The sequence below is a fragment of the Phocoena sinus genome, chromosome 1 (assembly GCF_008692025.1).
Source record: "Phocoena sinus isolate mPhoSin1 chromosome 1, mPhoSin1.pri, whole genome shotgun sequence".
Lineage (NCBI taxonomy): Eukaryota > Metazoa > Chordata > Mammalia > Artiodactyla > Phocoenidae > Phocoena > Phocoena sinus.
This window is the reverse complement of record NC_045763.1, coordinates 184,050,287-184,121,907: the sequence shown is the minus strand read 5'-3', so window position 1 is coordinate 184,121,907 and position 71,621 is coordinate 184,050,287. Positions and strand designations below refer to the sequence as shown.

General features: G+C 45.4%; 1 protein-coding gene across 1 annotated transcript; it reads left to right on the top strand.

Moving 5' to 3' along the window:
* Positions 1–11,299: 11,299 nt before the first annotated feature.
* Positions 11,300–63,548, top strand: KIF14 (kinesin family member 14). Its single transcript, XM_032603598.1, is given in 31 exon segments — positions 11,300–11,359; positions 14,515–15,709; positions 17,580–17,834; positions 18,342–18,396; positions 18,398–18,430; positions 22,056–22,154; positions 23,150–23,202; positions 24,482–24,512; positions 24,943–25,050; positions 26,417–26,533; positions 27,258–27,373; positions 28,601–28,773; positions 29,739–29,886; positions 30,181–30,244; positions 30,840–31,024; positions 34,059–34,161; positions 34,985–35,145; positions 37,830–37,977; positions 38,347–38,499; positions 39,974–40,100; positions 42,170–42,263; positions 42,785–42,917; positions 45,861–45,961; positions 49,718–49,812; positions 52,620–52,844; positions 53,017–53,198; positions 55,729–55,887; positions 56,494–56,616; positions 60,232–60,306; positions 61,117–61,255; positions 61,618–63,548. Coding segments are annotated over 30 exon segments (4,920 nt in total). The 5' UTR covers positions 11,300–11,359; positions 14,515–14,627; the 3' UTR covers positions 62,001–63,548.
* The last annotated feature ends 8,073 nt before the right edge of the window (positions 63,549–71,621 follow it).

Genomic DNA, 71,621 nt, shown 5'->3' with positions numbered 1-71,621 from the left:
TTTGTAAAATGTTTACAAACAGTGATTTAAATTTTTGAATTTTAGCTTTCCAAAAAGTTTGCATATCCTTCTTTTTCTCACTTCATCTCAGAAAGATGAAAACTTCGCAAAGCCTTTTGCAAATTTTTTCATTAGAGGAAATTAATTCTATCTCTAATCTTTAGCTTTTCTCATCTGTAAGATGAGAAAAGGATTGCTTTAAACTTCTCTGAGGTCTTCCCAAACCTACATGTTCTGTGCTTCCTGCTTTTAAATCTCTCCCTGTCTGGAATATGCTTCAGAATCACACAGGGTGGAGGAGTCTGGAGGAAACTCGTTTGGCCAGGAATTGATCATTATTGAAGCCAGTGCTGGGGGCGTGGAAATTCATTATTATTTGGTCTACATCTGATGTGTCTGAAACACTATATTCCATAAAAAAAGCATACAGGGCTTCCCTGGTGGCGCAGTGGTTGGGAGTCCGCCTGCCGATGCAGGGGACACGGGTTCGTGCCCCGGTCCGGGAAGATCCCACATGCCGCGGAGCGTCTGGGCCCGTGAGCCATGGCCGCTGAGCCTGCGCGTCCGGAGCCTGTGCTCCGCAACGGGAGAGGCCACAACGGTGAGAGGCCCGCGTACCGCCAAAAAAAAAAAAAAAAAAAAAAAAAAAATAGCATACATTTATGTATATATATAATCTGCAATCCTATCCTTTTATTTGCGCCCTAGTTACAGATCTTCAATTCTCCACTGAGCCTTTGGCTCAAATTGGACCCGTCTAGAGCCAAACTGACCAGCTTCCTTGCAAAAAGCCAGTTTCTCTCTTTCCAATTTCCCCGTTGCCTGTGGTGCAGCTGCTTCCTATGCTCAAGATCAGGGAACCATCCATAGAGAACAGACTTGTGGTTGCCAAGGGGGCAGGGGTGGGGGAGGGACGGACCGGGAGTTTGGGGTTAGCAGATGCAAACTATTACGTATAGAATGGATGGACAACAGGTCCTACTGTATAGCATATGGAACTATATTCAATATCCTGGAATAAACCATATTGGAAAAGAATATAAAAAAGAATGTATATATGTAACTGAGTCACTTTACTGTACAACAGAAACTAACACAACATTGCAAATCAACTCTACTCCAATAAAAATTTTTTAAAAAAGAATACAAACTACTAGATATAAAATAAGTTACAAGGAAGTAATGTACAGCAAATGGAATATAGCCAATATTTTATAGTAACTTTTTAAAAAAATTTTATTTATTTATTTAATTTATTTATTTATTTTTGGCCGTGTTGGGTCTTCGTTTCTGTGCGAGGGCTTTCTCTAGTTGCGGCGAGCGGGGGCCACTCTTCATCGCGGTGCGCGGGCCTCTCACTATCGCGGCCTCTCTTGTTGCGGAGCACAGGCTCCAGACGCGCAGGCTCAGTAGTGGTGGCTCACGGGCCCAGTTGCTCCGCGGCATGTGGGGTCTTCCCAGACCAGGGCTCGAACCCGCGTCCCCTGCATTGGCAGGCGGATTCTCAATGACTGCGCCACCAGGGAAGCCCTATAGTAACTTTATATGGAGTATAAGCTATAAAATATCGAATCACTATGTTGTACACCTGAAACTATTGATAATATGATGTTGTAAGTTAACTATACTTGAATTTAAAAAATTAGTGTTCAAAAACATAAAATCATGCCCAGATTTCATATTTATTTATGGGTAAATGGTTACTAGATGTCCTTTTAATTCTTTCAGATTTGGAGGTGGAGGGGAATTGTGGAGTTTGTGTGTTTGTAAGTAGCAGACCTGGCTGCTGTGGTTAAACACGGAACAGGTTTGGGCGGGACGGGAGGTGGTTAAAGCTGAGTGCAGGGCACGGAGTGGGGCAGAGCATCAGCCCAGGGCCCCCAGACCGGAAGGCAGCCCCACTGGGTCAAAATCTGCGCTGATGGATCATTAAAGCCGGGGTGGGGTAGAGGGAGGCACCTGCAGGGAGTTGCGGGGGACAGTGCAGAGAAAGGGAACCCCCCTCCACTGCCTAGTTTATTTCTCAAGGAAAAACCTCTCCCCTCCTAGAAATGGAAGCAGAAATGAAATGTTAGCTGGAGCCGAGGGTGGCAGCAGGGCAGGGAGCCTGGCACTGAGAGAAAACTCCGTGTATGAATGTGGTATCCATCTCCCCTCCTTCCACCTCAAAGTTGCAGGACGGGGAGAGAGAGAAGCACAGCCCGGAGGGTCCAGGCCAGGCACCCACACTCAGACTGGCGCCCACCACCCTGGCAAGGCAGGGCCCTGTGCCATCCTGATGACCCCGTGCTGGGTACCTGTCCCACAAAGGGAGAATTGAGTTCATGGTGTCCTCAGGTAAGAAGGTGAGTTTACAGCTGAGCCAGCGAGGAAGGAGTATCAGTTGCCACATTCCAGGAATGGGCCAGATTACTAAAGATTCAAACAGTTTAGGGAAACGGGCAGAAACGAGGCTAATGAAATTCAGTCTCACAAAGCTGGAAGGTCAGCCATTCAAGCAGAATCCATAATACATTTAAATGGAGCCTTAACGGGGAGCACTGCTGAAAATAATGAGGAAAGAGCCCGAGGGCAAGATATATCATCCACAGTCTAGTTGCCAATGGGATTTCCTTCCAGAGCAGCCCAGGCACTGGGGGCTCTCCATAAAGGCACCTCTCACACCTCATTTAGAATCTGGGGGGCAACCCTGGGCTTGCAGCTACTCAGAAAAGGGCTTAACACAAGGCGGAGTCTTGTGTTAAAAGGGGAACGGGAGAAACGAGAGGGAAGGCTGGCCTACAGCTCAGGAACCTGCATTTTCACCCTCTTCCCGAGCTGAGCACAGAACCTTTACCCTTTAGCTCAGGTGTCGCGAGTTTCTGAGAGGGGTTCCCCCAATTCTTTTGATGATTTTGTCCTCACTCTTTTGCTGACTTGGTTCTTCTCTCTGTTGTGCGTTTTTGCAGCAGAGCTTCTAAATCAATTGCAGGGAGAGAGCTGGGGATTTGAACCAAGAAAAAGGAAATGGAATGATTTTGAAATTAGCATTAATTGAACAGAGTCAGGTACCTAAGAGCTGTGAACAAGCTATGGATACAAATTCATGAAATCTGAAACAGCCTCAGACTACAGACCTGCCGGCAGCAGGCCCAACAAAAGCCCCGACAGATGAGGTGAGAGACCTCATGGAGTGTGCAGCCCGAGATCGGAGCTGTGGAACTCTGTTCCCTTTGCCCAGCTAGAATGCCATTACCCTGTGATTGATGAAATACATTTTGAACCTAAGACCTTGCTCTGTTATTCCTATATGCAATGAGAAAGAGAGAGAGAGAGAGAGAGAGAGAGAGAGAGAGAGGGAGGGAGGGAGATCCCCTACACCTGCACTGTCCAATATTATGGCTCTTAGGCACTTAAAATGCAGTTGGTCCTGGAAGTGTAAGGTACACACTTGGGTTCTGAATAAAAAACATAAAATCTCTTATTAATCATTTTTATGTTGTCCATCGACAGATGAATGGATAAGGAAGACGTGGTACATATACGTATATACACACAATGGAATATTACTCAACCATGAAAAAGAATGAAATTTTGCCATTTGCAGCAACATGAATGGACTTGGAGGGCATTATGCTAAGTGAGACAGAGAAAGACAAATAGTGTATGATACCACTTATATGTGGAATCTAAAAAATACAACGAACTAGCGAATATAACAAAAAAGAAACAGACCCCACAGATATAGAGAACAAACGAGTGATTACCAGTGGAGAGAGGGAAGGGGCAGGGGCAAGATGGAGGTAGGGGATTAAGAGGTCAAACTACTATGTATAAAATAAATAATCTACAAGGATGTATTGGACAGCACAGGGGGTGTAGCCAATATTTTATAGCAACAATAAATGGAGAGTGATCCTTAAAAACTGTGAATCACTACGTTGTACACCTGAAATGTATATAATATTGTGAACCAACTCTACCTCAGTTTCATAAATTTATGTTGATTATGTATTGAAATGATATTTCTGATATGTTGGGTTACATAAAATATATTCTTAAAATGAATGTGGCTGACATATTGGACAGCCCTCCTTTAGACCTTCAAATAGTGGAACAGATTCCTAGGGCTGCAGTTTGCACTCCCCCTTGTTAAATTCAGGAGACTGGGCGCAAACCGATCAGCCAGAAGTTTGTTTTCACTTTCTTTTCTCAGGAAAATGATCTCAAACTGCTCAGGCCTGATTGTTGTCAATTGGAGTGGACGTTTGGGGCCAATGAACAGTTGCGGTACAGAAATTTAATTAATAATATTGAAGACATGCAGCTGGGAGAAATAAAGGACACAGTGGAGAAGACTAATTCTGTGAGTATTATTTCATATCATTTCATATGAATTAAACCCATAAAGTGCACACAAACCTTCACCATGGCTTGGGGGAAACACTGTTATCACAGAGGACAGAAAATCCCATCATTATTCATCTCTGTGCTGCAGGAAACTGAGAAACATTAATCCAAACAGAACACTACACTCTCTGTTGAGCCCCAGACCATTAGATCCGAAAAAAAAAAAAAATGCAGAACTCTTTCTGATGGCGGATTTCTTTTTTTCCTGAGTGAGTCAGAGAACAGACTGTGGTTTAAACCAAAGAAAAAAAAATGAAGCCTTCTGTAAACGGGTAAAGGCATGTGGACGGGTATGGAATGATTCATGAAGCTGTGAGACTGACAAGCCCGCCTTTTCTCCCGCTGAAAAGCCTGGCATGATGTATAATTCTTGCCATCCAGGTGGCCTCTTATTTGACAGCTGCCCTTTGAAAACCACAGATAAGAGAAGCAGTCACTCGACACAACCTTTTTTATGCTGTTTTTTAAATGAGAAAACCCATTTATATGAACACACACTGAAAAGGAGTTATAAAAACAGCTAAATTTGTATCAGTTTAGATAATTGTAGATACTCCTAGTGTTACAATTTAACAATAAAAGCTATGTGATTCTAAACTATTTTGGGCTTAAGATGGACCACTGAGTGATTTATACACATTCAACATCCTTCCTGAGGTCATCTTTTTAAACTTGTTGAAAGTTAAGTGACACAAAATCTTTCATTCTCCACTTTGGAAAAATAGCTCCAATTCTACTTAGAAGAGTCAGCGCCATTTTTAACAGGATGTCAAAAGTGACCTTGGGTCATGTTGGCAAAGCACAGAGGGGAGAAGACACTTGATCGAAGGTCAAACTTGGCCTGTTTTAAAAAAAAAAATGTTCTTCCTAAGTGAGCCCCAGAGCTCCCTTTATGTAGAAATAGGTTACCCGGTAGACTTTGGGGTTGACAACTGTTCTAAATTTTACTAATCTTCTCTGGAATGAAACCAGCAGGATTCAAAGAGAAAAGAGTGGTTGGACTAATCCCTGAGTTCTTTTCGTATTAAAAAAAAAAAGGATTACTCACTTAATGTCATTGTTTCTTTTAAAATTCCTGGCAGTGTTGCTAAATGTATTTAGCTTATGAAACTGATCATAAAGGTTTTCATCAGCTTCATCAAAACATACAAGCCTGCTATATGCCTGCTTCCAAGACTGTTGCTCTAACATGCACTAGAATTTAGAGAGAAAATAGAAAATATGACAGATTTAAAACTACCCTTACGTTTGTTTAACTCTTGTGCTTATCACAGTGCCACAGAAATGTGAGAATTGGGAACAATCTTAGCAAAAACAACAGGTCAGGGTAGTGATGCGGGACACCAGCAACGGCGCCCCATTTCCTGAGTTCTGAACTTGGCTCTGTGACTTAATAGGCTAATAAGATCAGGCAAGTTATTTAACAACTTGGAAACTCAGTTTACCTCATCTGTAAAACAGCAATAATCACAATAATAGTACCTGCCTTACAGGGTTATGGAAATTAAATGAGATAATGTACGCATCTTACATAAAGAAGAGACTCGGGAATTGCTGGTTTACTGGATAATTTAATCCAGTCATTGAGCTTCACAGGTGAGGAAACTACACACGGAGACCCCGCCTCAGTTCCCTCCACTGAGCCTCGACGGAGCTCAGCATTGATCATTTCTCCTCCACTTCCCATCTGGGCTTTAAAATTAATCCCCATAGTCCTGTTTGGTTATGGACCCCAAAATGCAGCCAGTTACAAACACCTACACACCCAGAAAATAATCCTCAGTTTAATAATTTAAAAATTATGAAATTGGGTAAATTGTAATAGATCTGTATCCTAAGAGACCATTAATTAGCATGAGTTAATCATTTTTCTTTAAATCTTAACATAATAGAAGGCTTCAGATGTGCTTGCTTTACTTCTGAACACTTTCTACATGTTTTCTTTTGGTTTGTCTCCCTCTGGTGGATTAAAAAAATACTTCCTTTCATTTTCAGAATAACCATGGATTTTTTGGAACAGGTTTTGCTCAAGTTAAGAGTTTGTCTGAAAAAAAAAAAAAAAAAGAGTTTGTCTGTTGTCAGCCTGGTTCACGTTGTGGAACTTCTAGAAAACTATCTTTCCTGGATGGGAATCTCTGCAGAGGCTCAGATTCAGGGAGGGCATCTGCTCCCTGACACTAAGAAGCTCGTGCAAAGACACAGAGGAGTAGTCAGAGAATGATGTGTGGTTTGAATGGCTGAGAATAAAGTACCAGAGATTAGGGGTGAAGGACGATGGTAAGAGATGAAGTAGAAGGCCTTTGTCCTCATGGCTCAAAATAGCTGTCGGAGCTCCAGCCGTCACTTGCATTTATCCAATTGGACATCTACATTGGCATTTCAATCTCAACTTTCCCAGAAAATACGCTGATTCCTACCCTCAAACCAGTTCTTCTGTTTTGTTCTTTAGCTTCCCATTTCACTAGAGGAAAGAGCAGTGAAATGAGGCTGAGAGGGAGGTGCAGAGACTCTGAAGCTAAGGAGAGAGAGTTCAGAAAACAGCAGAAGAGTGATTTAAAGGGGAGCAGTGACCAGTCATCTAAATGCTGCACAGAGCTCAAGTTGCACGTGCTCTGCAGGTTGACTTTTATTAGAGGTGCCAGTGAGGCTGGTGACCTTGGTGATGATGTGTCTGCACTTGTTTTGCAGAGCAGAGCCCTGTTCAGTGTTGAAGCTTGTGGCAGCCCTGACCAATGCGGCCTCCATCACATGAACCCAATGTGCGGATCCCCCCTGCCCAACACCTACTCACCGCCCCCGTAAGGTAACCTAGACATGAAGAGGTAGAACAGCAGCCAGAGGCCTCCAAGAGGAGGGCTGGGGGTATCTTCAAAAAATTTCTTTTTCTTATGAGAGAGATGCTGAAGGTAGAGGGAAGTCGGGGATGTGCTGCAGGGAGGTCCCTGGGGAGATGTGGAAGCTGCGTCCAGGATACAGGTGTGGCACTGGCCCTAAGCAGCAGGAAGGACACCTGTTTCTCTGAGGCCAAGACCTAAACAAGGGCTGAAATGAAGAAATGTTTGCAGCTGGTGGCATATGAGGTCACAAACTAAGACAAAAATATTACCAGTAGAGCTACCTTAGATGACAAAAGCCACAGCTGCTTCTTAGTTCCCGTTTATGGAGGCCTTTTGTTCCATGCAATGTGTGTGCAATTTTCATACACATTATCTTTTTTTTTCTTTTTGGCCTCGTGGCTTGTGGGATCTTAGTTCTCTGACCAGGGATCGAACCTGGGCCCACGGCAGTGAAAGCGCCGGGTCCTAACCACTGGACCGCCAGGGAATTCCCCGCATTATCTATTTTAATTCTCACAAATATCTCAGTTAACTATATACAGTCAAAACACGTATCAGGGGGCTTCCCTAGTGGTGCAGTGGTTGAGAGTCCGCCTGCCGATGCAGTGGACGCGGGTTCGTGCCCCGGTCCGGGAAGATCCCACATGCCGCGGAGCGGCTGGGCCCGTGAGCCATGGCCGCTGAGCCTGCGCGTCCGGAGCCTGTGCTCCGCAACGGGAGAGGCCACAACAGTGAGAGGCCCGTGTACCGCAAAAACAAAAACAAAAATCATATACCAATTAAAATTTACATGCAGTAATGTGTCTCATGTTTCAGATGGTTTCGCGTGCATTATCTAGTTTGATTTTTCTAGCTATTGTTGACGATATCCCCTCATTTTACAGGTCAAGAAGCCAAGGGTCAGAGAGGTAAAGTAATCTGGCAAGCAGATTGTATAACTTTAGATTCCCAAAGGAGGCGTTATTTTAATGAGTCAAATCTGAAAACAGGTTTGAACTATAGGGCATTTTTTTTTTTTTTTTTTTTTTTTTTTTTATTCGGTACGCGGGCCTCTCACTGTTGTGGCCTCTCCCATTGCGGCGCACAGGCTCCGGACGCGCAGGCTCAGCGGCCATGACTCACGGGCCCAGCCGCTCCGTGTCATGTGGGATCTTCCCGGACCGGGGCACGAACCTGTGTCCCCTGCATTGGCAGGCGGACTCTCAACCACTGCGCCACCAGGGAAGCCCTATAGGGCATTTTTAACAGCTGCTGTGTCACCAGTGAGGAAGCATTCCCTCTGCCTGAACTGGAGGGCAGAGCTCTGACACCACCAGTGTCGTGTGGCTGTAGGAAGGGCTGCACGTCCTCAAAGTCAGGCAGCAGGCCAGGACTAGAGGCCCCGAGATTTCATTTCACTTCATTGCATTTGCGGAGAAATGAGATTCCTTCAGGGTGCTCGCCCTGGAATCTTGTGTGACTGAATCTGAACTTTCTACATTCCTTTTTTTTTTTTTTTTTTTAGTTCAATAGTATTTTATTTTTATTTTTTTAAGTTGAAGTTTAGTGGATTTGCAATATCATGTTAGTTTCAGGTGTACAGATTCCTTTTTCTTGTCTTCCATCAAAAAGCATAGACGATCTGAAGTTCTAAAAAATTTTCATCATATTAAAGCAAAATGGAGATTAGTTCTGCTTCCCCTTGGAGACCATTTTCACTGCTTTCTCCTGATTTTTCATAGACTCCAGTGAGTCCAGTACAAAAGGACTCGCTGTTTCATCTTGTGGTTATTTCTAGGGATTAAATCATAATCCTCAGCCTTCATAAAGTAAGATGTGTCATTACAGAGAGCCTGTAAATGTACGATCGCGGTTTGTCAACACTGGCCAGGGCCCTGCAGCGTTTTGGAGAGTGGTTTTAGGCGATTCAATTTAGTAGCTTACATTTATGGAACGTAATCCTGTACCCGGCTCGATGCTAAGCGCTTCGCATGCACTATCTAATTTAATCCTCATGACAACTCTTTAGGGTAGGTGGCATTAATATCTGCAATTCCCAGATGAGGAAGCTGAGGGCCCCAGAAGTGACTTTGCCTGCTGGTCAGCTGTGGGCAGGATCTGAAGAGGGAAGCACCGTGTCAGTGTAATATATAAAAGACCCCAATCCCTCTTGTGTAACCCGGAGGTGGCTCACAGGTGGCCCTTGATTCTGTGGAGTATTATCCCTGTGGCTGGAACTGAATCGGGAGCTTCGTACAGAGCAAGAAGAAAAGGGAAGTGTGGCTAGCGACCTGTGAAGGTTCTCTGTGCCAGGCACTGGGGAGACAGGGTGACATAGACGAGGCCCCTCTCCATCTTGGACTCACAGTCTGGGGTGATGTCTGGTCTTTAGGCCACACACTGTCTGCTTCTAGTTAATTCGTAATTGTAACTCTAATGACACTTAATTGTTGTAATAGAATTTATTATTTTTTTCTTCATTTTTAACCATTTAAAGCATTCTCTCATGGTTGGCCATTGAGAGCTTTTCCAGGTTGGGGCCTACAAACTTTTAGGATGCCACTGAGATATTTTCTAAGAATAAAGTTTTGTAGTGCAGTAACTAGGTCTAAGAATATGAATCTCTTTACGGTTCTTTCAATACATTATCATATCGCTTTCTTTGATATTCACTCGACAAATATTTATTAAGCGTCTTTTATATATTAGGCCTTACACTGAGCAGTAGGGATACACTGTGAATGGGTGTGGTCCTTGCCCTCAAGAAGCTTACCAGTTGCTGTCACTAGAAATGTGTACTTTTAATTCTGATGCAAAATCACTAGCACCAAAATTAAAAAAACATTTTTTTCGCTTGTACCTCTTTTTTTTTTACACTTGCATTTAATGGCTGGGTTTTACATTCTATTTTTATCTGAATTATTTTTGTGTGTATATGAATTCTTTATTGCGTGAAGTCCCTTTGCCCATTTTTACATTTTATTTATTTTCTTATTCCATTTATAAACTTATTTGCCTTGTAACATTGAAAGAGATCTTTACATCTTGTCACACTTAATGTATTTTTCTAGTTAGTTTACTACATTTTATTTTTGTTATTTCGAACGATACTTAAGCTTAAATTTTTTATGTATTTGTCAGTCTTCCTTTGCCATATCTTCTTTTGCTTCTAGACTTGATCATTTCCCATATATCTGATAAATAAAATATTCTTTTTTTCTGATAGTTGCTCTATAACTTAATTTTAATAAACTGTAGCATGTTTTTTTTAGCATGATTTTTAAAGTGAGCTTTAGAATGAGTACTTTATCATCCACTCAATTTTTCTTTATAGTTGGAATCCATTTCTGTTTCTCTAGCCTACTGAATACATTTCCATTATCTGCGTTTTTTGCTGTTTAAAAAATAGAGTTGCTTTATAATATTTGCTGGACTAGAGTCCCTCTCACAGATCTGGTTACTTTTCAGCATGTATTTTTATTGTTTTTTCATGCTTCAAAATCTTATTGTAATATTTATAGAAAGTAAGTTATATCTCACGACGTGGGCTTCGGAATTCTAGTTACACCGCCTGCTACTTGTCCGATTTTTCACAAGTTTAACTCTAAACCTCAGTCCCTCATCTGTAAACTGGGGAATCATATTAATATTTACCTCGTAAGATATACAGGATTAACCGAAAAAATTCCATGTGAGACATTTAGCGCACTTCCCATCACCAGTCTTTGCACAGGAAATCCTAGAAAACTATGAATGATTCTGGTTCACTTGGGGGCAAACAGCCATTTCTGCACCGAGAAGTCCTGCTGTGAGGCGGACGGACCGTACTCACTGTGCACCGAGGCTGTACAAGCGCGCTGCTGTCCGCTTCCTAGTCCAAGCCCACCCGAGGGCGGGCGCCCCGGCCGCCCAGAGCCCGCGCCCCTGCGCGGTTATGGCCGCGCCCAGCTCAGTGCGCGCAGCCCGGAGGGCGGGCCCGTTGCCTAGGAGATGCGAGCTCGGATCCGCGCTACGGGAGCGCGCTTCCGGGAGGACGTGCTTGCGCGGCGCCCGGCAGCCAATCAGAGGGCGGGGCGCGCGTTCAAACCGCTGGCCGGCGGCGGAGGCGTGAGCGGCGCGGGAAGGCCTGGGGCCTGCTAGGTGGGGTACGCGAGGTAGGTGTTGCGGCCTGGGGGCGGCGCGTCGGTGCGGGCGGCGGCGGGGGGCGGCCGACCGGCTCGGGAGTCCGGGCGGGGCGGGGCAGGGGTCCTCCAGGGGGACGGGGCGGGGGGTCCCCAGGAGGGACAGGGGCGGGACCGGGCCTCGCCCTTCGCGCCGCTGCCCCCGCCGGGGCCGCCTTCGGGGCGCGTCGCTGTCTCGGTCCCGGCGTGACCGCTGAGAACCGGTCCCGGGGTCTGGGCCCCTCTTCCCTCCGGTCTCACAGCGACCCCCCCCTCCCCCCCAAAAAAACCCCAAAGAGCCATCTCGTTCCGTGTAAGTAACACCGGGTTTTCAGCTGCGGTTGAAGGTCCGCAATCTCTTCTTGCCTTTGTATTTGCTTCCGTAACACGAAGATTCCCTGCTTTTAGTTAAAAGGTGACGGGAGATGCTTAGGTCCTGCTGAAGTTTCCGGTAATGATTGTTAGTGATTTAGAACTTTCAAAAGCTTGCTTGAAAGTGAACCTCTGTTATTTTGTTCCTCCAGAGCTGTAATCTCTGGGGTCGACTTTAAAAATACAACAGCCAGTTGCTGGATTAGCAGGAAGAGTCCGTGTGGGAGCAGCAGAGAACTGCAGCTCAGGGCGAGCTCGCTGGAGCAGAAAGGGTGGACCAGTCCAGAGCAGAGGAGAGGGGCTTGTCTGTCCCGGCACCTCCCAGGTAGTGTGGGCTCCGTGAGACCACCCATGGAGTCACAGGAATGTTTTGTTTCATATAAAAGTTATATTTGTGCTATACTGCAGCCTATGAAGTGTGCAATAGTATTGTGTCTAAAAAAACAATGTATATACCTCCATTTAAAACACTTTAATGGTAAAAATGCTAACCATCATCAGAGCCTTCAGTGCGTCCTAGTAGTAACATCAAAGACCGCTGATCACACATCACCATAACAAGTAGGGGGCTAATGAAAAAGTTTGAAATATTGTGAGAATTACCAAAACGTGACGCAGACATGAGGTGAGCCGATGCAGCTGGGAAAATGGCTCTGACTTGCTGACGCAGGGTTGCCACAAACCTTTAGTTTGTAAAAAGCGCAGTGTCTGTATGGGGCAGCAAAGCGCCTAAGACAGGTCTGCCTGTGTGAAGAAAAGGAGGGAATTGAACGACAGTCGGGGTGGTGATCACCTCCTAGTGGCTGAGCTGAGCATCTTCTCCTTGGCTGGGCGGTTGCTATAGGCGACGAGGAAACCTTTCTTCCTCTTTGCTCTGGGATGTGAAGTAGCTTCTTCCTGTAGAGTCTGTAAAACATGGCAAGGGATAAAGCGTGAGAGCTGCTCTTTAGATCCCCCAGTTCTATTTTAAATGAGGTTTCCTTTATTTACTTTCACAATGAAATATGTGTCAATGATCAGGTGTCATTTTACAAGTTCGAATCAGGCATGCAAATGTAAAGACTTGTTTACGTCAATATAACCAGTTTGATTCAGCGTTGACTAGAACCCAGACCTCTTAGCTGTTACTGCAGTTCTCTTTTCTCTTGAACGTGAATGCTGGATCGCTACTGTTGACACATAGTTAAATACATTCCTGTCTACTTTGTTGTCTAACTGCTAGAGGGCAGGCTGTCTACTTAACTAATCTTGCATAATTTTTCTCAGCACAAGCAATTAATTTACAGCACTTATATTTATTGTCTCTGCTACTTATTTGGGAATAATCTGTCTGTGACACCTCTCAAACTCATCTCTCTGAGGCATTCTTGCATGTAACGTGCATTCAGCTGATGTAGAAGTGCTTCACTCCGGTCTTTAACTTTGGTGCTGGAGTGTCCCCGTTAGTCCCCCTCCCTGCTCCCCAAGCTGGGGGTACTTAAAAAAAAAAACCTTTGCTGACATGTTCTCTTTTCTAACATGTACCATCTTAACCGTTTTTAAGTGTACATCCTTAAATATATTCATATTGTTGTGCGGTCGTCACTACCGTCCATACCCATAACTCTGGTCATCTCGTAAATCTGAAGCTCTATACCTGTTAAACACTAACTCTCTGTTCTCCCCTCCCGCAGATCCCCCAGGCAGCTTTCTGTCTATGGTTTTAACTACTGTATGTACTTGATACAAGTGACGTCATGTGTTCTTTGTCTTTTTGTGACTGGCTTATTTCACTTAGCATAACGTCCTCGAGGTTCATCCATATTGTAGCATATTGCAGAATGTCCTTACTTTTAAAAGATGAATAATATTTCATCGTATGAATATACCACGTTTTGGTAAGCCATTCATTGGTCAGTGGACACTTGGGTTGCTTCCCCATTTTAGCTGTTGTGGATAATGCTGCTGTGGACATGAGCATAAGGACATCTCTTCGAGACCCTGCTTTCATTTCTTTTGGGTCTATACCCAGAAGTGGAATTGCTAGGTCACGTGGTAATTTCAATTTTTTGAGGACTGTCCATACTGTTTTCCATAGTGGCTGTACCATTTTGCATCAGCAGTACACAAGGGTACCAGTTTCTTCACATCCTTGTCAACACTTGTTTTTTTTGATAGTAGCCATTCTAATGAGCTGGGGATGTGGCATCTCATTATGGTTTTGATTTGCTTTTCCCTAACCATTAGTGATGTTGAGCATCTTTTTATGTGCTTGTTGGCCATTCTTATGTCTTTGACATGTGCTTTTTTTTCTTTTTTCTTTTTTTGGCTGTGCCACACAGCATGCGGGATCTTCGTTCCCTGACCAGGGATCGAACCCGTGCCCCCTGCAGTGGAAGTGCGAAGTCTTAACCACTGGACCACCAGGGAAGCCCCCGACATGTGCTTTTTACATCTTTAAAGTCCCCTGGTACATTTGGCCTGATAGAAGTGTTATCTGTGCATTCCTTCTAGACTAAGGAAATGAAAACAGGGGTCTTGCCTTTGAAAATCCATAGTATCCATCAGAGGGCCTGGTACCTCATGGGAGCTCAGCTGAGTAATGATTGTAAGTAATGACTGTAAGCTCTTTGAGGTCAGAGGTTTGTCTGAAGCTGCATGGGAACAATATCTGAGCTGGAGATCATGACCTACTCTGATGTATTGCTCTGCGCAGTTACTTTCACCATGGAAGGTTCTCATGTTTTTACGGCCTATTCGTAGTCTGTGCCATCTAAATTTTATTTATTTAATTTTAGCAGATAGTTTTGGAAACTGATGCAGAAGGAATGGCCAGAAGTTAAATGAACGTCCGAAGAAGAGCTTAAAGTTTCTTCAGCAACATCCTTTCTAAAAATAACTTGTTGCCACAATGTCAGTTTACACTGTACAGAGTAGAAATGACAGCAATATCCTTGGTATCCCTTCTTCCCCAAAGAGTTCATCGCTGCCTCTTCTCCCCCACGGTAGCAGGCTGAAGCAGCATTCAAAGTCGGATATGTCGGAATGTGAAAATGATGATCCGTTATTGCTATCCGCAAGTAAAACCAGAGACATAAATAGCACTTATGTTATCTCTGCCTGTAAAAAAACGGAAGATACACCCCTTCCCCCTAACCCTGTGGGTAGGTTAACACTTCAGAGGAGAGTGACAAGGAGCAAAGAATCCTCTCTGCTTGGTGAGTTGGGAGACACAACTGCGAAAACAGCAGAAACATGTCTTGCGTTACAACGTCGGGCTAAGACAGATTCTGTGGAAAAGTGGAAAGCAGCGCAGAATGTGGGAGGTAAAGGAGAAAACAATTGTGCTTCACCAGAAACTAGTATAAATGTAAAGACTGTGAATAATGATAGAAACTTTCTTGTCATACCTTCTGTACCTTTTGCTGCAGAGCCAAAAGACCCTGAGGTGAAGGCTGGTGGAAAATACAAAGAAACGCTTTCCGCTGTCGGTGGGGCAGACGAAAATGTTGCCCTTAAGTCCCTAAGTGATAGACCACCCGCTGGTTCCCAGAGTCAGACTGAAGCTGTTAGATCAGGACGCTTGGCAACAAAACCTATTCAGAGCAAGTTGGATATCAGAGTGTCAGGAACAGGAAGTTTACATCACAGAAGTGCTGGGAAGGATGGTGCGAAACTTGCACCTAAATTTGAAAGCTTAGAGAAAAGAACACCTTCGAAGTGTGTTACAGAGCACAGATCGACACCAAAGCATGGCACTCCTCAGTTTAAGAGTCCAGCTGCGTCAGTTCTGAAAAGCAGGATGCCTACCCTTCAAGTTAAACAAAGGCCGAAAAGTTCTCTTCTCGCAAACAAAAGGGAACGGTCACGAGAAAACATATTCCTTCTTGAAGAAGAAACTGCACTTCGGAGAACCTCTACAGAAACAGACCCCCTAAAAGTGGAAAACAGTCAAGTGACGGTGGCAGTCAGAGTCAGGCCTTTCAGCACGCGGTACGTTCCCCTTTCGGTCTAAGGCCAGGCTGGTGGCGTGGGGCGCGTCCAGTTCCTCTCTGCCTTTGGGAAGTCATTGTGTTCATGCATTTTCAAACTGGCTGGTGATTCTTTTATATAGATAGAACTTCTCGGTTCAGTGGTAGTATGTGGATTATTTTTGATGATTGGCTGTAAAATTAAAGAATCGAAATCACCGTATTTTGCAGACGTGAGTTTCCCTGGCTATACTGCTTTTTAAAAGTCTGAATGACTTCAGTCTAACTCGGTCTGCTCTCAGATCTGTAATGTACGGTGGGATCTCTACCTTTCCCTTGAAAAGAGCCACAGCAGGTCACTCGTTCCCCAAAGAGGTCCTTCCAAAACCCTTTCCAGAGTGGTGGTCACCCCCTCATCATCTCTGCTATGTGGTGGTTATACGCTCATTTATTAGATTAGATTTTTTAAAAAAGTAAATTTATTTATTTATTTTGGGCTGTGTTGGGTTTTCGTTTCTGTGCGCGGGCTTTCTCTAGTTGTGGCAAGCGGGGGCTACTCTTCATCGCGGTGTGCGGGCTTCTCATTGTAGTGGCTTCTCTTGTTGTGGAGCACAGGCTCTAGACGTGCAGGCTCAGTAGTTGTGCCTCACGGGCTTAGTTGCTCCGTGGCATGTGGGATCTTCCCAGACCAGGGCTCGAACCCGTGTCCCCTACATTGGCAGGCAGATTCTCAACCACTGCACCACCAGGGAAGCCCTAGATTTGATTTTGATGGCAAAAAAAAATCCCTCCCCAAAAGTGGTTGTGGGTGAGACACTCGCAGATTGCGGGTTGTGCTGAAAAAGATGACCCGCCCAGTGTGAATGTGGCATCTGGTTACCTTTACATTCTTGGAGAGATGACTGTGAAGACTTCACAGAGTCAGTAGTTTTTAACTCTGTTGTGGACCTAAGTGAGCTAGAGGAGGGTATGGTGACCCGGCAGTGCAGACGGACCTCTGGTTTGAACCTAAATGGCCAGCAGTTAAGGCAAGTTCCAGAGGGCTGTGGGCCTTTTAGCTGAAAATGTGGGGTCAGGGATAAGGGAAGAGAGCTCAGTACCAAAGAGCCTCAAGACTGTGCGGGGAAGAGGGGCAGAAGGGACAAGCCTGGGATGGGTGGCTGCCCTGGAGAGGATGGAGCGAGGGACCACGTGCTGATTCCAGACCCAGCAGGCACACCTGTAGCAGGCCCGCGGGGGAGGATGAGGGAGGTGGTTTCCGCAGTAGTTTCTGATGGAAAGCAGAGTTGGGGGCACAAGGAGAGACCTGGGGCCGGACAAGGACTGAGATTGTTTTTCTGCAGCTCTGGAGCCAGTGAAAGATTTCCTACTAAGTCTTAGATGGAAGAAGGATGGACCCAAAGAGATAATTTAAAGGAGGAGGGACCTTTGGATTCATAGAAATGTAACTGGTAGCCCAAAGACGCTTATCGTTCAGACTTGTATCTAACTGAGTTTGTTGAAATTGTGTTTCTTACCAGCTTTATATAGATTTGTACCTCCAAAATGTCTTTATAATATATTCAAACAAGTTTCCAGGTTTGAACTGCTGAGACAGGTAGATTGTAGTAGGCAGGATGAGAAAAGGGAGAGCTTAAGAGAAAAAGGAAAAAGATGGAAAATCCTGTAAAAGTAGGGGGCATTTTTCCAGACAAGCAATCTGGAACTCCATTTTCCCTTTGAGCAGTGGCACTGGAGCTGCAGGAAATAGATTTTGGAAACGCACTATCATTACGTGTGCTGGTCTAGAGTAATGCTGTATTTAACTAGTTTGAGGTCCTTATTACATTCTGTGGGAATAATACTCAGAATGGTTATAGTAACGATATTTTTCTCTGTGCCGCTTTTTAAAGAGAGAAGAGTGAAGAAACATCCCAGGTGGTCTTCCTGAACGGGGAAGAAATAGCTGTGGAACATCCCAGCATGAGACAGGTGTACAGTTTTGTTTACGACCTTTCCTTCTGGTCCGTTGATGAGTGTCATCCCCGCTTCGCGAACCAGACGGCCGTGTACGAGGCACTGGCAGCCCCGCTCCTGGAACAGGCCTTTGAAGGCTTCAACACCTGTCTCTTTGCTTACGGTCAGACTGGCTCTGGAAAGTCCTATACGTAAGTTGTATCGTAAGTCCGATGGTCCAGAAATGCTTACATGTTTTGTGCGAAGCAGCATAGTTTAATAGCAACTGCACAGGCCTGGGCGCAAATCTCACCGTTTTACATACCAGTTCTCTAAACTTGGGCAAGTTACTTTGTCTCTGGGTTTCTGTTTATGCCTGAGATACTGTTTCGTTGGCCCCATTTTACTATAAACTCTTTCTCGTGTAAACTGAAGCCCAGAGAGGTTAATTGGAAGTATTGTTGTGAGAATTACAAGCAAGTCATCTGATCAACGGTATGGTAATAATACCTGTCCTAGAAGGAAATACTCAAATTTTAATAGTAGCTAGCACTTATTAAGTTTTTACTGTCTTCCAGGCCCTGTGCTAAAGGCTCTCAATTAGATAGTTCTTATTTATTCCCATTTTACAGAAGAGGAAATTGAGGTTTAATTTCTCCCCAAAGAACTTAAAAACCTAATTAGTTTTTACTTCCTCCCTCTTCATAATGTATTTCCAGGATGATGGGATTTAGTGAAGAACCAGGAATAATTCCAAGATTCTGTGAAGGTCTTTTTTGCTGAAATAGCCAGAAAACAAACCCAGGAGGTATGTTCTCATAGTATCCGTAAGCCTTCTTATTAGACTAGAAAACGGTCAAACCAGTTAAAGTCGGAGTTGTGGCCGCTGAGGAAATGCTCAGCAGAAGATGTTGTAACTTCTGGTCGCTCTCCTTTCGGACAGTGGTTTGGGGGACGGGGGCTCCAGACTCAGAGGCGGTTCCTCCTGCTGGACAGGGATGCAGGGTCCTCTCTTCCGCCTTCTCTGCCCAATCACCTCCATGGGTGTGGGGTGCATGTGGCGGTGGTTACGCCCCGTCGTGCGTGTCTGCAGTGGGGCGGCGGCCCGGCCTTCCCTAAGGACGGCAGGCGTCGGCATTAGGACGGCGGCAGTAGGAGAGAGGGGAGTGACGTGCAGATTCAGCCGGGAGTGGAGGTCACAGCCTCGCTCGTGCCCCGCACTGCCCCAGTGCTGGGTGCCCACGCCCCCTCACCCGGTCCTAGTGCGGCCAGCTGTTTGCCGGGCAGCCAGTTAGACCAGTTTTTTCCGAAACTCTCTTGAGGATAAGAGCGCCTAGGAATGTGTGTGTGGGTGTACTTTCTGAAAAGCTTCTGGAGATTCTGGTTCAGTTGGTTTAGAGGGTAGCCTGGGAATTTATAATTTTCATACTTTTCCTCTAGTGATTCTTATGATAAGGGGACTTGGGAAAATGTTGTGCTGTACTTGGGAGCACGGAGTGGAAAGACCCGGTGCCTGTAGTGAAGAGAGTGTGATGGAGAAACGGGCCAGTACACAGTCGAGTACAGTCACTGAGATGCTAAATAAAGTGAAGTAAATACTAGGTTAGGATGAGGGCGGCGGCTATGGGAACAGGTAAGCTGGGGGCACGGGGTCCTTAGAGGAGGCGTGGCCCGTGGGTTAGGCCCCTCTGTTTAGCATCTGTTTTGTTTAGAGGTGGTGGAAGCCAGGGAGGGAGAGCAGGCGAAGGCGAGGGGTCTCTGGAGTGATCATGGGTCCGGGGGGGCTCCAGTTGTGGGGAGCGACTTTGTCAGTGAGAGGAACACATGAGACGGTTCAGAGCGTGGACTTTGGAGATGGCTTGAGCTGGAGTCCAGGTTCCACACTTCCATGCTGGAAGTGTGACCTCGAGCAATGTGCTTACCTTCTCTGAGTGCCTCAGCACAGAGCCTGGGGACGAGGAGGACGTTCTCCTAGGTTTGCTGTGTGAAATGCGTTCTGTGTGAAAGGTTTTGAACAGTGCCTGCCACATAGAGAGCCCAGCGAAGTGACTGTGGTTTTCTCAGTTTGGGATTATTCAGGGTGGTAGAAGATAACAACGTGCGGGTAGGGGTCTCGGAGGTGGGTGTAGCCACAGATGCCAGGCGCCTCGAAGGAGCAGACAAAGCATGATCGTCTGCGACGTGACCTCCCCACCTTTCGCGGCTCCCCTCCCACGTGTTCCTCTCCAAGGCCCCCTGGAAGCCCCATAACGCAGTACACTGTTTTATATATAATAGACGTTAATTCATGTTGAATTCTGAGCCCCAATACCTGTATCCACAGCCCTTGTAAATAACCTGTAATTGCATGGGTTCACCTGTACCTGATCTCTATCCGGAAGTGCTTTGTTCCTCTCCCGGGACGCTAACTGTATCCTTCTGTCTGTGTTACTCAAGTGCTGTGTTGCGTCTCCAATTAGACTGTGAGTTCTCTGAGGATGAAGCCTGTCCAGTTCACCTCAGGTTCTCCCACGGTACCTAGAAGAGTGCTGTGTGCCTGGTAGGCCTAATAAATATTTGGCGAATTGAACCTACATCTCTTTGATCTCCCTTGAAGCTTGTAGTTTCGTTAGCGCTGGGTGTTTGCTGACTCACTTTGGGCCTGTAGGTGAAATTTATTTCTCCAACAAGGGAACATGCCCTAACTCAAAAAAGCTACATGGAAGCAAATTTTCCCTTTTTGGCTTTTATACCTTGTCTTTCAGAGTCAAAAGGAGGAGGAGCTCAGCTCTACTGAGTCTGGTGATTGTTTTCTGCGGCAATCAGGAATCACAATCTGATTTAAGATCTGCACTTAGCAGATCAAGTGTTCGCCCACAGGGTCCAGTTCGCTGCGTTCCTCATGCCTCACAGCCTTTTCTCCTCCTTCCCCAGCCTCTCTGGCACCCGCATCTCCCCTTTCTGATTGGCCGTTTTATCTATGGTCATGATTTCTCATTTTGGTTCTTAATTTTCTATTGCTCTGCCTTATCTGTTGGAGGGTATGTTATGTTTCTCTGAGATGGAAACTCGTGGGCGAGAACCTTGCCACATACTTCTGTATATCCTTCTCATATAGTCATGTGCATATAGCCATGCACATACTAAGTTAAATTGAATTAGGTTAATTTCCTAGGAGTTAGTAAGAAATGCAAGGACTTTTGTTGTTGAAATTTTCCTATATTAAGATAAAATTCACATAACATAAAATTGACCATCTTAAAATATAAAACTCAGTGGCATTTAGTACATTTATAATGTTGTGCAACCACCACCTCTGTCTGGGTCTAAAAAAATTTTCATCACCGTCAGAGACCATCCACGTACCATTAAGTAGTTACAACCCATTTCCCTCCCCTCAGCCCCTACTCTCTGTCTCTGTGGCTTTACCTGTTCTGGACGTTTCCTGTAAGTGGAATATCATGCAGCCTGAGGTTCGTCGGTGTCACAGCATGTATCGACACTTCGTTCCTTTTTATGGCTGAGTAACATGCCATTGCATATATGCGCCACGTCTTCCTTATAAGTTGATGGGCATTTAGGCTGTTTCCATCTTTCGGCTTTTGTAATACTGTTGCTATTACAATACACAGTTGTACAGTTGTGTACAATTTTTATTTGAGTAATTTTTTAAAATATTTATTTATTTGGCTATGTCGGGTCTTAGTTGCGGCACGCAGGATCTTTCCTCGCGGCGCGTGGACTCTCTGTCGTGCGCACGGGCTTCTCTCTCGGTGTGGCATGTGGGCTCCAGAGCGCGCAGGCTCCGTAGTTGCAGCGTTTGCTTAGTTGCCCCGCGGCAACTAAGTGGGATCTTAGTTCCCCGACCAGGGATCGAACCCATGTCCCCTGCATTGGAAGGCGGATTTTTAACCACTGGACCACCAGGGAAGTCCCTATTTGAGTAATTTTTAATTTGAATTTATTTGTAATTCTTTTGGGTAGATAGGAGTGAAATTGCTGGGTTATACAGTAATTCTGTGCTTAACCTTTTGAGGAACTGCCCACTGTTTTCCACGACATTTGCACCATTTAACACTCCCACCAGCAACACTGGAGGGCTGGAGGGTTCTGATTTCTCCACACCCTCATCAGCATTTGTTGTTTTCCGTTTCCTTGATTACAGCCATCCTAGTGGGTGTGAAGTGGTTTCTTACCATGGCTTTGATTTGCATTTCCCTACTGACTTGTGATGTTGGACACCTTTCCCTGTGCTTGTTGACTATTTGTGTATCTTTTTTGCAGAAATGTCTGTTCAGTCCTTTGCCTATCTTTTAATTGGTTGTTTGTCTTTCTGTTGTTGAATTGTAAGAGTTCTTTATATATTCTGGTTACTAGACTGTTATCAGATATGATTTGTAAAAAGTGCAAGAACTTTTCAAATAAATTGTATGCTGTGTTTCTGTTCCTGCTAGGTCAGCTATCACCTTGAAATGAGCTTCTTTGAAGTATATAATGAAAAAATTCACGACCTTCTGGTTTGTAAAGGTGAAAATGGGCAGAGAAAGCAAACAGTAAGATTTAAAAACTTATTTGTTTTTAATTTCTGTTTTTATTGACGCATATAATTATATTGGTTCTCAAGATGATACATAGCTTAATTACTAAAATGCGTGATAGCAAATGCTTGAGATCTAGTCTAACTACATTGCTATTTACTAAATAAGCTGAACATTATTGTTAATGGACATTAAACTAGTTATGAACTCTAACCTCATTTTACTTAAGCAAGTATTGTGTAGAAGTTAAAGATAAAACATTCTAAGATTTAGTTGGACCACTTATGTCAAATACCAAATTCCTAAGAGTCTGCAAAGCCAAAAAAGAATAAAAGTTTAGAAAACTGTATTGTTATTGTAGAGTATGTATTTCACTCGATTATTTAGCAAATTGATATCTCATAGCTCATATTTTCTGTGAAGTAGAAAGTTTCACAAAGGCATAAACTTTTTAAACAACCGCTATTAGAATTAAAAGCTTCTGACTTTGGAAAGGGCTGTGGAGAGCGAGAAGCTAACATCTGAAGAGGTCACTTGACTCGCTCAAGGTCGTGCAGTCTGCTTTTGGCAGCATCAAGAGACTCACACAAAACTTGGCGTTTCCTTCTCTGACCTCTACGTGTTCTTAAATTTCTGCTCACAAAGTTTAAAATGTATAATGTAAAACGGAAAAAAATGTTAGCTGTCTGAAATTTATTGTACGTATTTTAGAAAGCTATTTAAAAGCATATAAACAATAGCTACGGCAGGACTTAGGAATTAAAAAACTAGTAAGATACTTGATGTTATGGTATGTTGTCAGATACTGTGCAGATGTGAACAGTTTGTGGTCTTGAGGCAGTTTCCTAGTGCCTTACAGATGTGTTTCTGTGAGGACCTTTATATTTATTTCCGGGTAGAGACAGATCTCTTTACCGTAGACTCGAAATATAGAAAAAGAAGGTCATGTGAAATTCTCTTTTATATGAAGTATTTGCCTTGCTGTTAACGTGCCTCGTGTTTGCCCACAGCTGAGAGTGCGGGAGCACCCGGCCTCCGGCCCCTACGTCGAGGGCCTGTCCACGTGAGTGTGTGCAGCCAGGGCGCGTGACCGCTGTGCTCTCGGCAGCCTCCCCAGCCGTGAAACGCTGCGTCACTCCTTACTCTTCTCCCCTTAATATTATCCAGTTAAATGTTCCTCCTCTTTCCAAATAGAGTGTTAGCCGCTTGTTGTTATATTTGTTTATATCTCTCACAGCACCTCTGAAGTGCCTCGCATAGAGCATTAATTATACCGTGTAGGAAGTATTTGACTTTCCTCCCTTTCCCCTGCTAACCCATTAAGTTAAGCCTTCCCTCTCGAGCCACTTTTTTTATGTTACTTTAAGCTGTGGAGGCGAGAAAGTGCTGAGCTCAATGTTTAGAGTTAGAAATATGCTGAGAGTCATTTATTTGCTTTTCAACTCCAAGTGCTCTCTTTTTATATGTATACATATATATTTTTTTTATAAATTTGTTTATTTTACTTATTTATTTTTGGCTGCGTTGAGTCTTCGTTGCTGAGCGCGGGCTTTCTCTAGTTGCGGCGAGCGGGGGCTGCTCTTCGTTGCGGTGCGTGGGCTTCTCATTGCGGTGGCCTCTCTTGTTGCGGAGCACGGGCCCTAGGAGCAGCAGGCTTCAGTAGTTGTGGCACGTGGGCTTCAGAAGTTGCGGCACGTGAGCTCAGTAGCTGTGGCGCACGGGCTTAGTTGCTCCGCGGCATGTAGGATCTTCCCGGACCAGGGCTCGAAACCGTGTCCCCTGCGTTGGCAGGCGGATTCTTAACTATTGCGCCACCAGGGAAGTCCCAAATGCTTTCTTAAAGGAAAAGAAAAGTGGCTAGAAAAAATTCAGCTCCATTTAGTAAATCTGGGACTGTGCTGAGACCCATACACACCCACACTACCACACCCATATATATGTGTACCTATACATATACCTGTACCTCTACCTACGCCTAACCACACTCACATATACAGGTACCTATACCTATGCCTTTGCCTGTACATATGGGTTAAAGTTTATCTTTTGGTCTCATGATTTAGACTTGGATAGTACAATGTTAAGATTCTATAAGGTGCTTCATTATATTAAGAAAAATCATACTTTTTAAAATTTGTTAAAATGAAAACATTATTTTATTACCTCCCTTTTACAATGGAGAAAATGAAAGATTCTGTAAGAATCAATATAGTAATAGCTATGGATTATTCCACTGTGGTATTCGTAGAGTGATTATGTGGTTGAAAGGTGGCTGATGTTTTATAAGGATGGGAGTGTGATCATGAGTAAAACTGACTTTGTCCTTTGCTTTTGTGAAATAGGAATGTTGTCAGCTCTTACTCTGATATCCAGGTAAGGTCCATTGTAATTGATCTTCTCTCCACTAGATAGAAAGATCAGTCATAAATATTCATAAGAATATTTCCCCTTATTTGCTGTTTGCATAAATAAAAGGTTAATTTATAAGGAACTGATTTTGTTTGTGTAAACTTTAAGCAGAAGAATTACTCTTATCAACGAAAAATTTAAACCGATCATCATGTCAGTTTAGAGTTATAGAAATAGCCTGTTAAAGGTATTATTTCCTCATTCAAATTTCTATGACAGAAAAAAAATAGACAGTGGGAATGCAAATTCTTAAATAAGCATGTATTAATATTTTTATTTTATAAGCTGATTATAAATGTGTGTATATATGTGCTCACTCTACTCTGCTGTTCGTTACTTTGCTCCGGTGAGCCCCTGTCTGCAGGCCTGACCTCCTTCTCTCCTTTCTCACTAGATTTGGCTGGAACTGGGAAATAAGAGGAAGGCAACTGCGGCCACTGGCATGAATGACAAAAGCTCCCGCTCGCACTCAGTGTTCACCCTGGTGATGACCCAGACCAAGGTACTGTGTTGTTGATTCATTTCTTAGGTAAGATAGCCACTATATTCAAGTTTCATGTTTTCCTTATTTTCTCCTTTATTTTTTTATTTTTATCATCTTTATTGGAGTATAATTGCTTTACAATGGTATGTTAGTTTCTGCTGTATAACAAAGTGAATCAGCTATACGTACACATTTTTCCCCATATCCCCTCCCTCTTGCGTCTCCCTCCCACCCTCCCTATGCCACCCCTCTAGGCGGTCACAAAGCACTGAGATGATCTCCCTGTGCTACGCGGCTGCCTCCCACTAGCTATCTGTTTTACGTTTGGTAGTGTATATATGTCCATGCCTCTCTGTTACTTCTTTGAATCAAAGGTAAAAGTCCAATCGTATAAATATATAACATAACTGGATTTTAGGACATATACACAGTAACGCTGAGTGGCATATATAGGAGTATGTTTTTCTCACTGTTTTAAAAATCAATAAAGTGATTATTGACTTATGATATTGATATTGTCATATCAATACGTGATAATATATTATCAACAATACACGATAATTGTACAGTATTTGAAAAAACATATCAGAAAGTAAAAGATCTTAAATAATTCAGCCGTAGGGTTCCACTGCTCAAATGAAACCGCTCTAAAGAGTTTGGTATATAATCTTTCAGTTGTTTTACAATCACATGTAAACAAATTTACAAAATCTGCAACAATTTTATACTGTTAAAACTACTTGCAAAACATTATTATTCACAGCTACATAATTTCCCTTTGACTGTTAAAATTCCTCAGATTTTTCTCTGCTGTTGGACATTTATGTTGTTTTTAAATGCTTTGCTACTTCAGGGCTGGGATGAACAGCACCTTTGTACATTAAGCCTTTTTTCTGTCTGTGGCCGTTTCCTTAATATAATTGCGTAGTTATGGGTTTAGCCCTTTAAAGTCATTCCTTTTATTTTGCGTGGTCTGAGCACTGCTCAATATGTTCTTATAAATTGTCACAGATTCAAGAAGGGATAGCTTCAAAAGTAAGTGAGTGGTTTGTAATCTTGTCTAACTTTCCGTTTTGCAGACTTATATTGATGGCAAGTCGTTAAAAGAACTTATGATGTGTTATTTTACCGTGTTTTTTTTTTTTTTTTTTTTTTTTTGGCGGTACGCGGGCCTCTCACTGTTGTGGCCTCTCCCGTTGCGGAGCACAGACTCTGGACGCGCAGGCTCAGCGGCCATGGCTCACGGGCCCAGCCGCTCCGCGGCATGTGGGATCCTCCTGGACCGGGGCACGAACCCGCGACCCCTGCATCGGCAGGCGGACTCTCAACCACTGCGCCACCAGGGAAGCCCATGATGTGTTATTTTAATGTCCTTTTGTCCCAGACAGAATTTGTGGAAGGGGAAGAGCTGGATCACAGAATTCGGAGCCGTATAAACCTGGTGGACCTGGCGGGCAGTGAGCGCTGTTCCGAGACCCAGACAAGCGGGGAACGGCTGAAGGTAAGGGTGAGCCCTCACGCTGGGGAGCTCAGTCCTGGCCACTGTTTTTAGGAGATTACTGGCTAAGCACGTAATCTTTTTTTTTTTAATATAAATTTATTTATTTATTTATGGCTGCGTTGGGTCTTTGTTGCCGCGCGTGGGCTTTCTCTAGTTGCGGCGAGCGGGGGCCACTCTTCGTTGCGGTGTACGGGCTTCTCACTGCGGTGGCTTCTCTTGTTGCGGAGCATGGGCTCTAGAGCACAGGCTCAGTAGTTGGGGCATGCAGCCTCTGTAGTTGTGGCTCGTGGGCTCTAGAGTGCAGGCTTAGTAGTTGTGGCTCGTGGGCTCTAGAGTGCAGGCTCAGTAGTTGTGGCACACGGACTCAGTTGTTCCGCAGCATGTGGGATCTTCCCGGACCAGGGCTTGGACTCATGTTCCCTGCACTGGCAGGCGGTATTCCTAACCACTGCACCACCAGGGAAGTCCCTAAGTGTGTAATCTTAACCAAGAATAACCTCTCTGTCCCTGCACTTTATATATAGACTGTGTTGCTGAGACTTAAAGAGGAACCCGTAGTTCTTGGTTATGATTGCTTCTCAGAGTCAGTTAGTAAATTTTGAGTCTGAAGAAAGTTGGTAGTTTATGGAAGAAAGTATTTCCTCAGTAATTATATGAAGGAAGAAATATATTTTGTTATTGCTGAGCAGTTCCTTTCAATGAAAATGTTTGATCTTGTCCCCAGGAAGGCGTGAGTATTAACAAGTCCCTGCTGACCCTGGGAAAGGTCATATCTGCGCTCTCCGAGCAGGCCAGCGGGAAGAGAACATTCATTCCTTACCGCGAGTCTGTCCTCACATGGCAAGTAGCTTTTGGAGTATAAGGAATTGTACAAAATAGAGTGAGTACTGTGGAGGAAAAGGGCATAGACTGACTTCATGTGACTCTGGGACAGAGCAGTGGTGAGCGGTATGGATTCCAGAGCCAGGCTACCTGGCTGTGCTTCCTACAAACTGTGTGACTTTGGGCAAATCACTTAATAGTCCTCCAGCCTGTTTCCTCATCTGTAAAATGGGGATAATATCAATACCTGTCTTTTAGGGTTGTAATGAGGGTTAAATGATGAATGAACTGTTGTTAGTGCCAGATGTTTGAGCATATATGGTATCACCAAACATATTACTATGTGTGTGAAGTGAAGTTTAGCACACACTGGCTGGCGTGTAAGTGTTCAAAAAGTATTTTCATTAATGAACATGTATTTAACTTCAGATGTATTACATTCAGATTACATCTGTATTGATTTAATACCCAACTCTGATACGGACTGCATCACTGTTGACAGCAGTGTATCGTTATATTTGACTTATTATATTATAATTGCCACCTCAAAACCTGTAAGGGAACAATGATTTTTTTAATGCCTTTTGAAAATTAAGAATAACTTTTGAAAGTTAGGAATAATTCACTCTGCATTCATAAATACAGAGCTTTTAGTCTCATGATCTTTTTCCTTCTAAAATAAGGCTTTTGCACGTAATAGAAAACAAAATTTGTGTTTATATGTTCATCCATCATTTTCTGCACTTTTGAGCAGCTGCTTTGAAGGGCTCTGGTGACCCTGGAAATGCAAGGGTGACCAGACACACGGTCCCGCCCCTAAAGTAGCTCACAGTCTAGTATGGGGAGGGGTTTTACTAAATATTGGAGAGTTAACCATATTTTAAAATCTTTGCACAGACTATCGCTTCACAGAACAATATAAAAAGTGTGAGACGAGGGACTTTCCCTGGCGGTCCAGTGGTTAGGACTCTGCGCTCTCACTGCCGAGGGCCTGGGTTCAATCCCTGGTCAGAGAACTAGAATTCTACAAGCTGTGCGGCCAGAATAAATAAATGAGAATTGTGAGATGAAATAAAGTGCGCTGAGATCTAAAAATAGCTACAAATACCAAACAGTTCTAACCGGTGTCTGAGTGAGGAGCGTAGCACTGCGTCACGTGTCCCGGTGGTCTGCCTTGTGCTCTCTAGGTAGTTGTCATGAGGTCGTTGCAGAAGCAAAGTCTAATTGTGACTGTTTTCCTTGAAGGCTGCTGAAGGAAAGTCTGAGCGGAAATTCCAAAACGTCGATGATCGCCACGGTCAGCCCGGCGGCCAGCAGCGTGGAGGAGACCCTGAGCACGCTGAGATACGCCACCCAGGCCCGGATGATAGTCAACGCCGCCAGGGTCAACGAGGACGTGAGCGCCAAGTTGATCAGAGGTCAGCAGTTCCCTACAGACTTAAAGATTATCTTGCAAGAGTTTAGTCTCAAATATTCATCTCAGTGATGAAAATACGCAGTTTAAGGAAGTTAAAGATTTTTCTCTCGTATCTGTGTAATAGCTGCTAGCCATCATTCCACACTGATGAGGAAGGCGGATGGAAGGACGGCGGGAAGGAGAGTAACGGAGAAAGTCAAAAAGCTGGGAAATGGGGTGGGTGAAGGGGAAGGAGCCAGCGTAGGAAACCCTCTATGGACTGAGTCGTGCTCCTGTACAGCACAGGGGCGACAACATCCTTTACTTTTCCTCCCGTGGCCTTGCCGCCGTTGTCTGTCTCTCACCTCTGCTTCCGCTTGGTTCATTGACCCAAACGCCGCTTGGCCCTGGGCCTCCAGCACGGGCCGCCCTTCGCCAGCGCCGAGTGTCCGCCTTTTCTCGCTCACCTGCTCGGGGACCTTGCAGAAGGTGCATAGGTCCCTCAGAGGTGTGGGCTGGAGGAGGATGGATTTGCCGTCTCGTGCTCTCTTTTCCTGTTTGGAGCCCCTCGCGTTTACAAATGGGACCATTTTCATTAAAGATAAGTATTCTGAATTCCAGCCTGGCAAATCTGTCATCTTTATCTAACGTGTCCTTATGAGTACGGTTTGCCTGGGGCAGTCCCGGGTCATGGCTGTCATGCCAGTGTGATGAGTGGTGCCCCCGGTCCTTCTCAAAGGTGTCCCTTTTGGACGATACATTACGTGGCCATACTGCTTATGAGGGAAGGAAATTCATGAAGAGGGGAGCAGTTTTTCAGGTAAAGGTTAGGTAGAGATTTGTAGGTAAAGTAAAATTTCTGCAAGTATTCTGTTTTACTTAGTATTTAAAACTTCAAATAAAATAGAAGATTGGAGGGTTATGCCTAGCGTGGCAATTACTATATATCAAATGTTATTGATCATGCCTCTTTCTACAAATATTTAGACTTGAAAGCAGAAATTGAAAAGTTAAAAGCTGCTCAAAGAAGCAGTCAGAACATTGACCCTGAGCGATATAGGCTCTGTCGGCAAGAAATAACATCCTTGAGAATGAAGCTGTATCAGCAGGAGAGAGACATGGCAGAAATGCAAAGGTGGGCTCTGGTCACTGCCTTCGATGCTGTGGGTGTTGCCTGGAATCGCTGGACTGGCTTGGGGCGAGGGTCGGGAGAGGGGGCGGGGGGTGGAGGTGGGGACGGGAGGCTGAGGAGGTACCAGAGTCTGCCTTTATCCCTGCCTTCCCTGTGAACAGAGCAGCTTATCCCCAGACCATTACGTTTTAAGTATTCCCTAGTGGTTTCCTCATCTCAGTCGATTGTCTCTTGATTCTCAGTCTTATAAACCTGGATATTTTTAACTCTTTTAAACTCTCGTTTGTCTTTGGTAAGAATGTGGAAAGAAAAACTTGAACAAGCTGAAAACAGGAAACTTCAAGTAACAAAGGAGTTACAGGTATCGTTTCAACTCTCTAAACTGATTTGAAAATTTGTAAAGAAATATGACAGTAAATATACAGATGTACTTTCTCAAATTCCAGGCCAAGGAATTTGTTTTATCCTGTGGAAAGTGGGAAATCATTGAAAGTGTTTGACCAGGGAATCGACATTTTGAGAATTAGTTCAGAATTACTTTGGTGTAGGGTGTAAGCAGGACTGAAGCCAAGAGGGACTGTTGGCAGGGCGGGCAGAAGGCTGCCTCAGTGGTTCAGGCGGGAGGTGCTACGGGTCTGAACCAAGGTGATGGCAGTGGAGACGCAGCGGCAGGACCTGACCTGCTGTAGACGTCGGTGGGTGAGATCAGGCACATCTGGTGATGCTGGGTTGAGCCGTGAGTAGGCTGAGGATGGTGCCAGGACAGAGGGTCAGCGTCTTCCTGGGAGTCTAAGAAGTATGGTGGTCACACTTACGGGGAAGTCGTGAGGAGAGGGTCTAAGAGACCGTTAATTAACTGAGTCCCACATACCGCGACTTAAATGTTTAATGTTTTAGGTGGATCTAACAGTTTCATGCTTGTGATTAAAGTTAATTTTTTTTCTGACTTCTACTAGAAAGCAGGAATTACATTTCAAATGGACAACCATTTGCCAAACCTGGTCAATCTCAACGAAGACCCTCAGCTGTCGGAGATACTGTTATATATGATAAAAGAGGGAACAACTACAGTCGGAAAGTATAAACCAAACTCGAGCCGTGACATCCAGTTGTCGGGGGTGCTGATCGCCGACGAGCACTGGTGCGTTCCTGCCAAGTACTTTTCCAGATCTTGATGACTGTGGCTTTCTTCACATGAGGCATTCACTCACACTGATTCTTTGGTATAAGTCTTCGAACGCATCTTTTAGCCAGGAAAAACAGGCAGTCTGAGTGTTTTGTAAGGATGGCAGGTCAGTTACTCTCAGTAGGAGATACGATGTAGTATCGCTCTATCAGAAGTTATCCCTCAGCCAATAGATCTAAACTTCTATCCATCATCTATGGCAGGATTTTTGATTGGGTTGACAAATTTTAAAATTTGTTCACATGAATTGAACAAATTTTAAAATTCATTCATATGAATTGAATGATACTGTGTTGTTAGGGTGATAGTACATGTAAACTGTTGTAGCTCCACAGTGTATTTTCATGATTTGTCCATGTTGATGCTCTCTCATTTTTCCGCTGTAAAGTGTCCTGTTGTGTGAGTCTACCTGTCTACTTGGTTGGTGGGCACTTGGGTGGTGTCTCATGTTTTGCTCCCCCAGTACTGCTGTGGGCGCTCTTGGATGCGTCTCCTGGTACAGACGGGCAGAGCTTCTGTGGGGCGAGTTTCATACCCTGAGTTAGGGCCCTCGGGGTAGCCGCTGGGAACCCGGGCGGCCAGGCCCTCCTGTCCGCCCCGCTGCGCTGCGTGAGTCTCTCATGATCTTCCTGTTACCCTCCCTATACGGTGATCATTGTGAAGTTCGGGAAAATCGCTCCTAAGTGGTGTGTCCGGCAGCAGAGATACCAGGCTGCAGCATATGTGCATAGCCACCTTTATGAGGTAATTTCAGATTGTTTTCCAGAATGGCTGCACTCTGCCGCCCTTGGCGCTGAGGTCCCTGTGGCCCCGCATCCTTGCCGACCCTTAGCTGTCAGGTGGATGTGAAATGGCGTCTCGTGGGGGATGCGTGTTGCATTCCCTTGACTGATCCTGTTCACCTGTTCTTGGGCCATTTTTGTTTGCTCTTCTGTAACCTGCTTGTTCGTGGCTTTTGTCCATTTTTCGATTGTGTTGGGTTTTTTCATAATTTTTAGGAGTTTTTTAATATATTTTGGTGGCCCAGCTTTTGTGAGTTTCCTGTGTTGTAAATGTGTTTTCTCCAGCGTGTGGCTCGTTTCACCCTCTTATGGTGCCTTTTGATGGATCAGAGTTCTTGGTTAGTGTAGTACATAAGTCAGTCTTTTCCTTTATGGTTGTCAGTGTTTGTGTCTTGTTTAAGAAATCATTTCTACACTGAGGTCATAGAGACAGTCACCTAAATTATCTTCTAAATGTTTTGAAGTTTTGCCTTCACATTTAAGTCCTTAAGTCGTATGGAATTTTTTGTTTGGTATGAAGTAGGGATCTAAATTCATTTATTTTCCACGTGAATAACCAACTCTACCAGTGCCGTATATTAAATAACATATGGCTGTTTTTGTGACCTGCAGCGTTCATACAAAAAATCTCCAAAAATCCAGTGTGTTTTCTCACCAATATTGCACGGCCTGAGGTCCTCGAGCCCGCGTTGTCTTTGTACCCGGCGTGGCACGGCTTCTTGATCCTCAGATCCTCTTTCTCTTCCATTAATTAACCATTTTCTATAACAGATAAACCCAGAATTATTTATGCTTGTAGCAAAGATACAGAACATGCCCCCAAAGAGTTGAGAGTCCAGGGGGACCAGGAAGTCCGCCACTCGCCTGGCACTTGGTGTTTCCCCTTTTAGTACACGGATAGGTGTTTGTCTCACTCTCTGGACCGTGAACTTCACGAGAGCAGGTTTCGTGTCTGTCTTCACTGATGACATACCTGGCACGTGGGGCTCAGTGGACAAAGGAGCGCCAGTACCCATCAGTTTATATTAACATTAGGTGGATCTTAGCTACTTAGTGCTTAAAAGTAAAGAAAGAGAAGGAAAGTTCACCTCTAGCTTTGAGCCCTAAAGAGAAGCTGCTTAGAGGACTCTGGCCTTGACGAGTGATGGAGATAAGGGAGAGGATGTCTTATGTCGACGGAGCGATTCAGGTAAAGGAGAGAAGCTGATGTTAAGGCAAATCCAGGTGGGGTTCTTATGGAAAATAGTGGTGGATCAGGGGGTTGGTGGTTGAAGCTGGATGGGGGGTGGGAGGGGGCAGAATGCTAAATGGCCAAGGGCTTTTGATGGCAGAGCAGATAGAACTGGGAGAGAGGAGGCGTCAGAACAAGCAGACCTTGTTTAAACCTTTATGGGGTTAGGACACTAGGCTGGCGGGAGGGTGGGCTGTTCTTCCCAAGTCCTCTCCTCTAGGTGCTCAAGTTCAACTGTCATTCTTTAACTGGAGATCTCGGAGCCTTGTCTGGAGCTGGAGGTTTTGTTTGGGGCTCAGCTTTTGCTACAGTTTTCTCTTTCTTTCTGTCCAGTTAATCCAAAGATAATTGGATTTTGGAGTTTCTTTCCTATTTTCTGAATAAAAAGACTCAAAAGGATATATAGCATTTATAGTTGAGTTTCAACAGTATCATCTTATCGTCAGAGTTCAGTTAATTAGACGTCCAAGGAGTGTGCTTTTATCTCCATGCTTTTCTTTCCTCTGTATTACCCCTCTTTTCATGGGAGGAAAATGTTGTTTGTCCCATTATTAAAACTCATAAATGAAACCAGAAAGTTAGAAAAGTAAAACATAAAAATACTTAAAACTCTTCCATTCATAAAGAAACCACTGTCAGTATTTTAGTGTATTTTCCTTTAATGTTTGTGTTTTTTTTTTTTTTTCCATTTCTGGGGAAGAGGGGCTGGTATTTTTTTTAAGTAGTTTTAATCAAAATACATAGGATGAAAATTTTTCCCACCACTGGTGGATAGAATTGCTAGAGAAGCCAGGCTTTTTCACCAAACCTTCAAAATCTAATTGAAGGAAAATAAGAGAGTTCTAAGTCATTATGGTCACAAATTGATATGAACCTTGACACTAAGGGAATAACTCAAGGAGGATTATCTGTATTGCCTTTTTCTTACTTGTTAGTCTGTCCTGTAGTTGTAACAATGTGCATCCTGTCTTCACAGCACCATCAACAATTTCGATGGGACCGTGAGTATCATCCCAGCTGGGGAAGCAAAGACATATGTAAATGGAAGACTTATTTTGGAACCCACGGTATTACATCATGTAAGTTGGCTGCTGCTAAGATGTGACAAATTGTTTGACTTTGGGCAAGTGATCTAGTTTTTCTGAGCCGGGTTCTGTCCTCTGTAAGATCAGTAGTGAACGGGATGAAGGACTTTCTGGTTCTAACGTTCTCTTACTTCACGAATTGCCTGCCTTTGCGCAGAGACCACAGTTCTGTTATGGTGGGTGGACCAGCCCCCAAGGAGCTGTCCACCAGCAGCAGCACTATGTGTCCCGGGAAGAGCTGGGCTTTGGAATCAGGCCAGACAGGGTCGAAGCCCTGGCCCTGCCACTTGCCATATGACCTTTGAAAAGTTATTAAGCTCGGGGTGATTGCCTGTCACCCATGTCAGGACACTTTTGAGAGCATTTCAATAATTATATTAGGAGAACAGGCATGAACTATTCTGTTGAAGGCAAAGCAAGACGTATGGTCACTTGGTAAATATCCTGTCTTTCAGGAGGGATAAGGGAGGAGTAGGTGAAAGAATTCTTGCATAGTTCTTAATACAGTGTCTGCAGACAGCGAGCTCAGTGTGCGCTTATCACTGTTACCGTTAAGCTCTGTGCTCTGTTAGTTTCCTCATTCCTAAAGTCGGGATAGTAACATGCATAGTTGTGAGACATCAGTGAGATGATGTATGTGTAGAGTGCCAGATGCGGTTCTTGGCCTGTAGGAAGCATTTCATAAATGTTAGCTGCCGTGATTTTTATGTTTATCATTAGTGATACTAGACTATTGAATTGTTGAACATAAGGGTTTGTCCCACGGAATTTTTTGCTTCAGACTCACCTCAAGGAGTAAATTTCTTGTGTGCTTTAGGGTGATCGGGTGATTCTTGGTGGCGATCATTATTTTAGATTTAATCATCCAGTAGAAGTCCAGAAAGGGGAAAGACCGCCCAGTAGAGATACTCTTGTGAGTGAGGGTCCAAGAGACTTCGAATCTGCAAAAAATGACTTGCTCTTGGCACAGAGATTACAGTAAGTATTTTTGTTGGTATGAAACAGTAAGTATACGGGAGAGGGCTATGGAGAGCCTTAATCAGGTTGTCCTGACTGCACTCGTTAACTCTTTGGGTGCCGATTTCTAGCGATGTGATCTTTCCTCTTCTGTGTGCATTCATTCAACAAACAAACTTAGCTCCTACGCTGGAGGAATTTGTCTTCTTATGGGGCTGACGGACAGACAGAGTGCCCTGACAGAGCCCTGCACCGTGTGGAGCTCCTGGGGTGACTCCTGCCCCGACCAGGGGTCAGCGAAGGTCTCGTGAGAAGATGTCCCCTGGGAGGGAGTCGGCCAGGGGAAGCCTGGGGAGTGGACCCTTATTTACTTTTCTTCTTTTGCCCCAGTTTTAGCTGAGGCAATATTGTAGGAGTTCTGATTTCAGCAGGATCCCTGTAAAATAAATGGCAAGTAACAGAAATAAAATGCTAAAGCATTTGGACTTTATCTTAAAGGTTATGGGGTCATAAGAGAATTTTAAGGAGACATGAGACAGACATGATGGGGATCACATTGCAGAAGGGTGGCTGTGGCCCAGGTCTGGAGGGTGGAGGGCGGTGGAGCCGGGTCCCGGGCTGCAGTGCAGTGGAGGCTGGGGGGTGAGACGGGCATCTCGGGCTCACGGGGAGAGAAGTATCCGCACAGAGGATGGAGGCGGGGGCTGGGAAGGATGACCGGGGTGGGCCACACGAACCCTGCTTTGTCACCTTGTCAAAAGTCTGAGCTTGCTGTGCCCTCTTTTTTTTTTAAAAGTTGTGGTACAACGCACATAGCGTAAAATTCACCTCTTTAGCCATTTTCAAGTGTGCCGCTCCGTGGTGTCAAGTAATGCACAGTGCTGTGCAGCCTCAACCACGTTCTGTCTCCAGAACTTTCTCATCACCCAGCTGGGGCTCTGTACCCACTAAGCAACGGCTACCCCCTCCCCCCAGGCCCTGGTAGCCATTAGGTCCTCTTTCTTTTGACATTCTTATTCTTTTTTTTTTTTTTTTTTTTTTTTTTTGGCTGCCTTGGGTCTTCATTGCTGTGCGCAGGCTTTCTCTAGCCGCGGGGAGCAGGGAGCAGGGGCCACTCTTCTCTGCGCTGCGCGGGCTTCTCACTGCAGTGGCCTCTCCTGTTGCGGAACACGGGCTCTAGGCGCACGGGCTTCAGTAGTTGTGGCTCACGGGCTCAGTCGTTGTGGCTTGTGGTCTCCAGAGTGCAGGCTCAGTGGTTGTGGTGCACGGGCTTAGTGGCTCCGCGGCATGTGGGATCCTCCCGGACTAGGGCTCGAACCCGTGTCCCCTGCCTTGGCAGGCGGATTCTCAACCATTGCACCACCAGGGAAGCCCTGACATTCTTATTCTAATTCAGTAAAATTGGGTATGGAAATTTTATGCAGTACAGTTGTTAAAGCGTCGGGTTTTGTTGAGAAGAAAGAAACTTTTGGTTTTCTGTAATCACCAATCCTTTTCCCCCCATACAGTGAAAGGTAATTTAATATTTTGACTTCTCAAAATGTCTAAGTGTTACCTGAAAACTGGGTTCACCTCTTGGTGGGTGTCGAGCCAAAAGACACAGCCAGGCCAAAGATCAGGAGAAGGAAGGATGCATTACCTGCGTCAAGTAAGGAGAACATGGGAACTTTCCCAAAGCCGTGCTTCCCCAGCAGTAAGACTGGGGAGGTTTTAAGCTAAGGGTACATGCGTGTTCGTGAAGGGGCCCGAGCAGGGGAGAAGTCAGCATAGAATCAGGGCAGGGATCGACAGAGTCCAGGCTTCAGTTGACTGAAGCCATGGGGGTCACAGAAGGTCAGCATCTCCATCCCTGAGGTTCCCGTTGACCTGGTGGCTGAGCTTCAGGCTAGCCTTCACCATTGACTCAGAGCTGCCAGTCTTCACAACGGGTGTCTTATCTTTGCTGTTGTTGTTTCCCTTGCCTGATATCAGTCGTTCTTTTTTTTCCCTCGAGATCATTGGTTTCTGAGGCCTGTTCAAGGGCAAGCGCTGTGTCCAGGCTCAGATCGCAAAACGGCTCAGGCCAAACGTGGCTTCTCTTGTGTCAAGAAAGCCCCACCTGGTTTTCTCTCTGGGGGACCCCCCACCCTGTCTGCTTACAAAGTTATTATAGATGATTGGAAAAATATGGTACAGTCTCTGCTTTATCGGCTCATGTATCATGCTCTTAGAGGCATTTCAATATATTCCTAATCTGTGACCTAAACATGAATCGAAAGATAATGATATGAAATAATTTTTGCCCTAACCATTGTTAGTTTAACATAAGATGCCCATATTTTGTGTTTACTACAATGTTAACTGTAATATTTACTCCAGTGTTCACTGTAGCATAATTATGTTATAAATATATATTTTATGTTTTTATGTAAGTTAACATTTCTATATAGCTTAAGCATTAGAAAAACATTTGCTTAAATATCGAGCATCTGCAATGGTAATTAAGTTAGAAATGAGCACATTTTCAACCTTTAATGTTTTGTTTGTGTAAACAGTTCTAGAGCTAATAAACATTTCAGAATGCTGCTGACAGAATGTCAGAAATGAAGTTTTGAGATTTGAACTTTTGTTTAATTCAACATCTTAATATGATTATGAACTATTATAGCATATGAAGAATTCTTGACAGAGTACCCTGTAACTATTGAATATTTTGCTACTTGTAGACTTGAAGCAGAAATAAAGGAGGCGCAGCTGAAAGCAAAGGAAGAAATGATGCAGGGAATCCAGATCGTGAAAGAAATGGCTCAGCAAGAGCTTTCCTCTCAAAAAGCTGTGTACGAAAGCAAAATAAAAGTCCTGGAAGCAGAACTGGTAAGAGGCAGAACTGTTTTCTTTCTCTGCCGCTGCAGGGCCCCGGGGGAGCGTCAGAGGGGAGATCAAGGCTGCTGGGCAGCGGGGAGGAGAAGCAGACAGGCTCTGTCCCCCAGCCCTCGGGCAGCCCTGCCTCCCAGAAGCCCATCTGGAGGGCAGCGCTCTGAAAGGTTTGACTAGTGATGGCTATTTTCGGTTGGGTTAGTCAACCTGGATGGGGTGGAGAAGCATTGGGGCACCTTTTCTATCTGTGAGTCAATTTCCTGTGCACTGATTTTTACAAAGGGACTTTTGTACCATTTTGGTATCATTTTTGAAGAATTGCTCTATATCTTTGCCCTATTTATTTTTTATTATTGTATGTCAAAGAAAGAAGAATGTCAAAGAAAGAAGATACAGGAAATAAATAACCAAAAGGCTAATTACAAAATCGAGGAACTAGAAAAGGCAAAGCAGCGTTTTGAACAGGAAATATATGTCAACAAAAAGCGGTTAGAAATGGAGACTTTGGCTGCGAAACAGGTAATTTCATTTTATAGCTAGTCTGAGCTATCTTGAGGAAAAGCTGGATTTTTCTTTTTTTTTTAAAGAGCTTATGGTCTCTTGATGGGCGATGGCCAAATCCAGGTCTGCAGGGGAGAAGGGGCTTCCTGCCTGAAAGCCTCTGTCCTCACGATGTGCTCACACAGATCTTTTCAAAGGGACAGAGCTGTTGTTTCCAGCGAGTTCCAGTCGAGTGTTCTCTTTCCCTGGTCCACAGCGACCCTGTGGTCAGTCACGCCGAACGATGTAAGGAGTGAGGTGATACTAGGGCGTGGTATATAGAAGGGGGGACGGCTCAGCTCCTGGACCGGTTACATCCCGGTGCCAGGGTGGAAAGAGCAGCGAGCAGGCCGTGTGCCTGCGTGAGTCCTCAGGGAACTACCTCAGCCTTGGGAGCTCAGGTGCTGACTTCCCTCATCTCTCTGAGCACAGAGGCATCTTTCAAGGGCAGCTCACGGTGGCTCTCCAGGTGCTGGACCAGCAGCCTCAGCATCGCCTGGAGACGTGCAGATCTCGGTCCATCCAGAACTGCCGAATCACATCCTCTGGGGTGGGGCCGGAATCCCTTCTAACCAGCCCTGGAGGGGGGCCCTGAATCCCGAAGGGGGAGCCCCTGCTTTCGTCTCTGCTGCGACTTCCTACATCTTCAAGTTTTACTCTCAAACGGCAGTTTTCCTTCTTTCCTTCCTAAGTTTATGGTGGGGTTGGGGGTAGAGGAAGATACTCGCAGTAACCCCAGAGTACCAGTACTATAAAATGGTGAGAATACATATATTAGCCGATTCCAGAGCACGGAGGGGCTTGGTGAACCACCCAGGAGAGTTTTAAGAGAAGAACAGATGTGTTTAAATCTTGAAAACAATTATCATTAGTGGGCTGTTATAAGGCTTATTTGTATCAAGTGAGGTTTTTTTGTGTGTGTGTGGTACGCGGGCCTCTCACCGCCGTGGCCTCTCCCATTGCGGAGCACAGGCTCCGGACGCGCAGGCTCAGCGGCCATGGCTCACGGGCCCAGCCGCTCCGCGGCATGTGGAATCCTCCCAGACCGGGGCACGAACCCGCGTCCCCTGCATCGGCAGGTGGACTCCCAACCACTGCACCACCAGGGAAGCCCTCAAGTGAGGTTTTTAGGTGTATTTTTAATTCAACTTTTTAATTTAGTCAACAAACTCTTGAGTAGTTTTTTTCCTTTTTTTCTGAAGGTTTTTATGTTCCTGTCAATGGGGAGAAAAAGATTGATCTATGTTATAAAAATTCCTAATGATTTTGTTGTGGGGAAAAAAATCATTTTATAAAGATACTTTATAAATCATTTTTTAAAAGCCTTTATGCTTAATAAAACACGTACTGTGAAATGAGAATTATGTAGTGCATTACCATCGTCAGTCTGGTTTTCTAATTTCTCTCTTTGCATGTTCTCGTGTACGGCTCCACATGAATGAATATCAATTAGGCTTTAGAAGACCACAGGATCCGCCATGCAAGAATTCTGGAAGCTTTAGAAACTGAGAAACAAAGGATTGCTAAGGAAGTACAAGTTCTACAGCAAAATCAGAGTAACAGGGATAAAACTTTCACAAGTGAGTACAGGACGATTGTAGCAGGTATTTTCTTAAGTTACGTATGTTATTTCATACAATTAGTAAAATGTTCATATTCTTTGTATATTCAAACATTTTTTTCTGGATGTTGCTGACTTCTCTGGATCTAGATAAATTTGTATGAATGATTATTTTTAGGATATTCACTTTTTAGAATATTTAGTTATATAAGCAAATAGTAAACAGAGTTCCAAGTATTCTTTTAATGTGTATTATGCTTTTTAAAATGTCTTACTCTAATCCTTAATTCTTACTTTATAAGAATTATTAATCTGAGTTGTGCTTTATCATTGCATACTTCATTTTCTTTCTCACTTGAAAGTTGTTATTTTTTTTGTACGTTTCTACATTCCTGCGTAGAGCACAGCATCTTTTTTCAAATATTTATATATTTATTTGGCCGCGCCTGTGCGATCTTAGTTCACGACCAGGGATCAAACCCAGGCCCCGGCAGTGAGAGCACAGTGTCCTAACCACTGGACTGCCAGGGAAGTCCCCAAACACAGGCTGTTTAATGTAAACTTTCTTTTTTTAATTATAGAAAGTTTCAAATAAACTATGAAAGCAGAGAGATTACTACAGTAAACTCTTCCATACTTATCATCCATCTTCAACAGTTACCCACACATGTTCAGTTTTGTTCCAGCCGTGCTCAATCCCCCTGCTCCCCTGGACTATTCTGAAGCAACTCCCAGACATCCTATCACCTGATCTGTAAATACTTCACTATGTATCTCCAAGTTAGATAAGAACTCTCTTTTCTCTCTTTCCCTGTCACTCTTTGAAGCATAACTCTGATATTATTATTACACCTAAAAATATTAATAATAATTTCTTACACATTAAATATATAGTCCCTATTCAAATTTTGTGGACTTTGTCATAATTTTTAAAACCTATTCGGTTTGTTTGAATCAGGATACAAATGTGGTCGTCCACACCCTGTGTTTGCTAGATGTGCCTTTTTTTTTTTTTTTTTTTTTTGCGGTACACGGGCCTCTCACTGCTGTGGCCTCTCCCATTGTGGAGCACAGGCTCCGGACGCCACCAGGGAAGCCCTAGATGTGCCTTTTAAGTCTCTTTTAATCTGTCAGCTGGCTCTTCCTTCCCCTCTCTCTGTCCCCTTGTAATTCATGTATTGAAGAAGCCAGGTTCTCTACCTGTAGAGCTTCACAGATTCTGGGTTTGCTGACTGTAGGTCCAGGCTGTTGCTTATGCCTCTACATACCCTGCAAAGAACCCGTCATCCAGGTTCAGTGTTTTAGCAACAATACTTGGTAGTTGTGCCATATACTTTCCATAACTTCTGTTTTTAAATTACCTTGAAACAGTTACATCTGTTGTGAGAGATAAGAACATTGTATTAATACATGTTTTTATTCCTCTTAGGTCCTAAAACAGTACCATGCAATGAATACTTGATTTTTTTTATCCACATGAACAATGAATTTCACTCTTCCAAAGTAATGTTTTTAATGGAATGCTGGTTATAAGTTTGACTGAACAATATAGAAAATGTTTATGATAAAATCTTAAATTTGAATTAGGAACGTGGAATTGTGGACTGAAAGTGTTTTTATGTCCTAACATATCTCTGTTTCTGTCTTTATCTATCTTATTTTTTAAATTTCAGGCAAAATAAAAAAGAACTGTGGTTCTACTTAAGTTAAGGCTGTAGTATACTTTACCTAATACTTTAAATAAATTAGAAGTTAGGAAAAAAAGAAATTAGAAAAAAAAATCTTTAAAAATATTAGAAGGAAAAGCAGCATCTTTGGCATTTCCTTGTTTACAAAACTCGTATCCTCTCTCTGTGAACTTCAGTTTTCTTCCATGCCTCCACAGGTGAAAGACCTCATTTTGTATGAAGAATATTTTATTTCACCAGTGAGGCTTGAAGAAAAGTTACTGAGTTATCACCTTCACCTTCTGTGATGTATCGTTAGAACTATTCGTTTGAAGTCAGTTTTTTTCAGGACGTGTTGTGCCTGGTGGCGTGTTAGTGCTCACATACGTGTTCTGAGTCTTCTCCGTGTGCTCTCTGCTAGTTCAGCCCAGTTGGAGCTCCATGAAACTCTCCATGATGATTCAGGAAGCCAATACCATCAGCAACAAGTTAAAAAAGAATTATGTTTTTGGCAGGTGAGTGATTATCTTATTTGTAAAGTAATTCGTTGTTTTAAACTAGTCACACTTCACGCTTCATGTGATTTTTTTCTGTTTTAGTTTCTCTAAGGACATGGTATCCTACATGCCTGTCCAGGAGCAAGCGGGTGTCATAATTCCCAGGGGCACTTCCAGATTCCCCTCTCAGAGCTCACTTTGGAGTGAAAAAGGCTTTCAGCAATTAACATACTCGTATATTTTATAAACAATAATTTTAGATGTTTTAGGAATTCACTAATTTTCTTTTGAGTTGAGAATTTATAAGTATTCCACATTTTAAAAGGAATATACAATATTAGAACTTTTCGGAAATTATTATATAAGAAGTTATTTTAATATAGTATATACTAGACACGATTATTAGTATAACAAAAATACTTAACTATGGAGAGATTTAATCAGTGGTCTGAATTTTTATGGGAGTCATTCTAATTCGGAAAACTCTAGGTTATGTATGTTTTAGGAGAAGCATTTTTTTTCTTTGGTTTTTCTTTCAGACATGTTGTATCAGATAAAGGAAGTAGTTCTGACACTTGTATTCAGGTTCGTAACCTGCAACTAGGGGTCTCAACTGTCTGGAGTCTGGAAAAGTTTGAGTCTAAGCTTGCGGCAATGAAAGAACTTTACGAGGTTTGGAATATTATTAAAATCTCTATAAACTTTTTGAAATAAAAATATTATATGTAAAAACTTACAGGATTCTGCCAGATTATAGCCTTAATGCTTGAATTGTGTAGTGGAAAAATGAAAATAAACTAGTTAACTCAATCTAGAAAAGAATAAACCTAAACCAAAGGAGAGTAAATGAAGGAATCATTAAAAATAAAAGGAATAGTTGACAAATTAGAATTAATAAACTCAGGCTTTGGCTCTTTGAAAAGAAGAACATGTGATTTTAGGAATGGACGTAGCATTTAAATAAAGATCTCAAGCATTTTAAGATTATTTTACATTTTTATGTAAATAAGTTTAATAAGTAAGCTAATAAGTTTAATAATTTTCTAGAAAGTAAAGATTTTTCTAGAAAAAGAGAAATTATGAAAGTTGATTTAATAGGTGACTAACCGAGCAAATAAATTGAAAAGTTTGTCAGTGGACTAGCCTGAAAAAAAAAAAAAAGATGCTGGGCTTCCCTGGTGGTGCAGTGGTTGAGGGTCCGCCTGCCGATGCAGGGAACACAGGTTCGTGCCCTGGTCCAGGAGGATCCCACGTGCCGCGGAGCGGCTGGGCCCTGAGCCATGGCCGCTGAGCCTGTGCGTCCGGAGCTTGTGCTCCGCAGCGGGAGAGACCACAGCAGTGAGAGGCCCGCGTACCGCAAAAAAAAAAAAAAACATTAAAAAAAAAAAAAAAGATGCTGATCCCAGTCAATTTCATAGGTAAGCACTTTTGAACCTCCAAAAAACAGACAAATCCTGTTACATTTAAACTATTCTAGAACGTAGCAAAGAATAGAAGGTATCACAGTTACGATGCTAGAATAACTGATTACAATCAAAACAAACAAAACCCACAAAAACTGAAAAGATGATTCAAAAGAGAATTACAAACTAATCTTAATATGAACACAGCTATAAAAATCCTGAAAGAAATGTTAATAAGTCAAACCCAAGGTTGTATTTAGAGAATACTTATACCATGATTAAGTAGGGTTAATTCCAGGAATGGAATGCAAGGTGTATTCACAATAGAAAATACAGAAAGGCTGAAGGGAATCATACAAAAGCACTGACAGTTTACCTCTAAATGATGGGTTTGCAGATGGTTAAAATTTTTTCTTTGTGTTATATGTATTAATAATTTCCAGATTTTCCACAATGAATGTGAATTGCTTGTGTAATTAAAAAAACAAAAAACTGTATTGAGGTCATTTGAGAATTCTTGCCTTGACATATACATTAAAATCTGATGGGTGAGTTACCTTACATTCCTCCTTTCAACTGTTTGTTGCAATATTCTTTACTTATTTTTCCATTTAGTTATACTATTCTTGAATCAATCTCTATATTTATTTTGCTAGCACTTCAATTGGTATTGCTTTAAATATTTAAATTAAAATATAGATTATCATGATCAATATATTCAACCAGGAAGTGATTGAATCTTTTTTATTAGAAATAATTCATAATAATTTATTCCAAAGTTAATATTGACCAGATATTGCTTTAAGCATTTTATAGTTATTGGTTAATGTATTCATTTCCAAAAATACTGATTCATTAAATTAATATTCTGTGTCAAAGCTAATTCAAATTTGTCTTTGTTTTTGTTTTTACTATCTTTACTGGAGTATAATTGCTTTACAATGGTGTGTTAGTTTCTGCTATATAACAAAGTGAATCAGCTATACATATACATATATCCCCATATCTCTTCCCTCTTGTGTCTCCCTCCCTCCCACCCTCCCTATCCCACCCCTCTAGGTGGTCACAAAGCACCAAGCTGATCTCCCTGTGCTATGTGGCTGCTTCCCACTAGGTATCGATTTTATATTTGGTAGTGTATATATGTCCATGCCACTGTCTCACTTTGTCCCAGTTTACCCTTCTCCCTCCCCGTGTCCTCAAGTCCATTCCCTAGTAGGTCTGCGTCTTTATTCCCGTCTGCGTCTTTATTCCCGTCCTGCCCCTCGGTTCTTCATGACCATTTTTTTTTTTTTAAGATTCCATATATATGTGTTAGCATACGGTATTTTTTCTTTCTGACTTACTTTGTATGACAGACTCTAGGTCCATCCACCTCACGACAAATAACTCAATTTTGTTTCTTTTTGTGGCTGAGTAATATTCCATTGTATACATGTGCCATATCTTCTTTATCCATTCATCTGTCGATGGACACTTAGGTTGCTTCCATGTCCTGGCTATTGTAAATAGAGCTGCAATGAACATTGTGGTACATTGACTGTTTTTGAATTATGGTTTTCTCAGGGTATATGCCCAGTAGTGGGATTGCTGGGTCATATGGTAGTTCTATTTTTAGCTTTTTAAGGAACCTCCATACTGTTCTCCATAGTGGTTGTACCAATTTACATTCCCAGCAGCAGTGCAAGAGTTTTCCCTTCTCTCCACACCCTCTCCAGCATTTATTGTTTGTAGCCTTTTTGATGACGGCCATTCTGAGCGCTGTGATGTGACAGCTCACTGTAGCTTTGATTTGCATCTCTCTAATTATCGGCGATGTGGAGCCTCCTTCCCTGTGTTTGCTGGCTGTCTGTGTGTCGTCTGTGGAGGAGTGTCTGTTCAGGTCCCCTTGACGTTGTCAGATTATTCTTTTCTTTTTCTCCTGAGGACGCTATCGTTTTTGTTTTCTCTATGTTTTCTAAATCACGTTTATTATTTCTGAATTATTTAATGATTTCTGTTGCTTTTATTAGTAGATCTCTTTTAATATAATTCCTAGTGTCATGTGATTTTTAAAAATTTTATCAGAAATGCGATTTTTTTACCTTTAACATTATCTAGATAGTCTATAATTTTGCAGATTTTATAAATGTGACAAAGTAAACATTTTTCCCTTAGTTGCTAAACATTTTTAACCCATAATTACTAGAAACTATATATTTAATTTTCTTAGAGCCATTGTAGTAACAAGGGTGAAGATGTGTTTTGTGACCCTGAAGATGAATGGGAACCCGACATCACAGATGTTCCAGTGTCTTCATTTTCCAGAAGGAGGTGAGGACATTTGTGTTACTGGCTTTCCTCCTTCTCAAAAGAACTATCTGTTGTCGTGGTGGATATCTGGGAAGGAACCCAGTAGGTCACTGATCAAATTACAGCACTTAGGGCATTAGATCGTTTATATTCAGTTAGAATACGAAGAAACAGCCTCAGTATTTTGCCATATAAGTTTTAAGAGCAACTTAGACTGGCATAAACCTAATTTCCTATAAAGATGAACAGTGTTTATTACTTTACCCTTTCTCAAAAACCTGGCATATTCTATGATATTTTATTGTAAGTCACCGAGTTTGAAATGCCGTTAAGTTAGTATGAGCACCTCAGAACGCTAAACCGCGGTGACGAGGACCTCTGTACGTGACAAATGTTGCTTATTAACTACAACGTACAAGACTCAGCGCCAGAGGACGCTGCCCCTGCACACGCCCCCGTGCTTGGGTTACAGAGAGGCGAACGCTGTAGTAGGACGGCCTTCGTCCTGGGACTCAGTTAGCCCCTTGGTCTGATCTTTGAACAGGACTGCTGGCTGCCATGTCCTGAGGATACGGGGATAAGTACAGAATATTCCCTGCCCTCCAAGACCTGGTGTGGAGGAAAGTCGGGGCGGGGCAAGTTGATGAAGACCTGACCCGAGGCTGGGCAGGGGCTGCAGAGGAGGGTAGGTCTACGGGCATCCGTGAGGCAGGATCACAGGCCTCGGTGGCTGGTGTGGGGTGACAGTGATGCGGGGCTGCAGGCGGGTCCTGGCCGAGCGACTAGGGGAGGGTGGGGTTCCCTGAGGTGGACGGTAGGGAGGCTTTTTTGGACGCGGTGAGTTTGAGGTTCCTGGGGGTCATCCAGGTGTACACTGAGGTCTAAGACTTTGTAGCAGGGATTCGGGAACTTTCAGGATGTAAAGGTCAGTGGCGTTTCATCCAGCAGAAGCATCACCATAGATAGAACATGTGCTGATTGCATGCTGAGCAGAGTCTCATTCCCCGCAGAACTGCTGCTGTCCTTACCCCCATCTTACAGGCGCAGTAACTAAGGACTTAAAGAGAGAAGGACCTTGTCCAGAGTCACCAGCCTCTCTGTTGCAGAGGGAAGCACAGCGAGTTTCGGGTTAAATGTAGTTTCAACTTCATCGCCTTCAGCGCAGCTCAGAGTCCGTTTGGGGTTCTAAACCTTTTTAGGCCTCTCTTGGTTTTGACCATGCTTATTTTAAACTCATTTGCATAAACTCTCCTCAAAGAGGTGGAACTGCTTAATTACCTGTGACTTTTGCTTTATTTCCTGCATTCTAGCTGCTAAGCTAGAGTAAGAAATAGCCAGGACGTCGCGTTCATGTTTATGTTAGGTACGTGGCAGCTCGAATCTCAGGCTGAAGGAAACACAGAGCGTGTGCTTGAAACAGACTCTGGGCTCCTTGAGTGCATTCGCTGCAGGCCCGTGCTGTGCAGAGTCACAGGTCCCACCGAGTCCTGAGTCCTCGTCCTGGCCCCGTGTGGCCGGGGGCCCAGGGCAGGACGTCTCGAGGCTTCAGTTTTCTCATCTGTGAGCTGGAGACAGGACAGGGTCATCCGTGAGGAGCAGCTGCTTCTCCGGTGACCACCGTGGTCTCTGACACGGGACCGATGACGCGGATGATGCGGTGTTGCTGGGAGGGTTTGAGATCCAACCTTGTCCGTGGCTGTTCTGTAAATGGCAGTTCTTGCTCTCAGGCACCCAATATGTATTGAATGACATGATACAGAGAGGATATGATTTCTGATCCAATTCCAGTGAAAAGACAAGTGATATCTTCAGGTGATTTGTCCCGAGGACTTCAAAACCGAGGTGGGCTCTGGCACTGAAATGAGCTAACTCGTCCTGGAGTGGAATTGGGCCGATGGGGCCTGGGACACTTACACCAGCCCAGAGTGGGTGGCATAAGCCTCCCAGAATTCAAAGCAGACCTACAGATTCTTGAGAGTGTGGTTTATAAATTCCTTTAGATTTAAAAATTACTGATTTCTTATTGTTTTATTATAAACAGGTATAAGTTTTGTGTACTTAGACGTGTGGATCAAATACGAACATTAAGAATTAACATTAAAATTTTATCCTATTGAAGGTTAGTAATTTACATCTTCAGTCCCGCTGACTTAATAATAAGGGAATAATTAGGGAATCAACAGAAACTTAAATTGTCACTGAAAAATCAAAGCAACATTTTCTAAGATTTTGAAATCAGGTGTTTTCATTTGGCAGAGATGTTTTTGAAAACTTCTATAATTTAAAATTATCGTTTTTTTTTAAAACATGGATTGCTCTTGGTCAGGAGCCTTGTGTATGAAGTTTCAGCCTTGTAAGAATGTTTATGACAGAATTGCAGGCTCTGAGAATGCCTGAAGGTAATGGACTCTTAATTATGGAGCTTCTAGGCAGTGATGTGTCATGTTTGTTCTGCGGTGAAATAGACCGCTTTGGTGTCCTATAAATTTTGATATGTGCTGTTGACAGTTTAAAGTAAAATTTCCCCCGATGTTAAGTAAAGATTCTTTGAAAGGAATGTGACAAGCATTTTTTAATTTGAGTTTAAACATTGTTTAACTACAGTCGTGTTGAAAGAATAAGTTTTCCTAGTTCGGACTTAATGGGATAATGTACGCTTTTCTTTCGCTACTAAGTAAAAAAACTGTAACCTGTGAGAATTGATATTTTCTCTCCCTGTTGTCAGTCATAATTCTGTGTTTCACTCGTAGGAATTCATGGGGAGATTTTATATTTGAAACATTTAGGCGACTACAGATAGAATGCTTTTGTTTAACCATCTTTTCAACAAATAGCGTTTTTCTGTGAGTGGCCACCAGTAGAGAGGGTCCTGTTAAGGAGAAGACTTCAAAGGTCCCGCTGGACTGAGGTCTGATGTCTAGGGGCTGGAGCTGGGCTTCGGAAAGTTGGTCCATGGGTGGTGATACGGAAGCAGGCGCTCCTTCCGTCACACCCCCGGGGGAGACGTGAGTGTTTTTACCCTCGGCTGAGGGGAGAGGCAGCAGGAAGAGCCCTGAAGGTCGAATTTTGGGGTCGCCTCCTGCCTTGTGCCGCTGCTACGCTTCCCGGTGCTGTGCTCTTCGCCCTGTGCAGCAAATATTTACGTGAATTTATTGACCTGGATCATTTCCCTGCTTAAAACCCTTCCCAGGATAACTTGCTCAGGATCAATCCACGCTCCCTTAGCTGGCATCCGAGGTCGGCCCCAGGCTCGCTCCGGGGGCCCTCCCGGCTCTGGGGCCGAGTCCTTCCCTCCGAGCGTCTCCGCAGCCCTCCGTGCCCTCATGACGTCTGTGGACCCTGAGTTCCGTGAGCCCAGAAGCCCTGTTTGCTGTGTCTTAACCACAGTATCCGGAGCCTGTGAATGAATAGTAGGACAGCTGACCCTCGAACAGCACGGGTTTTCAGTAGTAAACACGACAGGATTGGGGTTGGCTGAGCCTGCGGGTGTGGAGGAACCTCGTGTGCCGAGGGCTGACTGTGCGCCCCTAATCCCCGCCTCGTTCACGGGTCAGCTGTACATTTGTTCTATTCAGTTCATTAACTATAGGGTTAGACTAGTACCTGAAAATAGTAAATTCCTGTTCGATAAACCGAATTAATTTAACCCTTGATGAAAATATTTCCATGGAAAACATCCTCGTGGATGTCCATTCTCTTTGGAGAATTTAAAACTGTGTCCTTCGCATTTTCCCACGTGGAGTGTCACTGCCAGCCTTACGGTTTCTGTTTTTCCAGGAGCAGGACTCTGATGAAGAACAGGAGGATTTCCAGCTGCCTGCATGGCATAGCGGCCCCCGCGGCCCAGGATTTGCACTCTTCACATTCATCAGGTACTTTTCTCTTCAGACTTTGTTGTTTACTGGGAATAGCTCCAAGTCTTGTCTCTGCCACTGTCCTGTTTCCGGTTCTTGTGCAAATCATTTCATCTCCTGGAAGTTTCCATCTCCTCTGTAAACAGGGTAGAACGGAGACCCCTCCCACTTCTGAAACTCTGTGCTCTGAGATGTATTCCAAGCCTTTAGTTGAGTGACTAGTTCAAATGTGGAAGACGTGTGTTTGTTCAAAAATGTATGAGGATGTTGTTTTCTTCTAAGTGAAAAAAAGGCAAAGTGTAGAAGATTATGTATTACAGGATATCGTATGTGTGAGGAGGAGAAAAAAGATGTATACGAACATGCTTATAAATGAATATGCTCTCCCTGAAAGCGCTGGTTTGTCCAGGGCACTTGGGGGATGGGACGGGACAGGAAGGAAGACGTCCTTTTCACAGCATATCCTTCGTTTTCTTCTGAAGTTTATATAATATGCATGATTTGTCTAAAGCTGCTTTAATTTTTAAAAGTTTAAAAGAAAAAGTTATAGGAATTATTCCACTGAATAATTATTTCATGCCAATATTGACTATGTTAATTTTCATAAGAAGAGGGGATACACTGGAATTTATATGTGTAAGTACCTGTAATAATTAAAATTACTGCCTGGTAACAGCAGACTACTGCACAGCAATAGAAAAGAACCACTGATTTCGTAGAACAACCCAGATGAATCCCAAAACACGAGGCTGAGTGAAAGAGACTAGATGATAACGAGTACATTCCATATGATTCTATTTATAGGACGTTCAAAAATAGGCAACACTAATCTATCGTGACAGAAGCCGAGTACTTCAGGTAGAATGGTGGGTCACGAGGGAGCCTGCTGGAAAGCGGCGATGGGCGTGTTGCACGTGCCGATCTGAGCGGGGGTTGCGTGGGGTACGCGTGTGTAAAGACAAGCCGCACACTTGAGATGTGCACAGCTTACACTTTACAGAATGTCACTTGTGCCTGAGTGAATGGAGTTTTAAAATGACTCCGTAATGTAGTCGTCTATTTCGATACAGGTGTCAGTGGAACATGAGTAGCCACGAAGGAAACTGTGTCTCATCTTTGCCTTTAAAATAAAGACACTGGGGGGCTTCCCTGGTGGTGCAGTGGTTCAGAGTCCGCCTGCAGATGCAGGGGACGCGGGTTCGTGCCCCAGTCGGGGAAGATCCCACGTCCTGCGGAGCGGCTGGGCCCGTGAGCCATGGCCGCTGAGCCTGCGCGTCCGGAGCCTGTGCTCCCCGACGGGAGAGGCCACAACAGTGAGAGGCCCGCGTACCGCAAAAAAAATAAATAAATAAAGACACTGGGGTTTCTTTTTCTTTTTTAATCATAAAATTATCTTTTAGGAGGATAATTATTATCCTACTACTTGTTTAATATAGACTTTATGTTTACCAGCAAAATAAAAGTTTCTGTATCTGTGGTAGCAACTTATTTATTCAGTATTATTTGAGAGTAAGATGTTTTACAAAGGTACCTTTTCCAGATAACTAAACCTATTTTGAGGGTCGTTTTTGGTTTTTTGGTTTTTCATTGAAGTATAGTTGATTTACATCATTGTGTTAGTTTCAGGTGTTCAAGGGTCATTTTTTAAGGTCCCTTTTTAAAGGTTAAGATACAAGGGGAAGTCAGACATATAAGAGGTCTTTGCTTGTCTGCAGTTTTCAGAGAGGGAGCTGGAAACCCACGTGTGCATTTAGTGCGAACCTGCCTGGGGGGCTGCGAGGTGTGGGAGGACAGGCCTGCCAGCTTCGGAAAGTCGAGCCAGTGTCTGAACCTCTCACCTTAGGGGCCGTATTTCGAAACCAGATTTTACAAGTCTTTCTGACACGCTGATGCTGGACTTGGGGCTGCATTCACACTGGTATCTCACTAAGCAGGCGTTACATGGTTAACTGTCCGTGGTGACGGGAGGAGCGTCGCTGTCATCGTCACCCTGTAGTAACAGAGCTTTGGGCTGGCAGCTGTTTTCTCCTCCCAAATCCATCTCCTATCTCGGCTCTCGACTCTTAATAGTCCCCACCTGGTGCCTTTATTTCACTCTGCTTTTTAGTTTGCTGTTTCTAATGGCTTATGGAGTAGAGCAGAAAACTAATCGTGCATATTAAATGAGAACCCTACTCACGTGTTAGCATTCTGGGATAAAGTTATTTCCAGAGGCGCCAAATGAGCTCTTACAAGTTTTTCCGTTTACCTCTGGTTTGGACGGTGCTTCGAAAATTATGCTGAGAGTCTGTCTCCTCAAGATGTAATAGATTAACTGTAGACAGCTGTTTGGCTTTCACCTCTTTTGGTTGTAGGATACCTAGAGCAGGGGCTGTTACAGGAAGAGCTGCCGAGAGGTCTTCCTTCTAATGTCGTTTGCTCTATTACTGCCTGCTTTTCCAGCTTATAAATTAATTAAGCTTATTTTACTTATATTTAACGTGTTTATATTATTTTATGCAACTGCCATTGTTTTCACAGTTCCTTAGGTGTTACCAAAAAGTAAATAAAGAAGAAAGTTAAGCCAGTGGTTATGTGGGATGTTTGGATTCCCTGTCATCTGTGTCTGTAGCTGCTAAGCTATGGATGGATGCTGTTGAGAGGTTGATTGATTCTTCTGTGGAATTGTGTTTTCCGCTTGGTGTATGGAAGTAAGGTGTCCTGAAGTAGGAATAGCCTACTTGGAACGTGTGGCCAGTGTTCTGTGGCCGCTTGCACTGATGGGTTTGTTTGCAAGTATCGTCCCTGGAAGCGAGGCTTGAGGTGGCTGTTTTCTGTCGACACAGGCTTAGCGGGGAAATCAAGCCCCGTGTACCCAGATTCAGCAGAATCCTTTCTTCCTGGAGTTTGCAAGGAATTGATTGGCTCATCGTTAGAGCTTCTTGGACAGAGTGATGATGAAGAAAACACTGTCGCGGACAACTTGATTAGTAATTTCCTTAAAATCCACGACGGGATACTCGCCGTGTCCAGAGCTCATGAAGAACAGGACGAAGACAGTCAGAGTAGCGGTGAGCAGCCCTGCCGCCCGCTCACGAGCACCGCGGTTCCCTGCTCCGTTGTGCGTGGCTCTGTCACCTCTGTCGTGCGGTGCCCGGCGTTACAGTGTCTTCATGCAGATAAGACGTGAGCTCTCGTACTTGGGGGTCACTTCTTCTCATCACTTTTCTTCTTCTTCCGAAGTGTTCTCCGATCGAGCAAACCAGTCGCTCGCTGTGCAGGTGGCGAGCGCCTTCGAGCGGCTCGTGGTGCTGACGAGACACTGGCTGAGCGGCGTCCCCGCCAGGCCCGGCACGGGGGCTTCGCCGGCCGAGCTGAGACGGGAAGTGAGGAAGCTGGGAGGCTGCTTACAATTGTTCCTGCAGGTAAGTGATCTCGGCTTATCGCTAGGAGAGCTCATCTGTTCAGCGAGTGTTTATCGACGCTCTCCTGTTCGCATCTTGCCCAAAATTCGACCCTTAGGATTTTCAGAAGCGCTTTCTGTGTTGAAATCCCGACTGTGGATGTTGGATGATTGATTGATGGCACCGAGACTTCCCAGGGCTGTCCGCGCCCTGGGCACTACAAATGTTAACTCCTTCAGTCCTCACCGCAGCCCCGGACGTGGGCACTGGTGTTGTCACCCTTTATCAGTGAGGAAGTGGAGGCCGGGAGGGTGTGTCAACTGTTCACAACTAGTAGGTCGTAGACTTGGGCCCAGGTCGCCGTGGACCCAGCGAGTGCTCCTACCTCCGCCCCCCCCACCCCCACCCCGGGCCGTACTGCCTTCCGCAGGGGCTGCCGGGAAGGGGGTCGGAGTCTCTCTGGTTACGGGCGGGGCTTCAGCGCGGGGTGAGTTAGTCACAAGCCTGCTGGTACAGGGGCAAGGAAAGTAATCTTGTTTCCCTGTTTACCTTAAGTCAGATAAGATGAGGCTTGGCTGTAGGAAGAGGTAAGGTGAAAGCTTCCTTCCTCTCATAAAATCTGGAGGCTGCCTCGGGACCCTGGTTCCTTCCGTGCAGCTCTCGGCTGGGCCCCGAGCGTGGCCCCAGGCTCTGTGTCTACCGCGTCCAGGGCTCCAGGGAAGGTCAGTGCACGGGATGGAAGAAGGGGCCTTCTAAGGAGGTTTCTGGAAATCGCCACATGACATTCCTATTTATGTATCTTTGGCCAGAACCTCCTCACATGACCACACGTAGCTGCAGGTGTCCCTGGGAAGTGCATTTTTATTCTGGCAGCCGTGTGACCAGGGCGGACTGGAGGAGAGGGACATGGGGGCTGGTGCTGGAGAGACCTCGCGTCTGCTGATGCCCACACCTCCTCTGAGGGGCTCCGCACGTACGAGGGGCCAAGGCAGAAACCCAGAGGGACAGGCTTTGTAGCGAATGTTCTAGATGCTTGGACAGACCCTGTAGAGCCTCCCAAGACTTCCCGGTCCTTCTGCTCTAGTGGATGCTCAGTTGGCGTCAGGTGCCTCCTGGGAGGCTGTCTTTCTGACTGAACTTACGGGTCCAGTGTTGAAACTAGACGTGTGGTTTCCATTGTCCATTATTCTCCCCTAGGAGGTCTTTGTGGGGCTCCCTGAGACCTGGCCACACATCCCTCCTATTAGTTCCTCTGATAATAACCCTGTACGTTACCCGTTGTGCCGTTTAATGCACTGTGTCGGTGTGGGCAGTGAGCTCCCGGCAGGTGGACGGAATGTGGTGTCCTTTCTCACGAGGGCTCGTTGTGTGATCAGTGCTCTGTTGGGTCCTTGTTATTGAATTAATTATAAACTGACATTGGATGAAGGGTCACTTTGGATATAGGTCACGAGGAAACAGAGTGACCGTCACAAGGAGGATGGGCCGCAGACCGGTGAGGACGGGGGACAGAGGCAGGAGGGCTCGGACAGCGCAGACCCTGAGAGCGCGGGCCGCAGGGTCACCCCCGGCCGCCTGGGCTCCAGCCGTGTGGTCGCGGGAGGGCTGGGTGACTCGGTCAGCCTCAGATCCTGGAGGCGGTGCAGGATAGGGAAAACCCAACCCAACCCGCTGCGGGCGTTTGGAAGTCCGGTGTGTGAACCGGGGCTGGATTAGGTGTGCGTGTGTCCTTGCACAGACTTTGTGAGTCTCCTGTTGCCCACCTAGAAAGTGAAGCGGCAGTGCCAACCTGGCGAGGCTGCTGTGACGGCCAGTTAGTTGGCTGGTGTTACAAGAAAGGACCGCAGGGGACCTAGGGTGGAGCGTTCTCCCGTTTTTTCCGTCTCGAGGAAAAGCACTTTGACCATAACTTAGGGCTGTGGCCTGTTGCCCTGTGAGAAATGCTTTCCATAAGGAATCAGGGCAGAGAGGACGGGTGACCTGGAGGGAGGTCAGCTGAGCTCAGGAGACGCTGAAGTTCAGCCGGCAAAACTGGATTTAGGAACTAGGCTCTGCTTAAGCGTAGCCTGAGCATCCTTACCTTGCAGTGATACAGGCAGCATTTTCCAGGAGGCAGACCCGGGAGGGGTGCCTGAGCCGCCCTCCCCGCTCCTCTGGGGGACGTGGGGGAGCCTTTCATCTGCAGGGTTTCAGGTCTTCCCTCCCTTTTCCCTTCCCCTCCCCACCCCCCATAGTAGGAAGCGTCCTGGTTACCCATCCGTTAGACGGCCCCGGCACAGGGAGCGCTCGGCCGCCGTCTCACGTCTGGCTGCTGCCTGCTCCCCTTCCGTCTCCTGTTAGTGCAGAAGCTCTCTGAGGGCAGCCTGTATCCTAGTCGTGTCATCACCGTCAGAAGCTATGGGATCGCACGTTGTCTGGTTCCGATCAGACTTTGATGAAGCACGGTCACCGTATCGATGAATGCAGAATCCATTTTCTTCACCCTGGTCTTGTTCTTACCTCCCCTGGTAATCTCACGTATCCGATACCCTGGTCCATTTTTATCTCACAGGGATGCTCTTCAGATATTTCATCAATGGTGAAAGAGGCTCAAAAGCAGGTGATCCAGATTGTACACCAAGCCATCAAGTATGCGGGGCAGTTAGCAGCTCTCAGCGGGGACCAGCTGCGCTCCCTGGAGAGCAGCGACTGCGGGGCTGCCGGCCTCCAGGTAACTCGGCAGCGTTCATGGTGGAAGCCTTCATCTCAGGGAACAGTAGAGGCTTCTGATAGTGGTGTCACTAAGCAGGATATGTGTTTGTTTTTCGAAGCGGCACATACGTTACTAGTTTAGCAGGAGATTGAAAGCTGTTCCAGTCTAAGTGGTTAAATGTACCTGATGGTTTGGGATCCTCGCCGTGCCTTCCGGATCTTTGGCTTGAAGGTCTGCCATCTGCTCTGGAGGGTGGGTGCTCAGCCGGCCAACATGTGAAGAATGTAATTACGTCTGCATGTCATTCTAGAAGATGTGTATTTGCTTGCTTTAATTATTCATGCTACTGAAAACATAATATTTTATTAAAACGTTCTAGCAACGTGGTGTCCTGTCTAAGAGGATGAACATTCTTTAACATATAATATGTCGGATACAAAATTACAGACTGGCTAATTTTTTTTCCTTATGCACTGTTAGTTCTTATTCTAGCTTTTGTTGAATTAATCAACTTGGAATGTATTACAGTCCTAAAATAAGCAGAAAATATAACTTAATTATTTGGTAATTTAAAAAGAATATAGAACTTGAATTTGCCAGTTAACGCTTAAAAACTTTTCCTAGGATGATTTCATGGGTGCTATTTGTGATGGTGTAGGCTTGGGAATGGAGAGTCTCCTAGATTCTGGACTAGAAAAAGCAAAAGAACTCGAGCGTGCACTCCGAAGGCAGAGTCCTCGAGATGAGGTAAGACGAACAAGGGGATGTCCTGTACAGTACCAGCCAGTATGTAAAGTTGGTTTTTAAACATAGTTTAACTCAGTCAGTGACTGAGGTTTTTATAAATCTATGTATTTTAGCTTGTGTTGGATTGTTTTCTACTGAAAAGGCTGTTGACGTCATCACTCATGGTGACATTTCCCAGGTTACACCTGAGTCACCGCAGCCCCTTTTGTGGTTCGTGCTTTGCCGGTCCTGCCAGGGCTGCCTGGGGATAAACTGAGCGGACGGAGTGTGTCAGCGACCCCTAGTGGCCACTTTCCGCTTCTCTTTTTCTTCCTCCTCTTTGTTCAGGACTCTGCCCTTCCACTTGAGAATGGAAACTACCATTTATCGATCCACTGTCTTGAACAAGGGGAGTTCACATCAGTTGTCTCGTATCAAGATATAGGACCAAAGGAGATGTGGGTGGCCTCCTGGGACAGGCCTGCCCCCACCTCCTCCAGCTAATTCATGTCACAGTACAAAGCCAGTGCTGGCTCCCAGGGGGGCTGTGGGGACCGGCTGGATCTTGCCATTGGAGGACCTGCATGTGTGACCCGGCTCCGTCACCTTCCAGCAGTTGTTAACCGAGTCACTCAGTGTTCTGACCGTGTTTCTTCACCTGTCATGTGTGATAACACCCGTGGCACAGGTTGTGAGCCGTTTACTTATTAAGTGACTCCTGGTAGCAGGTACTGGACCAGGTGTTTACACGGAGTAGAGGCGACCCTCACTCACCACCTTGCGGGGGGCGGTGGTTACTGCCGGTCCCGTGGCTTCACTGAGCCGGGGCACCTAGTCTCCCTGAGTCGGGGTCTTACGTTCTACCTGCTTGACTCCCAAAGTCAGCCTGCCACGTGGAAGTCACTGATCACGCACCAGTCTTCTCTGTTGAGAGTTTTTATTAGTGAGTCGGGGATTCGGAAGGTAGAAGTTCAAACCTTGTGACGGTGGATTTCAGGTTGGTCTGTTCTAGAGTCTTGTTGTAACACCTGTTGTTAGAACCACATCTGAAGGAGCTCCCCGGGGACACTCGGGTTCCTGAGGTCACCCGCGTGGGTGAAGATTTACGTACGTGTTGGTGATCTGGGGAAGGCAGGTGCGTGGAGGGCTGTCTGTTCCCACCCCTCTGGAGGGTTGTTTACAGGAAGGCGGGGTAAGTGAGAGTTCTTTCTTCCTCTTAGGGAAACCTTTGCATTGGTGTATTTCTAGCTCCCTTAGCTGAGGGGAAGCTTCTCGTGTGAGCCAGAGGGGCTCCCCGTCCTTCCGTCAGATGATGGGGCTTTATCTCTGCCCAGGGCAGCTCAGAGCTAGGAGACGCTGAACGCTGAGTTGCTTCCCCAGGTCCCGTGTAGCCTTGAGCAGCTGCCTGAGCCTTGGCTGTACGATTTACAAGGTGAGGACGGACCATGCTCACTTCCTAAAGCTGCTCTGAGCATCCTACAAGATTAAGAACAGCGTACAGGAAATCCTAACCGTAGACACTCTGCTTGCACTTTCCTATCTCACTTTGTGTCTTGTTTTGTTTTTAAAATAAACACATTCCAAAGGAGCTCACATTGTCACTGCCTCAAGGTCTGTGGGTCTAATTGTGTCCAGGGGACACGAGGCTGACTTGGGTTCCTTGATGCGGCTCTGCCGGCAGGGCGCTCCGCCAGCGCAGCTGACGCCGGAGCCTGGCTGTGCCCTGCAGCAGTGGCAGTGACATTCATCACTAACACTTTACTTATCGCTGTTTACAAAGTAGAATTTCCACTGGCAAGGAGTGCAGAAGGGTGCGGAGTAAGTTAATGAAACAGTGCGGGTGGAATGGTGCGTGTGGGTGTGTTAGCGGGTGCTAAAGCAGGTGCAGGTGTTGACGCTGGTCTTTTTTTTTTGAATTGTATTTTATTTATTTTTGTATACAGCAGGTTCTTATTAGTCATCGGTTTTATACACATCAGTGTATACATGTCAATCCCAATCGCCCAATTCATCCCACCATCACCACCACCCCCCGCTGCGGCTTTCCCCCCTTGGTGTCCATACGTTTGTTCTCCACATCTGCGTCTCAATTTCTGCCCTGCAAACCGGTTCATCTATACCATTTTTCTAGATGTCACATATATGCGTTAATATACGATATTTGTTTTTCTCTTTCTGAGTGACTTCACTCTGTATGACAGTCTTTAGGTCCATCCATGTCTCAACAAATGACCCAAATTCGTTCCTTTTTATGGCTGAGTAATATTCCATTGTGTATATGTACCACATCTTCTGTATCCATTCGTCTGTTGATTGGGATGCTGGTCTTGTTTTGAGGAAATAAACGGCTAAAGGGTCAGGCCCCTCGTCACAGAATTGATGGGATCTGCATTTCCATGTGGACCTCTGCTCCCACCCCATCCTCTCCTTTCCTCTCTGCAGAAGGCCACAGCAGTGTGCTCACGGCGGGGGTTTAGTTTATCGTATTCTTAAAAGTTAAACTCATAAGAACCCGCAGAAGGAGAACAAAATATCTGAAGAAATACAAAATTGGCTCAGACATAAGGCATTGGAGTTGTATTTTCAAGCTGGAGTCAAGAGGGAAAAAACAGAATTTGGGTGCTCTTTTTTTTTTTTTTTTTAAACCACAGAGAGGAAATTTGAGTTAGACCCAGGGAAGGGCTCTGTGGGAAAAGCCAGTTACATGCTTCAGCAGCTCGCGTGGCGGAAGTGCTGCGGACACAACCAAGCAGCACAAGCAGCAGCTTAGAATGGGGGGAGGGGGGGTCCCAGAGGGGTCCCACCAGGTTCTGACCTAGGCCTCGGGGTCTGGTTCCATGTTGTGAAGTGAGGACAGGTGCGTCTGCAGCACGGGGCCGTGGTGGAGAATCAACTGAGCAGCAGGTGGTAAAGCACGTGAAAGTGAACTGGCTCAGACAAAGGCACGTGCTGCGTGAGCTCGTGTGTGTGTAGAATCTAGAAAACCCAAGCTCACTGAAACAGGTGGGTGGAGCGGGGAGCGGGGAGAGTGGGCCGGGGGGCAGGAGGTGCAGACTTGCAGCTGTAAGATAAACGAGTCCCGGGGCTGTGACGTGCACGGTGGTGGTTGACAGTACTGTGGTTTATGTTTGAACGCTGCTGAGAGAACAGATCCTGAAAGTTCTCAAAAAACAAAATCGTGTAACTGTGAGGCGACAGATATTAACTAGACTTGCGGTGATCATTTTACAGTACATACAGGTATTGAATCATGCTGTACACCTGGAACCAATACAGTGTCTCTGTCGGTTTATCTCAGGGGGACTGGTGAATGCATGTAAAGTTCTGAGGGTGTGATCTTTTTCTGGACACGTTAGTTATCTCACCCCCTTCTAAAGGAGGCTTTGGAAATTTCTTTTCTATAAATATTTAAGTAGGCAAATGCTGTTACTACAGCAAACATCAGAGGGTATCCACATTTAATGTAGAATCTGTGTGTGATTTCTTTAGAAAGAAATTCCACTTGTGTGATTTAGACACTCCAGTCTCGTGACTACTAGACGAGAACTCTTTTCCCTGGCAGATCCCGTGGAGTTCCAGGGTTTTTATACTTCTAAATAGTATTTGTATAACAAAATATTTTAACTTTCTCTATAGGTTACCAAGCAGTTGAAAGCTAATGCCATAGGATTGATTGAATCCCTTGAAAACCTCTTTGCTGAGTGGAAAACAGTAAGAAAAGCATTAACTTGTTTTTAGGTTTAATTTTGTTCTGTGCACTTCCTTTGGTTCCAGCGTGGGTGTGTGTGTTTCAGTTTCTGTCTTTAGCCAGTGCTTCCTGAGCACGTTTAGTAGAAGCAGGGCCAATAGCTCTCAGGCTTCCTCCTCTTGGCGTCCTAGCGTCCTAGGTTTAGCGATGGATAAAATAGTGTGCAGAAATCGCGTAGTAGTCATGTATTTTATGTTTCTTCTTGCTACTGGTTTAGTAACTGTCAGCTTCTACTTGAATAGTCAGCATAGACTAAAAAATTGTGTTTAATAATCAATATGCTCAAAGATTTTAAAATACAGGCAAATTAGATAAATTATTTTATTCCCATGTCACAGGTAAATAGAAAAATATTATAAGCTAAGTATATAATCAATGTGTTACAAAGGAGAGAAATTTCTGTGGCTTGAAAGTGTTTGTTTAAATAAAATAAACGGGAGATACAAAGTTGAACTCTTAAAAATTAAATAAATTTATCTTTTATGATGTTGGATAATAAATGGTAGGTACTGCTGTTTTATTTCATTTTCATGTAATAGGTTATTGGACTTTGATTTTAAATTATTTTCAAAATTTTATTTCTTTTGAAAACAGTAATTGTTAATATTGTATTGTGGTCTTGCTTGTATCAGTAGAAGCGAAACACTGGTGAGGAAATTAAACTCATTGTCTTTCTTGAAGATAAAATTCTGGCAATTAAAATCATTTTGAATAAGCCTTACTGCCATGTGGCCTATTGTGTATTTTTTAAACTATGAGCTTTATTTACACAGAAAGGCTTCAGAGCTCAAGTGCAAGAAGAAAACTCTGGATACCAAGATGTGAAGAAGATGCTGAACTTCGCCCCAGAATTCTTGAAGTTAAAGCATTGCTTAGAGCAGACTATTCAAATGATTATTTCTGCACTGAGAGGTATATACTGCAAATGGAATTTATGGTTAATCAGAATTTGACAGTTTGAGGAATCTCAGACATCTTCTCGTTTCTAGTCCGGTTCATTCACTGGGGCCTGCTCAACGCTCCTTCACTGACATTAATTACCTGTAGGAACTTGTGGGATTGAATTCCCACTTAGCATCTGTAAGTTCCTCTGCCTCAATTACTAGATCCTAAGAGGCAGGTTGCTTATTTAGCAGATAAACTGAATAATCTTAAGTGGTTTGAAATTGCCTTGAGGGGTCACTTTGGCTTAAGGGGCGTCTCGAGTCCATCACAGCGCTCACTACCTGGTGAGGAACGCCGAGGGTGACCGCCTTTCCCTTCTCCTTGCACAGGGCACCGCGGCCACGTAGCACTCCTCCAGGACTGTGTCCAGAGTCTCTGCAGCTCGGCCAGGGGTCTTCACGGTGACCGAGCCCGCCACAGGGAGCTGGAATCTCGAGCTACCTCACTCCTCTTGGGTTTTGAATTTGAAGAAAGACCTGGTTTCTTGGGACCCTGGGAAGCTTGTGATGGGGATCCCACAGCAGCAGGACGAGAGCAGCCTGAGGCAGACAGGCCCGGCCCCCGGAGGACCCGAGGTGTACCCAAGCGGGTGTATGAGCTCCCGCGCCCGGCCCCGGGGGGCTCAGAGCAGGGCGTGCTGCCCACCCAGGAGGGCGCTGCTTGGGGGTCTCCCACCGCCGGAGAGCAGAGTGACCACTTCACAGACATCTAGTCTGTGGGTGGCCTCCTGTTGGGTGTGGACACATAAACGGAGTGGATCCTGATTTCAGATGCCTGTGTGTGCACCCAGAGGTTTCCCGGCGGACAGTTTAAAACAGGTATTTACTATGTTGGAACTTTGTGGCAATAGGATGGAATTAGGAGTTCAAAGCCGAGTGAGCAGCCCTTCCTCTGGTTTTCCATCGCCTTGAATTGTCCGTGTTCATCTTTGACGCTGACGAGCAGGCTCTGGTTGGCTCACTAGCCCGTCGGTAAAGGGTTTTTGTGGTGATTGTGGTGATTGTGAGTTATTTTCCTGCGAGTGGAAACTTTTGTGCCTGTATCTGCGCTCCCCTGCAAATAGCAACGATGAGTTTTATGGTGAAACTGCTAAAACAAGTCTAGCCAGAGCAGCTTAACCTGCACCGGTAAATCTAAAGCTCTTTTCTTGAAGGGTTAATGGGCTGCTGTTCTGAGTCGTGTGTTCAGGACACAGTTTCCTGTTTCTTTCCAGATTATAAGGAGCTTCCTAAGTATAGTATAGTTTACATTAACAGTGCGGCTTGCTGGCATACTAGTTTACTCGTTGTCTGTTGGGGGTCATATTAGGGGCTGTGCGAGTATCATTTACAGCCAATTAAATACTGCCAGAAGCAGACTTGACGGTTGGATGAGGTTGGGAGACCAGAGGCTGGGTCGTTTCTTGATAATCCTTGTTTGGTAAACGAGCAATGAGAGTTTGTATGTGATTTGATGACGATTAAAGGTCCTCACTGTGTCTCACAGCCTTATCTACAGTCAGGTAATAAAGATGACATTGTTACTTCAGGCGTCTTCCATTGAGGAAATAGTTTGACATTTCTGATGGCAGAAACGTTTGTAAATTGAAGAGATACACAGTGACCTTGCTTGGGTGATGTCAAGCATTTCTTGGAGAAGAACTGTTTTAACTAACCAGGCCTTTCCCTCTGCCCTTGTCCCTCGCAGACACACTGCGTGCCTGGCACGGCTGCTGGGAGCCGGCTCTTGGCGCCAGGGCTGAGCGTGATGATTTTCTCGTTAGACAGAGCTTGTTCTGACACAGCGACCAGTACTTACTTACGGTGTTAATGAACCATGTGTTTTCAGGTGCTTTAAAATGGTGCAGTGTAAGAAATGTGCTTTTGTTTTCTTTTTTCTTTTATTTTTGGCATTTGAGCTTGTGTTCCTTCTGAGGTTCCGTACGTATCTGTCATAGCTGATGCTCTACCAAGTGGCACTTTGATGCGAAGTTTTACGAAGAGTAGGTGTGCAGACAAGGGTCCTCTCTGAAGACCTTAAAGTATTAGTGTGGTGGGTTTTATCTTAATTTTCAGTATTTAATCTTTACTTTTGCTTTCTAAACTCCTGATTCATTGGTCAGAAACCTCTTTTTTATTGTCTTTGTAAGATTTTGTACATACAGATATTTATACTCCGGACCGTTACATGGTATTTGAACCAAGGGTGGAGAACGTATTTGCCATTAGAATCATGTGCGCTAATAAGACATGTTATAATAAAGGAAATGCCTTCAACAGGCCTCGCCTTGTGGTCTCAGTTCTCGCTCCTGTTTGTAAAGTTAGTGTCTGTCGTCCTTTCCCTTCACCAGTCACAAGACCATTGTCATTGTGCCCACAAGGCCGCCCTCGGGGGGCACCTGCCATGTGTGGATGGTCACCATTTCAGAGACAGTCTCACTCCTCGCCTGCCTTCCCCACGCCTCCGTCACCTGGCCGGACGCTGGCTCCACTGCCCTTTCTCCGTGCAGTCCCCCGTCGGCACCTTCCTCTCCATCCCCGAGGGCGAAGCTCGGCTGGGAGGCCGCTCGTGACCCACGTCACTCCCCGGGCCCCCTGCTCCGTGTGCCCAGCGCCCACGTCCAGGAGACTCTTCTTCGGCCTCTGAGCTTATCTCCTCGAGTCCTTCTCCCCAAGGACAAGCGATGCCCAGATACAGCACGCGGCGTTCAGTCCTGTAAACACCTCCCAATGCGCCACCCGCTCCCGGCCGCCCAGGGGGCCCGTGCGCCCCGCCTCCGGGCCTTGGCCGACTCGGAAAGCATCCCTCCTCCTCTCCACCTTGTCTAGTCCTGCCCGCCTCTCAGATTCTGGAAGTCTCTCCGTCATATTAACTGTAACACTGGGGACGTGACGGGCGGGGCCCTGAGATGCTGAGGAGACAGCGGCAGAGGACCTTCAGAAGGGGGACGACAGGTCACTGCAGTGGAGACACGGTGTGGCCGGTGCCCCGATGCGGCGGGCAGGAGGCTCCCCACCCGAAGGCCGAGACGAGCAAGGTCGAACCCGGGACAGGGCGGCAGCAGGGGGAACCGCGTGTGCAAGCCTGCAGGACGGCGGGGTTGGGGCGTGACCAGTGGGGCTGGGCTGCTGCGGGGGGCTGAGAGGGGGGGGTGGGGGCTAGGCCGGGAGCGTCCTCACAAGGACATCAGGAGAGGCCTGGCCCCATAGCAAGGCCTTTGAATCGTCGTAAGCTGGGAAGTGATCTCAAATTTGGATTCTAGGAGCATCCCTCTGTGTGTGGGGGGGGGGTAGAGCGTGGGTTGGAACGGCTGGGAAGTGATCTCCAGGACGCCTGGACCAGGGTCACGGATGCAGCTGGAGACAGTGAGAGGGTCCTAGAAATGTTCACGGGGCAGGGGGGGTGGGAAACGGACCAGACTTGGTGACCTGGCGAAGGGAGGACCAGGGAGCGGAGGGAAAAGCCTGCTGTCCAGACGTCCAGCCTGAGCAGCCTGGTGGGGTGGGTACCATTGACCGGGCTAGGAGACTCCAGAGGAGGGGGCGTGGGGAGGTGGGCTCGTTCACCACAGCTGCTGTGACAGGTACCACAGCCGGCAGCTGAAACAGCGGGAACTTAGTGTCTCCCAGTCTGGTGGCCAGAGTCCAAGTTCAGGTGTGAGCGGGGTTGCTTCCTTCTGAGGCTGAAAGGGAGGATCTGGTCCAGGGCCCCTGCACCCCCCTCCCCTCCCCAGGCTTGTGCATGTCTGTCTCCAAATTTCTCCCTTTTATCAGGACAACAGTCATATTGGATTGGGGCCTCCCTTAATCCTCTCATTTTAACTTGATTATTTCTGTAGGGACCCCCTCTCCAAACAGGGTCACATTCTCAGGTGCTGGAGGTTAGGATTTCAACATATAAATTTCGGCGGGGGGACACAGCTCAACCCATAAGAGGAGCTGTAATGAACCTAGTTTTAGATCTGTTGATCTGAGTTCTCTGGGCACATCCAAGGCGTGGTGTCCAATAGGAAGCTGAAAATATGAGTCTGAAGCGTGAGAGGGTTTATGGGTCTTTTATATTTTCATACTGTGGTGTGTCTTTCCCTTTTTCATATAAACCTCATTGCTCCAATCGGTAGGTATGTTGCCCGATGGGAGTTTAGTGAATCATTTAATTCTTACAGTGGCTTTATCATGTAAACATAAGCACTCAGCCCCATTTTACAGAAAAATGAACAAAAATTTTTGAGAAGTTGAACTATTTGTCCAAAATCACACAGGTAGAAATAATTAGAATTAGGCCTCAGATACAAGTTTATAAACTCCAAATATCACACTTCTTTGTAAATCTCAGTAGATGGAGGGGTAGAGGGAGGAAGAGAGGATTGGATGATGAATAGAAGGACGAGTGGATGGATGGATGGATGGATGGACGGATGGATGGATGGATGGATGGACGGGTGGATGGACAAGTGGATGGGTGGGTGGATGGATGGACAAGTGGATGGATGGATGGATGGGTGAATGGGTGGGTGGTTGGGTGGATGGATGGATGGATGGGTGAATGGGTGGGTGGGTGGGTGGATGGATGGATGGGTGGATGGATGGATGGATGGACAAGTGGATGGATGGATGGATGGACAAGTGGATGGATGGATGGATGGACAAGTGGATGGATGGACGGGTGGATGGATAGATGGATGGACAAGTGGATGGACGGATGGATGGGTGGGTGGATGGATGACAAGTGGATGGGTGGGTGGATGGATGGACAAGTGGATGGATGGGTGAGTGGGTGGGTAGGTGGGTGGGTAGGTGGGTGGATGGATGGATGGACAAGTGGATGGATGGATGGGTGAGTGGGTGGGTGGGTAGGTGGATGGATGGATGGATGGGTGGATGGATGGATGGATGGACGGATAGATGGACAAGTGGATGGATGGATGGATGGGTGAGTGGGTGGGTGGGTAGGTGGATGGATGGATGGACGGATGGATAGATGGACAAGTGGATGGATGGATGGATGGATGGGTGGATGGATGGGTGAGTGGGTGGGTGGGTGGATGGATGGATGGATGGATGGACGGATGGATGGACAAGTGGATGGATGGATGGACGGGTGGATGGATGGGTGAGTGGGTGGGTGGGTGGATGGATGGATGGATGCGTGGATGGATGAATGGATGGACAAGTGGATGGATGGATGGATGGGTGAGTGGGTGGGTGGGTGGGTGGATGGATGGATGGACAAGTGGATGGATGGATGGGTGAGTGGATGAGTGGGTGGGTGGGTGGATGGACGGATGGATGGACAAGTGGATGGATGGATGGACGGGTGGGTGGATGGGTGAGTGGATGGGTGGGTGGATGGATGGATGGGTGGGTGGATGGATGGATGGGTGGATGGATGCGTGGATGGATGGATGAGTGGATGGATGGGTGAGTGGGTGGGTGGGTGAGTGGATGGATGGATGGGTAGATGGATGCGTGGATGGATGGATGATGACAAGAGCTCACATTTGTTGAGAATTTACTGTGGGCAGTTACTAAACTAAAGCAGTGTACATGCAGCTGCTCATGTAATCATCAGACAACTCTACGAGGGAGATGCTGTTGTTATCCTTACAAGCCAAGATGAAGGAAGTGAGGCTTGGGGTGGGGGGTGATTCTCCTGGGGTTATAGGGTTAGGAAGTGGGTGGAGCCTAGTTTAGAACCCAAGCCTGTTTCAGAATTTTTAGTCTCTCTGCTAATTAATGCAGTTCTCTGAGAGAGTAGATGCCACTGCAACATTCAGGTCCTCCCTGGTTTCATTTGATTCTATAATTAGTAAGCATTTTTTTTTTTTAAGACTGTAGGTGGGCAGGATGACACCTACTCGCTGTGGGAAGCCCCTTCCTTTCTTTGCCCCTCTGAGAGCTGTCTTGCTGCCATTCTGAGTACCATAATGAGGGCCATAAACTTTAAGGCATTCATGTTTTAAATGTCTTCTCATTTTTTATCCGCCCTAGCCGTGACATCCTCCCTGGCAAGCTCAGTTTTTTTCAGATCAACTTTTTAAGTGAAGCATGACAGATACATAAAATGCACAAATCACGTGTCCTACAAGAATTTTCAGTATGTGAAGACATCAGTGTAGCCACGACCTAGGTAAAGGAACAGAATATTACAGACACCCAGTGGCCCTCCTCATGCCCACTCCTGTCATTGCCCCTGAAAGGTGACCCCCTGCCCTACTTATGACACCATCGTTAGTTGTGCCTGTTTGAGCCTCATACAGGTGGCGTTACACCTGTGAGTTCCTTAGTGTCTGACTTCTGCTCGGTGTTATGTTTGTGACTAGCAGCCGGCCATCCATTTTCACTGCTGTATAGTATTCCCCTATGTGACCATATCACAACATATGTGTGGGTAAGTTGCAAGCTGCCCACCCACCCCCTCCCACCCGTCTGCCATACCCTTGGGCCTGTAACCTTTCAGTGCCTTCCCCCTGCCATGGCTTTAGCTGTCTGACTGGCTAAGAGGACATTAGCAGGAGTGATACACAGTCTCGGAAAAGTGCTTTGAAGTTGGGGCTTAGTAGCTCTTGTACTGCCGCTGTCACCACGAGACAGGTACATGCAGCCTGGTCCTAGGAGAAGGATGAGAGGCGTGTGATGCAGAGGCTCCGACCCCCAGAATCCAGCCTAGACCACCTCATAGATTCGTAAGCTAAAAGCAAGCGCTTGTGCTGATGCCATGGAGCCTGTGTGGGCGCCGTGCTCAGCTGACATTGCATTCCTCTGCCCCATGCTGTGTCTCGTTGATAGACATCTTATCCCCTGGCTTTGGTTGTTACAATAGTGGTGACATGGACATTTTTTTAAAAAAATTTATTTTATTCATTTATTTGGTTGCTCTGGGTTCTTAGTTGTGGCTTGAGGGCTTCTTAGTTGTGGCATGTGCACTCTTAGTTGCGGCATGCATGTGGGATCTAGTTTCCTAACCAGGGATCGAACCCGGGCCCCCTGCATTGGGAGCACGGAGTCTCAACCACTGCGCCACCAGGGAAGTCCCAGACATGAACATTCTTGAACTGTCTTTTGGTGCACACATCTACAGTTTCCTGAATGGCTCAATCTTTTAAAATTGAGGACTTCCCTGGTGGCGCAGTGGTTAAGAATCCACCTGCCAATGCAGGGGACACAGGTCTGAACCCTGGTCCAGGAAGATCCCACATGCCGCGGAGCAACTGAGCCCGTGAGCCACAACTACTGGGCCTGTGCTCTAGAGCCCGCGAGCCACAACTACTGAGCCCGTACACCTAGAGCCCGTGCTCCGCAACAAGAGAAGCCACCGCAGTGAGAAGCCCGCGCACTGCCACGAAGAGTAGCCCCCGCTCGCCGCAACTAGAGAAAGCCCGTGTGCAGCAGCGAAGACCTAACGCAGCCAAACATAAATAAATAAAATAAATAAATATAAATTGAAAAGAAGGAAGGTCCTCATGCAATTTCCTTGAACAATTTTGTTATGAAAATATACTATATTCCCCCAAGTAAAAGTAGCATCTGTATGCCTTTGGTTTCATTCAAGCCTCTAGAAAGATGAATGTTAACTGCAGACACACAGACAATCCCAACAGAGGTGGTTAAGCATGGGCTCCTTACCTGTGTGTGCGGCTGCCCGCTCTGCTGCAGACGGGAGGCCTGGTGAGGCTGGTGGGAACAGGGTCCCCTGGAGTCCAAGTGGGGCTTCTCTTAGCCCCCTACAGGCTCCACCAAGCTCACCTGGACTTGTGCTCTCCGGGGGGAGCCGTCCAGCACCAGCGCGGTCCCCTGACGAGCCTCCAACTCTCCCTCCTCCTGGGAACGGGGGCCTCCCTGAAGCACCGCTCTTACAGATCGGCAGGGGGAGCTGCGGCCCCATCATCTATTAGTGTAATAAACCATCAGGGCGAGGCGCACAGAGGGCCCAGCTGGTCCATCTGAGAGCTGTGGGATCCAGGAGTTCAGAGTGTAACGCAGATTTCAGGCTGGATTGATGTGGCTGGGAGTGGTATTTTATGATACAAAGTTTACCTCTGATTTAGAAAGTAATTTAATGTGGCTGACAGCTCAGGTTCAGGCTGAGAGGTGGCTGCAGTAGATATCCATACCTCTTGGAAGATGTATTTCAGGAATAAATTACTGTTCTTGATACTTTTATTTCATTTTGCAATATGTCATCAGGGGCACCAGAAGATTGGCCTGCGAGGAAAGTTTTGCACATAAAGCAAAATGGGCTTATTCTGCTGCTCGCCAGGTAAATAGATGTGGGGCAAGCGTGGCCTCTGGAAGGCTCCGTCCGTCACCATCTGTTTTGGGTGGCTGGAGCTGCGTCCTCAGAGAGCCTTGCTCTTGACCTCATGTTTAGATAACAAAGCAGCGATTGCAATGCATAAATTGTTAACAGTTTCTATAAGACTTTGGACTTCAGGAGAACTGTCGTGTTTAGGCAGAGGAATAGGGTACAGGAAGTCCAACGACAGGAACCAATAAATGGTTCAAATAAATCAGGAACCCAAATCAGGGGATGTGTAGCTACCTTTGTTGCTCAGGAGAGAAGAGGCTCTGTTCTGTCCCATGGACGTCCCCGAACTGCTTCTGACTAGACACGGAAAGAATTTTCTGGTGGCTCTCAAAAAGTCGTCCACAATGATCAGTACTTAGTATATACTCATCCATTATCTCACATATAGTTCTCACAACAGCCTTATGAGTTAGGCTATTATTATTATATCTATCTTAAAGTTGAGAAAAGGAAAGCACAGAAAGATTGAGTGACTTGCCCAAGGTCACACAGCTGGTAAATGACGAACACAAGTGATCTGGATGCAGCCGTTCTGCTCTTCACCACTGAGAGAGGCTCAGCTGTGGTTGTACGTCAGCATCACCTGGGGACCTTTTAAAAAAATATTAACCCCCGAGCCCTGACTCCCAGACCAGAGATTTTGATTTAATTGGCACGGAGTGGGGACGTCTATAAATGTTTGTGTTTTTTTTGTCTGCGTTGGGTCTTTGTTGCGGTGCGCGGGCTTCTCATTGCAGTGGCTTCTCTTGTGGCGGAGCATGGGCTCCAGGCGCACGGGCTTCAGTAGTTGTGGCTCGCGGGCTCTAGAGCACAGGCTCAGTCGTTGTGGCTCACGGGCTCAGTAGTTGTGGCGTATGGGCTTAGTTGCTCTGCGGCATGTGGGAATCTTCCCAGACCAGGGCTCGAACCCGAGTTCCCTGCATTGGCAGGCGGATTCTTAACCACTGCGCCACCAGGGAAGTCCCTATAAATGTTTTTTATTTTATTGAGGTATAGTTGATGTACAATATTATATAAGTTATAGGTGTACAGTATAGTGACTCACGATCGTAAAGGTTATACTCTATTTTCAGTTATTCTAAAACTTCAGCTATATTCCCCGTGTTGTACACTGTATCCTTGTAGCTTATTTATTTTATACACAGTAGTTTGTACCTCTTACTCCCCTACCCCTATATGGTCCCCACCTTCCCTCTCCCCACTAGTAACCACTAGTTTGTTCTCGTATCTGTGACTCTACTGCTTTTTTGTTATAGTCACTGGTTTGTTGCATTTTTTTAGATTCCACATGTAAGTGGTATCATAACAGTATTTGTCCTTCTCTGATTGACCTCACTTAGCATAATGCCCTCCAAGTCCATCCAAGAATACATTTTTGAAGCTTCGTAGATATTTTCTACTGTGCAGGTAAAGATAAGACCCACTAATTCAGTGGTTCTTTCAATAAATGGTCCTTATTTTCATCACGATATTTTAATGCAACTGCACCAAAAAAGGGCCGAGCTCACTTTTCAATGAGCTCTAGGGAAGCAAAGCCGTTAGAGGGCCCTGGGCTAAGGAGGTACCACCTGGGCCGCGGGACCCTCATTGGCCCGATGACACCCCGGGTGAAGTTTTCCTGTAGGAGCCGTAGCACCACCGTCGCCATGGAGACGTCAGACCTGTGGCCAAACAGGCCCTGAAACTCACGGCCCCTTCTCAAAGTAGAAAGGAAGGGCTTACTTTTGAACCTCACACCGGCACTTCCCTGGCGGTCCAGTGGTTAGGACTCGCGGCTTCCACGGCAGGGGTCACAGGTTTGATCCCTAGTCGGGGAACTAAGAAGGGGAACTAAGATTCCACACGTGCGCAGCCTGGCTGGAAAAGAAATAATAAACCTCACGCCAATCTTTTCGGAAAGATTTTAAAAATCACTCCTTATCTCGAAGGCAGTGGGTATCTTGTTGCAACTGAGATGACATCCACATTCCTTCCAGTCCTGACGGCGGGATCCTGTGCTCTGTCATCTCAGGCCGCTGGGACAGGCTCTTGGGCTGGGCCGCCCCTG